The 71124-nt window shown below is 37.8% G+C and overlaps 7 protein-coding genes and 2 pseudogenes across 9 annotated transcripts in view; 3 read left to right on the forward strand and 6 right to left on the reverse strand.

Annotated features, from left to right (window-relative positions):
* Positions 1 to 565, forward strand: part of LOC143598554 (uncharacterized) — a 3185-nt gene extending 2620 nt beyond the window's left edge. Inside the window, exons 3-5 of the mRNA XM_077076746.1 lie at positions 1 to 95; positions 166 to 213; positions 296 to 565. The exon at positions 1 to 95 is cut by the window's left edge and continues 142 nt beyond it. Of these exons, the coding sequence (XP_076932861.1) occupies positions 1 to 95; positions 166 to 213; positions 296 to 550 (398 nt within the window). The 3' untranslated portion in view covers positions 551 to 565. The remainder of the gene's footprint in view (positions 96 to 165; positions 214 to 295) is intronic.
* A 14335-nt stretch (positions 566 to 14900) lies between these two features.
* LOC143598544 (protein FAR1-RELATED SEQUENCE 5-like) lies at positions 14901 to 15457 on the forward strand. Its single transcript, XM_077076738.1, has 2 exons — positions 14901 to 15056; positions 15137 to 15457. The coding sequence occupies exons 1-2, from the start codon at positions 14901 to 14903 to the stop codon at positions 15455 to 15457; spliced, it is 477 nt and encodes a 158-aa protein (XP_076932853.1).
* A 10634-nt stretch (positions 15458 to 26091) lies between these two features.
* Positions 26092 to 26881, reverse strand: LOC143598545 (uncharacterized). The gene is made up of 4 exons (XM_077076740.1): positions 26860 to 26881; positions 26710 to 26733; positions 26278 to 26606; positions 26092 to 26118 (listed from the first exon to the last, which is right to left on the reverse strand). The coding sequence occupies exons 1-4, from the start codon at positions 26879 to 26881 to the stop codon at positions 26092 to 26094; spliced, it is 402 nt and encodes a 133-aa protein (XP_076932855.1).
* Positions 26882 to 27790: 909 nt separating this feature from the next.
* On the forward strand, positions 27791 to 31476 carry LOC143598548 (two-component response regulator ARR12-like). Its single transcript, XM_077076742.1, has 6 exons — positions 27791 to 28187; positions 28551 to 28703; positions 29537 to 29911; positions 29989 to 30065; positions 30204 to 31166; positions 31267 to 31476. The coding sequence occupies exons 1-6, from the start codon at positions 28031 to 28033 to the stop codon at positions 31333 to 31335; spliced, it is 1794 nt and encodes a 597-aa protein (XP_076932857.1). The 5' UTR covers positions 27791 to 28030; the 3' UTR covers positions 31336 to 31476.
* A 1015-nt stretch (positions 31477 to 32491) lies between these two features.
* Positions 32492 to 35720, reverse strand: LOC143598549 (calmodulin-binding protein 60 E-like; annotated as a pseudogene). Its single transcript, XR_013147130.1, has 7 exons — positions 35608 to 35720; positions 34720 to 34813; positions 34429 to 34487; positions 33824 to 34317; positions 33580 to 33740; positions 33285 to 33488; positions 32492 to 33199 (listed from the first exon to the last, which is right to left on the reverse strand). The product of XR_013147130.1 is annotated as a calmodulin-binding protein 60 E-like (transcript).
* Positions 35721 to 47005: 11285 nt separating this feature from the next.
* On the reverse strand, positions 47006 to 48798 carry LOC143598546 (uncharacterized; annotated as a pseudogene). The gene is made up of 3 exons (XR_013147129.1): positions 48600 to 48798; positions 47570 to 47593; positions 47006 to 47466 (listed from the first exon to the last, which is right to left on the reverse strand). The product of XR_013147129.1 is annotated as an uncharacterized LOC143598546 (transcript).
* A 774-nt stretch (positions 48799 to 49572) lies between these two features.
* LOC143598547 (glycerophosphodiester phosphodiesterase GDPDL7-like) lies at positions 49573 to 53607 on the reverse strand. The gene is made up of 8 exons (XM_077076741.1): positions 53457 to 53607; positions 53079 to 53375; positions 52894 to 53006; positions 52275 to 52782; positions 51749 to 52069; positions 51523 to 51662; positions 50010 to 50490; positions 49573 to 49901 (listed from the first exon to the last, which is right to left on the reverse strand). The coding sequence occupies exons 1-8, from the start codon at positions 53605 to 53607 to the stop codon at positions 49573 to 49575; spliced, it is 2340 nt and encodes a 779-aa protein (XP_076932856.1).
* A 5880-nt stretch (positions 53608 to 59487) lies between these two features.
* On the reverse strand, positions 59488 to 60338 carry LOC143598550 (ABC transporter I family member 1). The gene has a single exon (XM_077076743.1). It carries the CDS (start codon positions 60164 to 60166, stop codon positions 59489 to 59491), a length of 678 nt encoding a protein of 225 aa, XP_076932858.1. The 5' UTR covers positions 60167 to 60338; the 3' UTR covers position 59488.
* A 5680-nt stretch (positions 60339 to 66018) lies between these two features.
* LOC143598555 (actin-interacting protein 1-2-like) lies at positions 66019 to 70716 on the reverse strand. The gene is made up of 6 exons (XM_077076747.1): positions 70283 to 70716; positions 68667 to 68828; positions 68396 to 68582; positions 67883 to 68305; positions 66710 to 67123; positions 66019 to 66631 (listed from the first exon to the last, which is right to left on the reverse strand). Exons 1-6 carry the CDS (start codon positions 70672 to 70674, stop codon positions 66374 to 66376), a joined length of 1836 nt encoding a protein of 611 aa, XP_076932862.1. The 5' UTR covers positions 70675 to 70716; the 3' UTR covers positions 66019 to 66373.
* Positions 70717 to 71124: the final 408 nt, after the last annotated feature.

Consider the following 71124-nt stretch of genomic DNA (forward strand, 5'->3'; position numbering starts at 1 on the left):
AAAGACTAAGAGGTGTTGTTCTACATAGCGCTATTCTTTCGGGAATACGCGTCCTCTATCCTGTTAAAATGACCTTCTGGTTCGACATTTTCAAGGTAATTTACAAGTTTACCCTTCAATCATTTGTCCTTCGGTTCACTAAACCTTATGTTGTTTTTGCTACAGAATATTGACAAAGTGCAGAAAGTCAACTGCCCGGTTCTAGTCATACATGTAAGTAACCTTCAATTCTTCAACTCGCCGCGCAAGTTTTTTTTTTGGTCATTTAAAAGTTGTGAACTCATTTGAATGATAGGGTATGAACGATGAAATCGTTGACTTCTCACATGGGAAACGATTATGGGAGCTTGCGAAAGACAAATATGACCCGTTGTGGGTCCAAGGTGGAGGTCATTCCAACCTTGAAAGTTTTCCAGAATACATAAAACATTTGAGTAAGTTTATAAAAGTAATGGAGAAACTTTCCTTACAGAACAAGCAACGCCTTTCTTCGGTCCCAAGTATCGAAGAAGTCAAACACAACCGGTGTTTGAGGTTTGGAGGAAAATGAAGAAGATGATTGTGTTTTGTTATGAAGAAATCTTGATGGCCCGAATTGAAAGTTTGAAACTTGAAACCGCAGATCAAGAAATCTTGTGTTCTTGACAACCTGGATAAAAGTTATGGTTTTTTTATCTGTTTTTAGGGGAAATTTAATGTGTGTTGTTTTTTATGCTTTTGCATTTGATGACGGTTGTAATTAAACTGTTAGATTTTTTTTATGCTAGATTTTTAGATTCTTTGTTATTGTGATGTGAAATCAAGATTTGAGAATCAAAGGGTGGAGAATCTTGAATCTTGAATCTTGAATGAAATGATGAGATGGTATGATCTTTTTATTGTTTTTATTATATATTGAGAATCTTTTACTTGATATTAGTTTTTTTTAAACCAACGAATAAAGTCCAGCTATCTGTAGTAACCCAATGGCAAAAGGCGATCCCATACGCTCATGATCATAGATAACGCTGGGTAGCTCAAGCCTATCATCTCCTGTTCTGGGGAAAAACGGCCGCCCGAAAACCCATTTTGATAAAACCCGGTTGGGACCGTATTTGAACTTATGGCCTCTATTTCAAATCTTCGCTTCTCCTCTAAATCCAGTTGAGTTAAAGCTCATTGGTTCTCCTTTTTTTTTTCTTTTAGAATGACGACTTTCTTTTTGTGGCACTTTCCAAATTGGAGAGCCGCATTGCCTCATTATGGCTAGACTATGTTGCCTTAACCAGGCCCACGCTGGCTTCATAGTTTGGCTTGGACGTTCTCCCGGAAAACCATACTGCCGACTGGCACTTGACAGTCGTGTCGCCACAAGAGCAAAACTCTCCGGCATAACACACAGTGGGACGAAAACCCGGGTGTGCTTGGGATTCAAACTAACAATCACTCAAGACCTAGGTCATTGGCTTTATGGTACAAGTATTGATTGATGCATAAGGTACAATTTCAATAAATGAGTTTCAATTTGTTATGATTTGGTAACTGCTTTCCTGTCGTGTTGTTATAAAGTTATATAAATTTTGTATGTTACTTAAAACGATTTTTATGGAATTCACTCGAACTTAATGTGAAAAATACACAAATTTAACATGAACTTCCAAGTTTGGGTTTAGTCTAAAGAGATTTGCGTCGACCGTGCGAGCCAGGCCCGTCTTCAAGATTTCGAGTGTTCTAAACGAGTTCTATAATATGGACCATTAATGGGCTACTTACATGTGTAATTATGTATTGGACTATTGGGCCATGTATGCTAGTTAGGGGGGGGGGGGGGGGGGGTTTGGCTAAGCTTCTAAAAATGCTTTTTTGCTTATTTGCTTTTTGAAAAGCAAAAGCAACTTTTGAAAAGCTTCAATTTGAAGTTTTTGAGGAAGCTTTGCCAAACACATTTTACTTTTTAACAAGCAAATAAGCAAGTTTTAAAATCACACCCAAACAACCCCTTAATATGTTATTATGGGTTTTAAAAAGAGTAATGGGTTTAACAAATGTTTGTGAGTTTATATATATAAAAGGAAGGAACCTAGGATGATCCTCCGCGAGATCAGGGTCTAAGCGGCTTCTGGTGCTAACCCTACCTCGAACACTTTCAAATAAGTGAGTTGTGTTAAGGTCGAATTGACAGGTTTGTGGGTTGATCTGTTTATTTATATAGTTCCAAAAGAAATGGTTTTATGTCATGACTTAAATTGATTGGATAAGGGATATTTTATGTCTTTAGGAGAAAATAGAGATGAAACAAGTATTTATGTTTAAACCTCATTATTTATATATTTTTGTTGTAAATTTTGTAATTTTCAAGTATTAATATGCATAAAAAAGAGAGATTAAATGGGCTGTATTCGTGTTATGAATTTATGCACTAAGACACAATTTCTAGTTAACAAAATTTGAGGTTAAAACTATTATCGTGCTGTCATTTTTGTGCAACTTAACCTTGCTACAAATAAAACGGAAATTGGTCTAGTGGTAGCCTTATTATTTTGCTTAACGGAGATCGTGAGTGGAGGTCTCGCTGAAGCTATTTGTTCCAGGTTGGCCGAGGCGCTTTTCCAGCTGTGCATTTCCTTGGGATATATAGACCGGCTCATCACGTTCTGTTCTTCGGACAAAATGATTGTTCCGTGTGTCTGGCCTTTGCTGAAAGTTAGCTACAAAATTAGAGGCATATAAGTGGCATTGGAAATTGTAAGTCAAAATAATTTGTCAGCAATTTGACTTTAGTTAAAAGAAGATTCCCTATAGTGTCTTAAGATGCTCAAAAGGCCACCTCGCCCACACTAACACATATTTAAAAAACAAGATTTATAAACTATTCAAATATTTCATACATTATTAAACTTGTCATCCATGTAATATGATTAAGAAAAAGATTAGTGATACATAGTGTAATTTTAAATTATTAGCATGTTTGATTTGATGATACATACAAATCATCCTCCATATATCAGTTTTAATCAAAAGCCTAGTGGATGTTATTAATGTGTGAAACCAATGTTTTTAAACCGGAGACGAATAACTAGTCGGACCCTCACTGATTTAGTTCACATGGCTTTAAGTTTTAACAGATAGTGAGCGAACTAGTCTTTTTCTTTCTTTTTTTTTCTTTTGTTGTTGTATTGGCAAATTATTGTATTGAATTGAATCGGATTTTGCGACTGGATTGAGCCACCTCATATTTGCAAGCTGGGTCAGTCCTAACCCGGCTTAAGAAATTTTATGTCTCCTCAATTTATAGTAAGAAGTGAATAAAACTTCTTATATTCCTGCTTGTAGCAACACAAAAGAGAGATCATTTAAAGTTAAATTAATTTTAAAAATTATAAATGTGAGCACCAAGATTTTGAACTTTTGCTACAAAATAAAATTACAATCATAAACTTATTTATTATTATAGTTTTAACTTATATGTGATTTTTTATATTTATGATTACTCTTATATGTTATAACTTATTTCGTGGGATAATGATATAAAATTATATAATTTTTTATACATTTTCTTTTCTGTTTATTTAAATTCAATTTAATTAAAGGTTTATTTCAAATTATTTATTACTTCTACCAGTTTTAAAAAATCTTTTTAAAACATTAGGTGAAACATTATACCTAGGATAGGAAGATCATCGTATCAACATTCTTAACAAGTGACGTGTGTGCATTAATGCTACTATTAAAATAATAGATTTTTGGTTTTTACTTTTTAGGTTGTTACGCATTATAGACTTTTCCTGCAAAATTAATTTATATCGTTACTATGTTGAGTTAATATAAGCTTGGTAAATAAAGTAATATAACTCGAAAAATCAATTCAATTATATTTTAGAAATTTGATTTAGAAAAAGACATAGGTCGGTCATAGAATCTGGCGTCTTAACTGACATAAAACAATTACTAGATGGAATCGATCACTGTACAGTGTTTGATATAGTGTAAAAAGTTTTTAATACCTCAGATAACAAATTTCTGTGTTATTTAGAAGTATTTTCATTTTCTTGAAAGAAGATGAGACGAGAATAGAGTCATTTATCATTAACATTAACAATAGATACCAATGAAACATATCTTCTCTTCAACATTCTTGACGCAAGTTAGCAAATATGTAATAGTTGATAATAAACGACCATGTTCCCCTCCCAAATGAACTCGTTTTAATCTCTTTACACTTGTATCTTCTTTCTGAGTTCGGACCAACAAAATATTTAAAAAGGTTGACACGTTAAGATTTACTATGAGTTTAAATTATTTCTCATTTCCAAACAAAACTGCTTCTCCTCACAAACACAATTTCCCTTACAACTAGGGAACTTGTTATTGCGACAAAAGCGAGTTTTTGTAGTATAATAAAAAAATTTTGGTTAAATCTAAAGTGATGTTTAACATTTTGATAAACACTACAACCTATTGTTTATCATTTGTTTCACTTAAACCCAACTTTGTTCATCAACTAAACTATTTTTCAGCTTACACCTTTAAAATTTTTATATCAAATATGAAGGATAAGTAAAGTGCGGTTTTTATCCATGTGGTTTGTTCAAATTTGTTATTTCAGTCCGATAATTAAAATTTGCTATTTCCGTCCTAGGCTTTCATTTTCGTTGCAATTCCGTCCCAATAGTATGTTCAAATACATTATGTCAGTCCAAAATATGTTCGCGAAAATTGACTCTATGGACGGAAATAGCGAATTTAAAACATTTGAACGGAAATAGTAAATTTAAACGAACAACAAAGATGAAAACCATAGTTTACTTTAAATGAATTAAAAAATTTGGGTTGGAAAGAAGATAGCTAGGTAGGATGTTGGAATAGTAAACTATATCAACATCCACACTGTGTTACACAAAACCTAATAACCAGACAAAGTATAGTAAAGTATATACTAAATCCTATGAAAATTTGACAAGTTATATGATTACTAATTAAGCTGTAAGGCATAAGCAAATAGTGGAGTTTGATTGAAAATATGACAATGATCTGCAATGAGTAATCCACTTATTACTAAAAGTTGTTTACCACTTACAAGGATTAAAAAAGAAACGGCTTAGTGGTCATGCGTGATTATAAAGTTCATGGGACTTTATAATTATCCTTTCCTAGTTGACATTTGTTCAATAATTATGCTATCATGATGTTTAACAAGCCTTTTTTTTTGGGTGTATAATTAAGATTTTATATGTATTGATCTTGCGGTTTTGAAATGCATGTCACTGTCTTTTTACATATGCTACCTCACAACTTTCATTATGAATGTCGACTTAACGGTCACTTAACTTACCTACACCATACTCTTTATGACGAACGCCACAATCGGGTAATTCAAAGTGAATAAGAATGGATAGAAAAGTTTTGTTATGAAATTGACATACCAAAAATCAAACCAAAGGCTCCCCTTTTATAGTTAGGGAGCCATCACTATGATTAAGTTGGAACGACACTTTTGTGAAAGAGTATGTTAGTTGATTGTTATAATTGTAGGTATACATTTATTAACATCAAAAGTGGATTCGCCCACAAGTTTAACTGTAATTATATGTATCATAGGATTAGGTTTTTTTTAGAACAATCTGAATCATGAGAACTTTGAGAATTACATAGAAAACATATAAAAACAGTTTTACTTTTTTTTTTCATATGTATTATATGTAAGTTGCATTTATTAAAAAAAAAATTTACAGTAGTTGTTTTTGCATGAGTCTACCATTGAAACATGTGTAACGAGGATTTACAGATTGCTGCAGATACGTAACGCAAATGGATGTAAAATATGTAACATGCGATAATGGTAATTTTTGTTGATTCTTTTAAAAAAATCTCTTGGTTTTTTTATTTATTTTTTATTTTTTAAGAAAATCCTCCTAAAAGTGTGTAGAAGTTCTTCCGATTTCTATATATTTTTAAAAATATGATTTTTTAAGTACTTTTTAAAATTCTCACGACTCATCGGAGTTCTCAAAATATCCTAATTAACCCTAATATCATATATATACTACTAGGTTTTTTTATTTTATATATATATAGACACACATATATACATACATACAAAAACATTTATAAAATAGTTAGTTGTTAAGAGTTTCTTAAAGTTCTTAAGAGTTCGAAACTCACCTGTATACACACATCATGCAATTAGATAATAAATCTTATATAAATAATAGATTTTCTAATTAAACTAGATGTATAAACTTAATTCCAACTGTGCTTGACTGCTTGTTTACTAAATCATACCAATTCTTAAAAACATATTTCTGGACTGTATTGTTTCACACAAAGCATTTTGTTTGTAAGGTAAACTAATAAAACACTTTAAACTGAGTATATTTTGTACTAGGTTAGAACCCGTGTATTACACGGACTCATAATAAAGTGAAAATAAAACTAATAATATAAATAATTGCTTGAGTCCATCAATTGTTGTTCACATAATACATTTTCTTCTAACTTATTGATTTAAATTCCTCTAATAAACCAAAACCTACTTAAGTCCAGCAAGAAAGACGTAATCGTCCCCAACTTATAGGAAATATCCAAGGAACAATTCTATGAATACACTGTAGACTCGCCCAATCAAACAAATCCCATAGCCCCTTTCGGTTATCTTTGCAACACCGACATGTTTATCTAAACCCTTGAAATATGAATCACCAAAAAATTGTCATTAATTTCCAACAAAAAAAGCTTCAAAATTTGCTATTAGCAGTATCTGGGAAATGGGAACGTGAGATAGACAAATCTTACCTTTATCTTATGAGAGAGTTTCCAACATAAAAAACTCAATTAAATGATCAAGGAAGCACGAGTTTTAGTTAACTTTTATAAAAATTATGAAATTCATCATGTTTTCAAGCAAGTTATTCCATGCTTTCCTACTAATGATATAATGAATGGTGAATTTCATAAGGTAGGGATGGAAAGCTTTACACAATGCTATAGAGCCAGATGATAGTAACCCATCCCAACCCGCTCCCTTAATTCTTGCAAATTATCATTCTACATGCGCTACCATTAAATTAGTCACCTAAAAGATTACATTTTTTTATATAAAAGAAAAAAAAAGATGCAAGGTATGTATAAAAATATGAAAAATGCCTAACTTTTCGAAGTAAGAAATTAACAGGGAGAGAAATGTGATCATCATAACTCTTTTTTGCGCCATTTTGTTGCAAATAAAATTTTATCATCAAGGTTTTATATATAATCAAAGTTTGAAAGTAAATTCGGATCTATTAAATATATTTTGAAAAAAGTATGAAATCATATATACATTACAACACTGACCGAACATAGTTGGCTGATAGTTTATTGTACAATTATAATTGACAAAATCTACTAAAATTAAGGTTGGAGGGTTCACATAACAAGGATGATTAAGAATTTTTAAACGAAATACCAAAAAACAAAATCATCACAAGGATCTAATGCAATCACATCAATCACTGAAGGAAACAACAAACAAATATATATATTTAGGGTTTACGTTTCTTGAAGAAAGACAAAATCAAATCGATTTAATACCTATCATTGAAGTAAAAACATAAGATGCTAAAATCGATGATTACTTAATCAAAACGAACCCTTCAAAGCCCCAAATATTTCGAGGTTAGGGTTCTTCGTACTAAAATATTTGTAAATCAATCGAATCGCCAAACAAAATCAATGGAAAGTGTGTTACCAAGAGTTTTACTTTTACCTTTAAAATCTGCAGAATTTTTGTCTGAAGAGGCATTATCTAGGGTGTTTAATTGGAGAGGAGTTACAGATATGTTGAATTAAAACTTGGTTATAACAATTTAAAGATCCAAAATATAACTTCTGGGTCAGGTAGTTATCCACCTATAACTTCTGGTTATCCACGCCGGATCCGAAAATGAACCATATAATGAAAATGGGTTTTATTAAAAGGTGAGGAGGGTTGTGAAAGTGACAAGTGACACAAATTGGTATTCTTTTATTAGAGTAGATAGATTTATATGAGGAAAATAAAAAAGAAAGTTATTATGCATGTTTTTGCTTTTTAAGGGCACACTTGAGCCTTGTTATTGGAAGCAAAATAACGTCGTGACATATATGCGCCACTTCAATCTATTCACAAAACCTCTAAGTTTAGGCTTTTTTTTTTCAATAGCATTTGAAACCACCTTAATACTCGGGTGAAATTTTTATGAGACGGGATATCAATTGTCTATAATGATTTTGATGTTCTAGGCCTAGCTCAACCAAAAACACTATTAAGGAAGAAACTCACCACCGTACTAAACATTTTTATTTAATCATTCCTCTCTATTAATATTATTGAAATGATTAGTTGTAAGAATATAGATGAGTTTTGGACAAACAAAAGTCACGGTTATATTCTTTTAATACATAACATAGATCAAAATAAAAGTAATTATATATTTTTAGACTAATAAGCATTATTGTAACATTATAAAGTAATAAAGTAATTTTTTTATTCAATACATAATCCATAAAAGTTAATTTTACATTAAGCTCACAAAGAAAAATACCCTTTGATTTATATAAGACAGAACATATACGCTTAAAGCGAAAGGAATATGTTGGCATATTTTTTTCTTTCTCATAAAAACGATTACAGTTATAAAACAATATTGCTTTTGTAATACCATGATTTGTTTATTTTTATTCATGAACTCAAGTACACCATAACCCGCTCCGCGGGGGAGGGGGTTATGGATTCCAACACCTATTATGGATTCCAACACCTATTATTTTGAATTCATCATAAAAAATAACTTTTTCCATACTTGAATTTTTTTTACTTTGTATATATTGAGTTGGTAATGGATACAATCAGGGCCGGCCCTTGGGGGGTGGCAGGGTGGTCGACGGCCACAAGCCCGACACCCCATTAGGCCCGATTTTTTTTTTAAATTATATGTATTTTTATTTAAAAAACGATATGTATTTAATGTTTAAAAACAATTACATAACCACTATAAATTCATGTAGAAATTGTTAGAATACATTAATCATGTAGAAATTCATTTAAGTCTACATTATTAGAAATATATATTAATTAAATATTATAAAGGTATATTAGTTTTATTAATCCCAACTATTGTCTTTTGTTCATTGCCGGTCCTAACTAATAAATTGACTACTAACAGTCCTAACTTTTAACGTATTTGTTCTTAATGGTCTGCGACTAACAGAATCCTAATGCCGTTAGTTTCAGGTCGTCTGAAAAACGTTTTGGCCGGAAAACACCACCTGAACACCGCAACCACCACCAATTGACTCACCCGCCTACCAACTACCACCACTTGAGCACCATCAACCGATTCCGATGATGGTTCTAGGGTTTCCGACGACCTCAATAATTGGGGATTTTACTAGAAAAAGGTTTCTAAAGGTCCGATACAAAGTTACCAAGATGTTTGGGACGAAAATGTTGAGTTTTCGGGAAAAAATTTGAGTTTTCTGGTGACCTATAACTAACGACGTTGGGATTCTGTTAGTCGCGGACCGTTAGGAACAAATACATTAAAAGTTGGGATTAATCTGCTAAGGACACCTTCACACCCCTTAATACGCCACGTATAGGTCTATACGCGGCGTATAGTGTACGATCTGACATCTAGCCTGAACGACAGCCATAGGCTTGTCGTATCGTACCCTATATGCCGCGTATAGGTCTATGCGCGGCGTATTGGGTTTGTATATTATTGGAGCCTGACTCCCTCCCCTCCCTGTCCATCCTTTTTTTTTTCTACCTCACCCTCACCTTCTCCATTCAACCAACAACAACAACCATTTATTTCCGGAGTCAAACGAGGAGGAGCCGGGGTACGCCGCTAACGGTCATTTGGACTTAAACCAGGTTTCGTTTTATCTTTATTTAGTACATGTTAGGACGTAGTTGTACATGTTAGGACAGATATTTGGTGACAGGTTTAGTTTTGTTATGTGACTTTTGAAAAAGTAAACTATATTTTTAGGCACCGACCGTTATATTACACAATGCCTACTTACTATATAGATATCACGTATATGTTTTACGGTAACACTAGTTCGTCGGGCCGCTTAAACTATGTTTCTCGTACTGTTACCATTATTGTTTAAATTTTTATTATATTATTTCTATTAAATATTAATATTATTATTAAAATGTTATTGGTATTAAAATTTTATTGTTAATAAAATAAAATATTATTATTGTATCTATTAAAATATTATTATTATGATTATTAAAATAGTATTATTCTAGACATATAATAATAATTATTAAAATAATAATTTTTATATTATCATTAGTATTAAAATATTCTTATTATTATGTACCTGATGTACGCCAGAGATTCAGATGCGGGTGTCAAGCGCCGGCGCAAGACGTTCGGAGGTACGTTTTTATAGTGTAATGTATAATATAATATAATATAATATAATATAATATAATAATATGTTATTATTATATTATATTTTAATATGTTATATTATATCATATTATATTATGTTACTAGTTTTACAGCCCGTGCCACACACGGGATAATTCAAATTATAAAATTATAAGTAAAACAAATAATTACATAGCGTATATGAAAAAAAATGTATTACATCTATGCTTGTATCTATACAATGTGTACATAAATTGATTTTATTTATATCACAAAATGATTTTTTTAAATGAACTTAATAAAAAAATGCCCGTGAAAAAACGTACCCGGGAATGTTTATTTCTATTGAAAAATTCATTCTCGGTGCCATATATGTATAATTGAAAGACTTTTAGTTATGAACTAATTTCGGAAATAAAGCTTCTCATACGGTAGTAGTTCTAACCACTCAATCTAAATACAAAAGAAGCGTTACCTTTATTTATATATTTAACAATTTACCACCCATCAAAGAAAGGATAACATTAAACTGTAACAATGGATGTTCTTCAAGAGCTATGTTTTTCTGAGCTACACTATGAAAAAGATTTTGATAAGTTTCAGAGAGCTTCTTGACTTTGTCATAATGACAACATAAAAAATAACATGTTAACCCATTTAATTTTTTGAATATTTTGTTTCATTTGAGCATAGTTTTGCCTGACATGCTTCCCATACAACGTTCCGATCACTAATGAAGAAAAAATTAATGTTGACATAAATATTTCAAATTTGATAAAAGTTAGAAGCATTGATAAGCATGGGGGTGACATGTCGAAAGTGTTCGCAATCTTTTCTTATATTTTAATAGTTGAGGGAAAAATAGTCAGTTTGCCAAATCCCGACCTTTTGATTATTTCAAAAAACGCTCTTAAAAATAAATTTGAAACCAGAATCATGTTTAAAATTCTAACTTTCGTACTTTTGATATTTTAAAGTCAACACTTTAAATCCATAACAAATTTGACAATAAATCTATTTTGCATTCTCAAACTTTTAAAAATACTCAAAATTTTCATTTTTGACCCGTAATAATTTTTGACCTAAATGCAGTTAACTTGTACCAAACAATCTATTTACCAACTTTTAACCCATAAAATCAAATTTAAGTTCCAAAAAAACACGAAACAATTTTCATTTGAGAAACATGGTTTGTTGTTGATTTTTGAAATTCACCAAGTATTTTGAAATATATAGTAAAATATAATATGTTAATATTTATATTTATAAAAATATATAGATATTATATAAATATTGTGTAAAAGGAAAGTGAATCATTATTGATTTATTACATATATTACGGTATATTAGTTTTGGAGGGAAAAAAATTGTAAGAATTAACCAAAACATGACAAATGTCTACATTTATGTTACTTTATTAGAATAGGTAGATGTTATATTATTTAGGTTATATTATATTATTACAAAAGGGTGCGGGTTATGTCGGGTGGGTGCTGGGTTTTCTAGAAAAGTCCACCAGTTTTGTCTTGTTATGATTTTTTTTTCTTTCTTTTCTTTTCTATTGTTATTATTAATGTTATTTATGTTTATTATTATTATTAATATTATTTACTTATCAATAATATATTATTATTCGAAATTCGACAACGGGTGTTCAGTTGCATGGCTTATTTGGGAAAATTGACAGTGCGAAACAAACTTTCAATTTATTGGCTGGTTTCGTTATCGACATCTTGAAATTAGTTGTAGGGGCTTACTTGGGAAAACTGGCATTTCCAAACGAACTTTCAATTTCTTGCCTACTTTCGTTATCGACATCTCAAATCTAGTTCTTCGATTTCTTTGAACTCCAACTGTCTTGACTGTCGGTCACCACTGACAACCGTAGTTGTGTTGACTCAAACACATATCAGTCGTCACTAAGCTTAAGCTTAGGCTTTTTATTGCTTTAATGTTTAGTTGTGGGTATTGTAAGTTGATCATGTCGCGTATGCTAAAAGAATTATCGGCTTATATATACACATACATATATATAGTAGATGTGCGGCATAAGAATTCATTGCTCGGACATAACCAGCACCAGATCGAGATATTAGTTTGATGAGTTTGAATCTCTCGGATCCTCGGTATCCGCTAACGGTAGCGATAACCGGAGCCCATACTTTGGACAGAGAAGTGGAATTCAGTCATTGATCCAACATAACGAGCAACAGATTGAGATATTAGTTAGGACTTACCTGAATAGGTTGGCACGTATGCTGGCGTGGGGTTAGGTTCGGTTTTAACGATGACATTAACATGTTTGCTTAAAGCTTTCGTTATCTTCGGCATAATACACAAATGAAGGCACAAACTCAAATAACAATCCATACAATAGCGTTGTTGTTGTATGGATTGTTGTTTGAGTTTGTGCTTTCATTGTGTATTATGCCGAGGATAACGAAAGCTGTAAGCACATGTGTTAATGTCAGCGTTAACACCGAACCTAAATCAACGTCATCATATGTGTCAAACGGTTCAGGTAAGTCCGGGATAATATCTCAATCCGTTGCTCGTTATGTTGGAGCAATGACCGAATTTCCACTTCTTTGTCCAAAATATGGGCTCCGTTATCGCTGTCGTTAGTCGATACCGCGGATCTGAGAGATTCAAACTCATCAAACCAATATCTCGATCTGGTGCTGGTTATGTCGGAGCAATGAATTCTTATATCGCACGTCTACTATATATATGTCTGTGTATATATAAGCCGATAAATCTTTTAGCATATGAAAGATGATCAACTTACAATACCCACAACTAAACATTAAAGTAATAAGAAGCCTAAACTTAAGCGTAGTGACGACTGATATGCGTTGAGTGAACACAACTACCGTTGTTGGTGGTGGCCGAAGGTCAAGACAGCTGGAGTTTGAAGACATCGAAGAGCCGGATTTGAGATGCCGATACCGAAAGCATCCAATAAAGGGTTCGTTTGACACTGTTAGTTTTTCCCAAGGTAGTCGCTGTAACTTATCAAGTTGTCCATAACGGCATCAGCCAGTAAATTGGAAGGTCACCTCGCAATGTCAATTTTCCCAGACAAGTCCTGCTACTGAGAGCCCTTTGCCGAATTCCGAATGGTAATATGTTATTCATAAATAAAATAATATTAATAAAAATAATCATAAATAACAATAAATAACAAAAAAAAAAGAAAAGAAAAGAAAAAAAACAATAAACATAATAAGACAAAATGATGGGTTTTTCTAGAAAAGCACTAATACATCACGTATAGACCTATACGCGGCGCATTAGCTTGATGACAACCTGCTCTGCAAAAGCAAGGCTAGGTTGTCAACTAGTACGTTATACGCTGCGTATAGATCTATACGCGGCGTATTCCTTTTGCTGAATTATTGGAGCCCGACTCCCCTCCCTTCCCCTCATTTCCTTTCTCAATTATAAATGCAAGCGTGCGTATGCTTTCGACGTTCAACCAAAAAACAACATAACATCTGTACTATATATACCCAGAATGTCTTGGTTTAACCATTTATTCCCGGAGGAGGAGCCGGGTTACGCTGCTAACGATTAGCCTGGCATGTCGTGGTTACCCGACTTGAACCAGGTTATGTTATATATTTATTTAGTATGAATTTGGTAGTTTTGTTTTTACTAACACATGCTACATTACGTTTTGTCAGGAGTATGTCGGGTATGATACCCATCCCCAACAACCTTATTGTCAGTCCGAACAGTTTAATGGTAACACTGGCTCGCCGGGCTTGCCAAACTTGAACCAGGTTTCGTTATAGCTGTTATTATTATTTATTATTATCACTAGCACTGTTATTTGAATTTCTAATTTATGTATTGTAGGAGTACTTTGTGTCGGATTACGGTAGTCAGCCGGTGTACCCGTCACATGTCGCCAGGTCGGATTATGGAGGTCAGGCTTCGTCATCGTACCAGCCACCAGTAGCAAATGATCCTTTTTATGGAACCGAGTCTTCATCGCACCACGGGTGAAACGATCATGCTGGGCCAAACCCAAATAACGAAGATGAGTACGATGACGACTATCTACGCGAAGTGAAGATTTCGTATAAAACAGATGCTGTAAGACACCGTGTGTTTTGCTTAAGTTAATGTTATTTATTTGTATGTTATTTAATAAACGACTTAATAAATAACGTAAAACTATTTCAGATTTTTGAGAGCCGCGAGGAGCTGGAGAAGTAATGGGTAAAAATTAGAGGATGGGAGCATGGATTTGTTGTTGTGGTCCAGCGGTCAAGGAAAAACGATGTGGACCTTGCATGCAATCGTGGGGGCAAACCCAAAATAAAGGCTACGATGAGACGTACCAGCAGCATAAAAAAATGTTGTCCGTTTAAGATCTTGGGCAGGTACGACTCGAGGGGTGCCTGTTGGAGGGTTCAAGTGGTAAACGAGACTCACAACCACGATCCCGTTGAATTCGAGGAGGGGTGTGCGTCTTTTAGAAAAATGAAAAGCGACTAGCTGGATATGGTTGAGAGTTTACACAGGACCGGCGTTAAGCCGCAACAAATCGAAGCAGCCCTCCGCGAAAAGTTTCCTGGTGTGCAACCTGTAAGAAAAGATATATACAACCACACCGCCAAGATTAGGAGGGATGGGCTACTAGGCGACACCCCTATGAAGGTAGTTCAAAACATTTGTAGTTTTAATGTGTACTTGCCGTGCGTGGAATATTTACTAAAGTTTTATTTCATCCAATGCAGGCGCTAGAAAACTTTCTCGCAGGCAACGGTTTCACGTTCTATACCCGGGAGAGTGATACCGACGACAAGACGGAGGAAATTTTCTTCTGTCATAATAAGTCGCATATGATGTGGCGTGCGTTCCCCGAGGTGTTGATGATTGACACGACGTACAACACCAACATGTTCGACTGGCCGTTGGTTCAGTTTATCGGTGTGACATCGACATCAAAGTCGTTTTGTATCGCCACCGCGTTTGTTATGAGGGAACCGCAGAGGAACTTCACCTGGCTTTGGAGAAAATTAAACAAATGCTTGATGACTGCATGGAGCCACGCGTGATCTTGACTGACGCGGACCAGGCCCTCATGAACGCCTGCGACGTGGTCTTCCCTAATGCCACCAAAAATTATGCAGGTGGCACATATTCAAGAATATAAGGAGAAAATTTAAGGGCCTATATAGGACGGATATGGGGACGGACTTTGCGTACTGGTGGAAGGTCCTGTATCAGTCTCCGACGATACAGGAGTACGACAACCGTCGCATTAACATGGAGCGTCATTTGATACAGGACGATAAAGCAGGTGAGTCCTTCGAACCGGATGACAGTTTTTAATAGCCTAAACATACGTCTTAATAACGTTTCCTTTTTTTTCAGAGGTCTAGCAATACATTCACAACAGCTGGTTGGATCTATACAGACACAAGTTTGTAGCATGCTGGATCGACGAACGCCGAAACTACGGCGAAACTACAACGAACCGAGTTGAGAGCCAGCACGCAAATCTAAAAAGGTACCTCAATGGAAGAAACAACTCACTCGACAAAATTGCCAGGCACATCCTTAAAATGGTCGAATCGTATATGAAAGAGATCGGTAAATCTTTTCACGACTCCCGTTCCAAGGTCATGGAAGGACATCGACAGCACGTCTGGTTGAAGAAGTTAATAAAAAGGGTGTCGATTCACGCTCTGGGTCTATTTGTGAACGAGTATGAGTTGAAACACAAGATGTGTGATGGCGGGGCTTCATGCGACCACCATTTGTATTCGTCTTCGGGGCTGCCATGTGCTTGTCGGATTGAGGGATACATAGTTAATGACACGTGTATCCCAATAAAGGATGTTGACCCGTTCTGGAGGAGGCTTAATTTTGATCAAGCCTATTCGCTGAACGAAGAGCCAGACTACGAAGCAGGTATGCGTGAAATCAACGATACGCTGTCGTCCATAGATGACCCTAATCAGAAGAAAAGTTTTTCGCGAAGCTCATATTTGCTATTCCAGGGAGATCTAAAAAGAAGTCAGCCGAAAAAAGAGAGGATCCTTGGGGGCGTCCCAAAAAAGCAGATCCCCCGAGGCACAGCTCATACACCCCTGCTCCAGATCTTCCTAGACACAGCACATACACCCCCGCTCCAGATCTTCCCAGACACAGCTCATACACCCCCGCTCCAGATCTCCCCAGACACAGCTCATACACCCCCGCTCCAGATCTCCCCAGACACAGCTCATACACCCCCGCTCCAGATCTCCCCAGACACAGCTCATACACCCCCGCTCCAGATCTCCCCAGACACAGCTCATACACCCCCGCTCCAGATCTCCCCAGACACAGCTCATACACCCCCGCTCCAGATCTCCCCAGACACAGCTCATACACCCCCGCTCCAGATCTCCCCAGACACAGCTCCTACACCCCATTCTTGTCACAGGGGCCCAGCTACGAAACCCCCACCCCATCCTCGTTGTCTCGTTCGTTGTCCCAGTCAGCTTCACGGTTTAAAATTCGTCGGGGACGCCCTAAGACATCGAAACCTACAGGAGCTCACCTCGGGTTTCCTTTGATGGTTTCGCCAGCGCAAGTACCGGCGATAGAAATGTTTAGGAGCGTCATTCCTAGCTGGGCTCAGCCATTTTTCGCAGACATAAAAAACGTACGCCCAGACGGTAACTGCGGTTTCCGATCAATCGCCGTGGGTTTAGGGATACATGAGAAACTCTGGCCGGATATTAGGCGGGCAATGCAGAACGAGTTGGAAACCAACAACGGGTGGTGGGGGGCGATGTTCAGCAAAGAGGATGAAAGATTGTACGGCTGGGTTCATTCCAGCATTCTGTACTCCAACACGGTCAAACCAGCGCCGCCGAGTCGTTGGTTCAGCATACCCGGTCACGGGCACGTGGCTGCTCAGACATACGCGTGTGTGTTAGTCAACCTAGCTGGCAATCAGACCGAATCTTACTTCCCATTGAGAATCGGTCCTGACTTGGTTCCGGATCCACTGGTTATAGGCATCGCTAACTGGGGAGGTGATCACTGGATATATATCAACCTGGTAGGGGATTTCCCAATACCTACGCCAAACCCTAATTGGGCAAGAAGCGCCATGCCGGCGACGCTCGAATGGAAAACAAGGTTCGGATAGCGTTTGAAGGAGTACGAAGTGATACGCAAGGGTTGGCAAAGGAAACCCTCTAACGTAGATCTAGACAGCTTATAGAAGACAATGTCTCAATGGATGAAAAGTCTATAATAATAATAATAAATAATAAATAATATTAATATTAATAATAAATAATAATAATAAATACTAATAATATTAATAATAAATAACAATAATTAAATAACAAATTAATATTAATATTAATAACTAATAACTAATAATAATAGTAAATAATAAAAATACGAATAATAACTAAATAATATAAAATAAAATTAATAAAAATAATAAGAATAATAATAATAATAAATAATAAATAATAATAATTAAATAACAAATTAATATTAATATTAATAACTAATAATTAATAAATACTAATAAATAATAATAATGAATAAAAAAAATAGGCAGAATATGCCGCGTATAGGTCTATACGCGGCGTATTTGTGCCCCTTATATTGAACGCCGGCTACTCAATTGCCACTTTATTTCAAATTTCAAACTCCCGCCCGAGCAACCGAGCATTCGAGCATCCACACACGAGTTTATATTGGACCGACACCGACCGGAATACGACACGAGCCGAGGAGATTTGACCCGACACTGACACGACATGGAGGTAATTTTTTAATATTATGTTGATGATGATGATTATGTTAAGATGATGATGATGATGTATTGTTGATGATGTGATGATGATGATGATGATTGTGTTGTGTGGATGGATAAAACCGTCGGCCGGAGTCTGGCCGTAATATGGCCGGAGTCCGACCGTCGGTTTGCAGGGACTATTAGCAGCGGTGTATAGCCCTATATGCCGCCTCTGATATATAATTTTTTTTTATTATTAGTATTGTTATTATTTATTTTTTATTATTAACACTATCTATTTTATTATAAATATTATTATTAATATTTATTATTAGTATTTATTAATATTATTATTATTATTGTTGTTGTTGTTATTATTGTAATTGTTATTGTTATAATTATTATTATTGTTGTTATTATTGTAATTGTTATTGTTATAATAATTATTATCATTTGTTATTATATAGTTTGGGGACGACGAGATTGAGGAGGAGCTCGAGCAGGAGTACGAGCAGCAGATGGGGCGGGGCCGGGTCCGTGGCCGGGGCCGCGGACCCCCACAGGGTGACGACGTGTTGGTCACCTACCCTCATGTGCAGTTCACTAAGGGTTCTGACGCCCACACACGATACATTCGCCTACGCCAGATGCACCCGTTTCCCAGCACGATTATATCCTGGTCGTTTTTGGAGTCCTGTGACGCTCACCAGCGGGTGGTTGAGTACATCGGACAGGATACGCCCTGGAGCCGATGCTTCAGTATGCCACTATCAGCCCACCGGGAGCTGACACCGGAGGTTTACTCCACGATACGCGTTACTTAAGTTTACTCCACGTTGTTATGTTTTAAATATATTTATTATATTATATTATATAATAGTATGTTATATAATATTAAATTATATTATATTATATTATTGCAGGCCCCGCGCGTCTGGTTCGCCAGAGATTCAGATGAGGGTGCCAGGCGCCGATACGACATAGTTGGAGGTTTACTTCCGCATGTTCGGGCAGGACGTCCATCTCTCCAAGGAGGAGTTCGTGGTATGGTGGAGGGCCATAAGCGATCACGCCTTCGGGGATAGGCCCTTGGACACCAAGTCCAAGGTCTCGGCTATTAGGGACCCGCTACACAGGTACGTTTTTAAAATGTATTGTATTGTTTAGTATAACGTAATATATATTAATTATATTGTATTATACTATATTATATTATATTATGTTATATTATATTATAATACAATATAACTTTATATTATTATTGTTGTTACTAAATTATATTATCTTATATTACACAGGTACCTACTCAGGCTGATTCCGATGTCCATCGCGGGTCGCAACCAGGGCGCGGAGCACTATAGCTGGCGCGACCTGTTTTTTTTAGGTGTCTGCTGACTCACACGTACTGCAACCTCGCTAGGGGGTTTGCAGACTATTTTGTCGGCTACCAGTTCAGGCAGGGACGAGGGTCCTTGATGGGTGGCGGGTACGTCACCCAGCTTGCGATATCTTTGGGCCATGGAGCCCTGGTGCACGGCCTGCATATCGCTCCGACCCTTCCGAGCGAGTTGGACCGCATCCGTTGCGGCGGCATGCACATTGTGCGTTCGTTCCCCCGGCCCAACGGCCCGCACGACCGACTGGTGGCTGGGGCGGGGGCACGTGTGCCTTACGTCTCGGTGCCTTTAGTCGAGCCTCCCCCGGTCGCGGCACCGGAGGTGGAGCTTGTCCATGAGCCTGTCGACGCGGGTGAGGGGGCCGGCGGGGATTCGGACGACGGTGGTGACGGACGTGAGGATCCGGGCGCATCTCAGGTACGTTTTAATATATTATCGTTTTATCGTTTCTTTTAATTCGTCTTCGTATTAAACGTATTTCTGTTGTTTTGTTGTTAGGGGCCGACGCAGCACGTTCCACACACATATCACGCGGTGCGTCTGGGTCCCGCCACCGACACTAGGTTGCAGGCCATTGAGTTGGGGATGAGGCAGATGTCGCGCCAGATCGACTGGCTTGTTAGCAGTCGGGTAGCGAAGTTGTCTGGACAGCGGTACACCATGCCACCGCCACCCCCTCCCCGTTTTGACCACGAGGTGAGCACGTCTGGCGTGAGACGCGGACGGGGCGATGACGTAGATGCCGCAGACAGTTCGGGGCCGATGCGCAGGGGAGAGGACGACGCCGACGTAGGCGACACGTTCGGGGGCCTCGAGGGCCACGACGACGGCATGTGCATGAACATGGAGGACTTCCTGTAGATTTTTATGTTCTAGTTGTCGTATTTTCTTTTATTTGTACGGATTATCAATATAACAATGATTTTTGGTATAATATAACAATGATTTTTGGTATATATATATGTGTTAACTATTTTTTACCGAAATAATATTAAATATTAAATAAATGATTAATATATAATGATAATAATAATAATAACAAAATAACAAAGAAAAAAAATAAAATAAAAAAAAACATAATAAGACAAAATTGGTGGTGTTTTCTAGAAACACCGATTCATACGCCGCGTATAGGTCTATACGCGACGTATAGGGCGGTGTTTTAGCAATTGGGGCGGTGTCTCTAGAAAATTAATTAATAAAACCAATATACCTATTATAAAATAATAATGTGTATATCAAAATTATTATACTATTTAAGGGAATATTTAGTTTGGAAGAAATGATTGTGAACATTTCAGGCTCACAAGGACAACATGCTACCGACGTGTCAAGAGTGGTCCACGTAGAAGTGGGCCCACCTTATAGGACTTGTCAACCAATCAGAAAACGAAACGCAGCTACGATATAGTACATGCAGGTCCACCACAGTAAGTATGTACCTTTCTGGTACGTCTAATTCCCTGAGATTTTATACCGGCCTAAAATGTTTTCTCGATAATAACATTCAAATCATATTCGATATCATAAATGTTATCGGTTTTTTTAAGAAGATTGTTTTTTAATCTTTAATCAGGGGCTATAACATTTATGAAGATTGTTTTTTGATCTAACAATAAATAAAATCAAAAGATTTTTAATCTTAAAAAAGTTAAAAGATAAAAGAAACTATGGCGTAACTTGTAACTTGTTGTTACTTGTAAGTGCATTAATATTGTTTTGGGCCTGTCCTGAGTTTCGTAGTTACGTGACAAAGATAGAGTGTTTTTTATACTTATAGGTCTTAAGTGCATTAATATTGTTTTGGGCCTGTCCTGAGTTGGTAGTTACGTGACAAAGATAGAGTATTTTTTATACTTATAGGTCTTGAGTTTAAGTCCCATAGGATAAAGAAACTTGTTTTCTAAAAAAAAAAATGTTTCGGTTCAATCTCCTAATTTCTTTAAAAAAAGACAAATTGTATTTTAATAATCTCAACTAACTGTTATTGGCTGATAATAATCCCAACTTAGTTTATTGCCGTTGGTGGTCCCAAATTAAAAAAAAATGGCTCTTAGTGGTCATCCGTTAAAAAAAAATTAACGCGTTTAGTTTTTTTTTTTCCAAATTTCAAACTGAATTTTAGGGCTTTTGATCGGAATGAGGATACGGGTCGATTTGATTCAAAACTTAGCTCGAAATGATGCTCCAAACGGCTTGATTAATACTTCGAATAAGTTGTTTGAACTTCAAATTAACAAAATTAAGTTGTTTGGAGCATCGTTTCGAGCTAAGTTTTACATCAATCGACTCGTGTCCGCTTTCCCATCAAAAACCCTAAAAAACCAGCTTGAATTTCGGAAAAAACTTAACTCCGTTAAGTTTTTTTTAACAGATGACGAATGAGAGCCAATTTTTTAAATTTGGGACCACCTGTAGCAATAAACTAAGTTGAGATTATTATCGGCCAATATTAAAATCCAATTTGCCTTAAAAAAATCCACACGTTATGATCTACACATTTTGTAGGTTGATGGTATAAAATTAGAAACACGTATGAATATACTAGTTTGATAGATTTTTATACACAAAAGTTTTAAAAAGATCTTTATAAAAAATTACAAATTTATTTATTTGTATTCTCACAAAATATGTGTGTGTGTGAATAACTCAATCTATAAACAAAGTAAACGAAATAAACAAAAAACCATCTTTATAAATCATGGCAAGAGTTTATGAACACAAATAAACAAGCCGTTGTGTTCGTGGATTTTCTACGAGCATTGGATCCATTTATATGAATGATTTTCTACAATCTCTGGTCCTCTTCTGAAGAGTTCTTTCATATTGGCAGATTCAAGCGAAGAAGGCGATAAAGCTGACAACTCCTGAAACTTTGATTAATCTCATACTTAATCCATACTTAAATATCAATCATGTTAGTCCCATTTACCCGATCAAAGTATTTCGGGTTTCAGTTTCTTCATTGGACTCAAGATTTTCAAAATACCTTGACACAATATATTAAAACATATTTGGTCCCAAGTACGTCATTCATATAGTTATTTAATAGCACCTAAAAAACATAAATAAACCCAAACATGTAACAACCTTAATAACATAGACAAACATGTCTACTAGGAACACGTCACATTTTGTAGAAACAAATGAAGGGTAAAATTGACTTTTTTATTGTTATTTTTATTTAAAGTAGAGGTAGGCAAATAAACTAGTTAACTGAACCGACACGAAAACAGAACAGAAACCGAACCGGTTTGAAACCGATTATGTAGAACCGGTTTGGAACCGATTGAAAACGTAGGTTCGGAACCCGTTTGTAATTTTCTCCACCCAAACTGGACAAAAACAGGTCAAAACCCGAACCGATCATAAACCAGTTTTGACTTTGTTGACCAAACCAAACCGGTTTTAACCCAAACTGGTTTTGAGTTTTAAACCGGTTTGTACACCTCTAATTTAAAGCATCATAATTATTGAAATGATTAAGCACTATAATTAAGCAAAGGCAAGGAAGACTTTAAATGGCTTATCTTGTTAACCTTCAATTAAAAATTAAACACAATTACTCCAATATTCTGTTCTTCCACCTAAAATTACCAAACTACCCAGGACTTGAACTAATTAAAAAAAGAATCTTTCCATCATAAAAGCTTTTCAAATAACATGTTTATTACTATTTGAGTTACATATGATTAATGGAACAAGTGGGGGTCACTTAGTGTGATAAAGTATGGACGGCTAGGATTGCTTAATCATGAAGTTTCTTTATTCTTTTTGTAATTATATAATATATTGTTCCACGTTAGAAAAACTAATTTTAGAGTAATCTCAGCCGTTAGATTATCCTGAAACAAGATCCTGGCCGTTTAAACTCAAAAATTTGCTTCTAGAAGCTGAGGTTACCAGCAGTTTCAAACAGTTCTAAAACCCATAAAAAATTTGCTTGACCTGTGTCTGTGCTCTGTACAAAAAAAAAATGGCAGTATGAACAGTCCACTTAAGTTTAGCTTTTCTTTTTCTCTTGGCATTCCAGATTTAGTGATGGCGCAAATTGGTGTGTGAAGTACATGGCATCATGTAGCATATTGATCACCTTGAACATCTATTTTCTACTAAAATTGTTTTGTTTATTATGTATGTGTGCAGAATGGATTATTGGTACACCTGCCACCCATCCAAGCGGTTGTTGCTTCTGTTTTGAAGGTTTGATTCTATTTTTCATTTTTACGTTTCAGTTTTGAAATTCAATTTTAGTATTATATCCATTCTAACATTAAAATTTTTGTTTTATGTTTGTTTTACTTTTACCCATATGTAGCCTAATTTTGTATACCATTTCACAGTTAGAATGTTACTAATCCTTATTTTGGTCTTTCTTTCAGCTTACTTTGCATCACAGTGTTGATAGCAGTTTAGTATAGCTCCTTATACTAATCTTTTTGGCTATAATCGATAATTATATATGACTGAATACATTTGTCTGTCTTTGCAACATCTTTATATGTCCATGCCATACTAAATAATATATATTTTCCCTTTTCTGCAGGTGCCTTTGTAGCACAAATAAGTGTTTACTGAAGGATAACTCCTTTGCACGTAGGGGGGAGGCGGTGAGCAAGCATAACCAAGATAACCGAACCGAACATAACCAATAACCGATTAAACCAACAGAAATTAACCGACTGATCCGACAATATTAGTTTTGGTTATTTCGGTTATATATACATTAGATCCGCTAGATCTAGGATTTGGGGTACATCGGTTAGCACAGCATTTTTTTTTTATTTTACCTGGTTTATCGTTTACTAGGTTAAAACTTTATAAACATATTTAAAACTTGTATTTTATCTAACTTGCTATAGTGATGTTCCTTAAAGATTTATTTTTACAATAAAGCTTTCAACATCCAAAAGTTATCACACTTCCATATATATCCATGAGAGTTACTAGAGAGAAAGAAAAGCTGAATTATTTATCAAAGATGGAAATATAAATTTACAAATGGTGTGTATGTATACATTGATATTTCCCAAAAGATTATTTTATTAAATAGTGGCTTTTTATTTCTGCAAAAAGGCACCAAAAAAAAAAGCAAAAAACAAATGCTTTATTCTGTGTATTGCAAGCCATTCAGTCTGTTATGTTATAGCCAAACTTTATTCTGTGTATTGCAAGCTATCGATTATATCCGCCCCATCATTGATAGCTTTCTTGTATTAAAGCCTATTGATTGATACTCTTGTTGAAAAGAGTTTCATTTATTGTCTTCCATAAATACTAACATGCCATGAGTACAATCGACTGATTACTTTCTTATTCCCGTCTTTTGTCCTTATATTTTAAGTGCTCTTTGAGAAGATCTCTAACCTCAAAAGCATAAATCAGAGAAATACCGCACCAACTGCTTATAAATTGCGAAATGATCAAAGCCACGTAGCATGATACTAATACGTGTTCCCCGATTATAGTGAATCTTCACATAATGGACATACGTTGGTTGCTTCTAAAACCCCTCTTTTATGTAGCGATTCTAATGTTGGTATTTTGTCCATTTCCGCTTTCCAACCAAAGAGATTGGCGTTTAAAGGTACCCATATACTTTAATCCATAAGGACACAAACATAACATGATTTTAAATGGCCAAACGGGTATTCACATATTTAATCTGAAATCCATAACTATGAACCCAACACAATTAACACCCTTATATTAATATAAAAAAGTGAATAAAACACAAATTGGTCAAAAAGTTTGATATAATTAAAACATACAGATCAACTTCTCATCCCAAACATATTGCATCTGATTTTGAAAGAAAATCATTTTTTACAACCAAAACAAAGTAATATTCAAAGAAAGATGTCACTCTATCATTTTCATGACTCATAAGAAAAATATTTATTAGTATTAATTTAATTAACAAAGTAATAAAATCAAAGAACATGTCAACATACATGTCATTTTCATATTTCAACATATCTATACCCCTCTCAGGTTTTGAGGAGTTCTATATTGCTTTCAAGTCAAGGAATCACATGCAATTGTCTCATATTACACCTGTTAGTTTCTATAAGTTATACCACTCATGAAATGTATAATGCGTCGATATACCACTTAATACTATCTTTATAATATGTTAGTATAATACTCATACGACCTCATATAAAACCTCATACAACATGTATGCTTTATGCATGTATGATGCGTTATGTATGCATAGTTTGTTAGTGGTGTATTCATGACCGTAAAATTGTACCAACAATATTTTTACTTTTAAATGATAACATTAAGAAACTAAATATTTATTTAGTCCTGGTAAAAATAATCACCTAAAGGGTAAAATAAATTACTTTTTTTTCCCATTTTTTAACCCGAACCGACTAAGTTTTACTTCATTTTTTACGCCTAATGTCAATTCTAAATCATTTTATCTATTAATTCCTCAAATAATCAGAATTTATTAACAATCAATACACTTGATTATCTAACTATTATCTAACAATCAAAATTTATTAGCAATATCAAGATCTTTAAAATTAAATCAAAGTCCATACCACAAAACAAGAAGCTAAAAACAACATTTCAATTACGCAACTTATATGATAACTAGGCAACTTATATGATAACTCAAGGGCGCATTTGCCCCCCCTGCTAACAAAATCATTGTAAGGTAGCTATATAAATCACAAAGTACAATCAAGAAACCCGAAAAATGAAGAATAAATACCGGAAAAAAATTGGTAACAATATTAATCTTTTCGCCTTGCCAACCAAGCTGTCTAGCTCGTTTTTCCCATAACAAAGTTATCTTTTTTTCTTGTCTGGTTAACGCTTCGGCTTGTTCTCTTGCTTGTTCACATGTTTCAGTAGCCGTGTTGCATTTTTCAGCCTCTTGTTGGTATTGAGACGCTACTCGTCTCGCTTCACCAAATGTGATGTTCATATGGCGCATGTGTTCTTCGTTAACTTTTTCTAGCAGTTTTAGTTCTTCTGATAGTAAATCTACAAACAGTTTTTCCAGTTCTTCTTTCAAATCCGGATCATCTTTCCCACAATCTGGATTTTAAAATGATGAAATTAGCATATAAGTTAATAAAAAGGGTAATTGTGCATTTAATCATGATTCGTATCAAATTAACCGTAAAGGATGAACATGCACCTGTAACTGTAAGTTTAGTCAAGCCTGCAATATATGAAAACAAACAAGAATTAATATTAGAATCATGTTTTACAGATTTTTAGAAACCATATACTAAAAGTACAATCATCGATCAATTTTTGCAATTTCTAGCTTAATCATATTATTTACAAATAATCAACTCCAAATTCATTAATACTTTTACTTCGCAAGTAGTGGTGCAAACGAGCCGAGCCGCTCGTGAGCTACTCAAGCTCGGATCAATAAAAAGCTCGAAACGAGCTGAGCCTTTTCGAGCTTGATCCGAGCCCGGGCCTTAAATAAAGCTTGTTTAGTTATTGAGCCTGAGCTCTAGCCTTGTATGGGCAGCTCGTTTAGGCTTGTCGAGCCTTGTGTATTTAAAAGTTTTACCTCTTTTTAGACTTTTGTATGCATTGGTTTCACACTGCAGGCCGAGCTTTAGCCGAGCTTTGGCTCGTTTAAGGTACTACACGAGCTCGAGCCGAGTTTAGAGCCGTTTCATGTTTTTCCCAAAATATATAAATATAATTAAAAATGTATATAAATTAATTAACAAATAATAAACGAGCCAAGGTTGAGCTTGAAGAAAAAACAACTAAAGAACCGAGCTCGAGCTCAAGCTCTCGTAAGCCAAAACGAGCCGGGCTCAATTGGATCTTCATCTAGATAAGAAATCGGTATACTATAATTCGACTAAAGCTCAAAACTTTTTAAAAATCCCAGATCAAGTGCATTCCAGTCAAGCATAAAAACAAAGATAATCACATAAAAATTCAAACTTTAGCACTAAATAGCAGAAAAGAAAGAGGGACATTATACTTTTATCCTCTTACTCATGAACTAATAACAAACAACTGCATATATTTTGATTCCACTAGACCTCAATATTCACAAAAATCCCATACTAATTACAACCTAATCAAACAGTAAAAATAACAAAATCATAATTGTCTAATCCCTAAAATCAAACACACCCTAATCAATCACTCTATTCAGTCTGTTATGTTATAGCCAAACTTTGTCAATATCATTGTCATACATATAAGTATATAACTATTAAGCTCAAGTCCAAGACTCCAAGTCACTATCTTGTTTTCTCTCTCTTCAAGATCCTCTTTCTCTCTCTAATATCTTTGAAATCATTCTTTCTTCTTTCTTTCTGGGGTTGTTTTGTTTGTCCATAAGGTGGTCAAACAAATGCTAAAAATCCAAACTTTGTGAATCTTTTTTGTGTTCTTGAAATCTTGAATCTTGGTTTAATCTGTTTTATAATCTTGGTTGTTGTCTTTTTTAATTTCTTGATTTTGATTAAGATAACAAGATGACAGTAGAGGAAATCAGAGGCTCTGTGGGCTATAATAATAACAATAATAATGAAGTTGATAGATTTCCCATTGGGATGAGAGTTCTTGCTGTTGATGATGATCCAACTTGTTTAAAGTTATTAGATGGGCTTTTAAGGAAATGCCAATATCAAGGTTAGTTTTGCTTTATATTTCTTTAATTAAATTCCAATTTCATTATTTTGTGTTTTCATTTTTTTTTTCTAATCTTGGAACAGTTTATCAGTTTGTTTTGTTGTTTGAAATTTGATTCAAGTTTAAGTTTTTTTTTTTCTTAAAGATTATGTTTTTAATATGTTTGTTTTGAATTGCAACATATCCCTTAAAGGGTTTCATTTTTAAATCTTTTGATGATAAATTATGATTGTGAAAGCATACGTTAGGTTTTAGTTTTAAAGTCTTTGATCTAGTCTAGGGATACATGTTAATGTTACAACTTGCTTATTATTTGATTATACTTGTGTTGATAAAGTAATCATTTTTTTCTTTTTTTTGCAGTTACAACCACAAATCAAGCAAGAGCAGCATTGAATATGTTAAGGGAAAATCGAAACCGGTTTGATCTTGTGATCAGTGATGTTCATATGCCAGATATGGATGGATTCAAGCTTCTTGAACTCGTGGGTCTCGAAATGGACTTACCTGTAATCAGTAAGTCTCAATTACACTTTTTATAATCACATGCTTAGATTAGGTGCAAAATTTATATGCATTTCATTAGTTTTCTTGAAAGTACAAGTATTGGTGTTACAAATTTTAGTTGTTTGGCCTAAAAAAGTCATCTTTAATGAAAAAGATTGCATGTGTTTATGTTTGACATTCTTGTTGAGTCTTGAAGTTGATAAATTGAAGTGGGGTCTATTAGTTTTCCTTAAAGCTTTAAACTTTTAGCTGGTTTGACCCCCAAAAGGTCATAATCATAAATCTTGGAGCAAGGAGTGTTCTTTAATGGTGTATAAGCACACAAAACTATCAATTATGTGATTATCTTATTGAGTTTTGAAGTTGATACACTGAAATGGGGTCTATTGGTTTTCCTCAAAAGTTTTAAACTTTTTAGTCGGTTTGACCCTAAAAAAGTCAAAGTCATAAATCTTAGAGCAACAGGGAGTGTTCTTTAATGGTATCTAAACACATGAAACTGTCAATTATGTGATTATCTTGTTGAGTTTTGAAGTCGATACACTGAAATGGGGTCTATTGGCTTTCCTCAAAAGTTTTAAACTTTTTAGTCAGTTTGACCCTAAAAAAGTCAAAGTCATAAATCTTGAGCAACAGGGAGTACTCTTTACACACAAAACTATCAATTATGTGAATATATTATTGAGTTTGAAAGTTGATAAACCGAAATAGGGTATATTAGTTTTCTTCAAAAGTTTTAAACTTTTAGTAAGTTTGACCCCCAAAAAAGTCAAAGTCATAAATCTTGGAGCATGTGGGAGTGTTCAATAATGGTATCTAATGTTTCTTGAAATTGTAAACAGTGTTATCAGGAAACAGTGACCCAAAGCTTGTAATGAAGGGAATCACTCATGGTGCTTGTGATTATCTTGTGAAACCCGTACGCCTTGAGGAATTACGCAACGTTTGGCAACACGTGATCAGAAGAAAAGTTGAGTCAAAGTCTCAGTCAAAGTCAAACAATAACCATGAAAAGGCGAATAACGAAGGCGGGCAAGAAGCCGGTAGTGGGGACCCAAATGGGAAACTTAATAGGAAAAGAAAAGATGAAGACGAAGACGGTGACGATAATGGGAATGAAAATGATGATCCATCTACACAGAAGAAGCCACGTGTTGTTTGGTCCATTGATCTTCACAGAAAATTTGTAGCTGCTGTTAATCAACTTGGGATTGAAAGTGAGTCGGTTAATCCTCGTGATCATATATAAACTTGTTTTCTTGACATTTTTGACAATTGTTTTTGCATTATGCAGAAGCTGTTCCCAAAAGGATCCTTGATTTGATGAATGTTGAAGGTCTTACGAGAGAAAACGTTGCAAGTCATCTTCAGGTTTCATTAATTTTATTTATAATGTTTATCCTAGTTTGAGAGACTTAACTCTTGTTTTAACATGATATCTCTAATGCTTCATAAAAATGTCATTTTTGGTCATTTTATTGCAATTTCAAGCAAACTTATTATTTACAGAAGTACCGGCTTTACTTGAAAAGAATCAGTCAACAAGCAAACATGGTGGTTGCGTTTGGCGGGAATAAAGATGCATCTTCTTACATGAGAATGAGTCCACTTGACGGGCTTGGTGATTTCCGTTCATTATCCGGTTCAGGAAGATTGTCAAATGCTCAGTTATCATCATATGCACCATCGGGTATGCTCGGTAGACTCAACAGTGCAACCGGGATGACCCTGCATAGCCTAACGGGCCCATCATTGATCCAACCAACTCACACCCAAAACTTGACCGGTACGGTTAGTTCACCAAACAAGTTCCAACCGGTTGTGTTACCAACGCCATCAAATCACCAACCCGCAAATCTTTTTCAAGGCATTCAGACTCCATTTGACCTTGGTCAACTTCAACCGAGTAATAAACCAAATAGCCAACTCCAAGATTTCAACCCCGTTGATGAAGATCGAATCTTTAACGGTTCTAGCACGTTTTCGACTTTAGCGAGTCAATCTTCTTTAAATCTTGCTTCTAGTAGCTCCCCCTTTCTTGATGTCGAGAACTTTCACGACCCGTTAAAATACGGTTACACTGCTAGCAGTAACACACTTACTGGATTCAGTTCCAATATTACTAGCACAGCCTCGGTCCCTCTTGAAGGTCAAGGTCAAGGTCAAGGTCAAAGTCAAAGTCAAAGGCATGGGCAGTATGGTAAACAGAGTTATGGTCAGTCCTCCGGTAATGGTTTTAGCATGTTAGCAGCTGCAGCACCGCCACCCAATGTCAGTGGTTTGGGAGGACCCGTGAGTCAATTGAATGACCAAATTTGTGGGACTTACAATAGGTCAAACGGGACCGGTAAGACTCACAGGTCAACCGCTGAGCTTAAAATGGGATCTGGTGAAAACTATTCACCGAGTGGTCTTGTTGGAAACAACCGCTATGATTCCTTGGATGATCTTATGAACGGAATGATGAAACGGGTATGATTTTTTTTCAAAATTTTTTTTATAATAAATAACACATTTTTGAGTCTGTTGTAGAAATTTAAACATGAAGTGCATTTTTTTTAATGTTTTGCAGGAGCAGGATCCAACGAACATGATGGACGGAGAATTTGGATTTGATCCTTATTCTTTCGGGTCTATATGATAACACAAGGCTGCAATAATAACGAAGTAGGCTTTATGGATCGAGAAGTTTGTAATGATATGTAATTTATTTTTGGGGACTTTTACGTCTAGCTTCTTCAGTATCACCTTTGTAGCCAGTGGGTACAACTGGTTTTAGATTTTGTTGAATCTATTTACGGTTATGATGCAAACATGAACTGGAGGTAATGTACAAGTTTATGAGGTATAAGTTATTATAAGATTAGATAGTAGGATCACGTGCGCTTATGAATGTGTTGATTCGGGTTATTGTTTTAGCTCTAACGGGTCAAAAAGTGGTTAATAAATAATAAGAACAGATAGGAATATAGAATAAGTATAAGGAGACCATCAAGCTATTTAAGTTTTTCTTTATTAAGGTCATATGACTAGTGAAAGTGCTTTATATGCAGATCATGTAGGTATCTGTATTTGTTTATATCAAAGCTACCAAACAAAGGGAAAAAAAAAAGATAGATATGCTAAAGCTTTTGGAAAAAGGATATACTTTTGGTTAGTGTAATACACTAATGCTGTTTGTTCTGCAAAGGAAAATTTTTTCTTGAATGACCATTTCTTTTGAAAATTCTCAGCATAGAACATATCTTCTTTGTCGGGTTGTTTCGGTGACCATGAGAACATGTTACATGTTAAATCACACGACCTGGCTAATACCCTATTAACCATTGAGATCAGGTAAACCATAGCTTGGGTTAGAGTCTTAGAGAAACTCTTATTATCATTCAAAAATAAATCATTTTGACATTTACTTGAATCCCCACAACAACCCATTTATCAAAAGTGTCAAAGAGGCTGGCGAGTAGTAATCAAGTTGTGAACATGTTAATAGTTTGTTGTGTTGCAAAAATTTGGCTAGACAGGTCAGAAACGGGTTGGTGAGTTGACATGTTTAATAATGCAGGCTAAACGGGTCACCCAAATATGACCTATTTACCAAACGTGTTAGGTATAACGAACATAACATGAAGTTAAGGATTTAAAAAGGCTGACACGTTATAACGAGTCCAGCTAGACAAACTTTCGAGGGTGATGACGATACACGGCCACATAACTGATCAAATTATCTCATTATAGGTAACAAAAAAAAAATCTGTATATCAAGGTTTAGTGTACACAAAACAAGTTACTACACACAGGAGTCAAAACATATTCCCCATGTTACAAACAAGTAGTTGACATGATGCACTAAATACATACATCAATGCAAGAGGGGACAAGTAAGTTTAGTGCACAAAACATCCCTATTAAATTATTAGTTAATCAAGCTCAACCAACTGAGCTCTTCTTTCTGCAGCTTTCTTCCTTATAAATATCCCCCATCTTAATGCAGCCTTCAGCTTCAACCACCCGACAACCGCCTTCCCTGACCCACGCCCGTGACCCCCCTGCGCATACACCTGACCCACCTGCGGTTCGTGAGGAATATCATAACCGTACGAATCATTATCGCAAAGACCAAAAGTAGGTACCGTGACTCCAACCCCGAAGCTTCTCAACAGCTTCTGCATATCATCGGTTTCCAACATCTCTGAGCTCCTCAACCGCACTTCCTTAGAAAATGAGTCTCCAAACCCGTGCCCTTGCGGTTCTGACCAGTCTCCCGGAACATCAAAAGACAGTCCAGTGGGTCTGTAAACAGTGTTGTCTGTGGTAACAGATGGCTGCTGGTGGGTGTTTGATAAAACGCCCACCGCCATTGTTGGATCGGAACTTATAAACGGATATTCAATCGTGTTATTAGCCGGTGGTGCAGGGAAGGTTAGCGCGCTCAAGACTTTGCCATCGTATTCAACCACTCGATTCCAGTTCTCATATGCTCTTTTCACAAGCAAATCAACCGAAACCTGTTTAATGAAAGATAAAAAAACCGATTAAACTCTGTGAAACCGTAAAGGCGCTTGCTTGAAGTTCAAGAACGAAGAGTTTGACCTTTTGACTGTGGTCAAGTGACTCCAAAGGGATGAATTGACCATCGGAAATGAGACCAGTTAGTTCGTATATATGGTTAAAGATAGCACCAGTGGTGTGACCCATATCAGCATAGTATACATACAGCTTCCCGCCTAAAACACAAGTCTTTGCATGCTCCACCGTGTTTTCCCACATCCTATTTGACATCCCACTTCCCAAAATCTACATTTTATACAAAACTTTAGAAATAAAATAAAAAGGTCACATTTTTATGCAAGTAACTCTAACAAGAACATAAACAGAAGAAGCTTACGTTTCTTAACCTTTGCGGGTCTCTAACAAGAACACGAAGGAAATCCTCTACGGTTATAACTTGGGATTTTATTAATTTCTTATGTAACGCTCCGTCTTTTGCTATTCTATCCAATCTCCAAACTTCATCATGTAAAGCAGGTGGATAATGTTTCTTGTATACTGCAAAAGTATAATGAATACAATAGTCAAAATCAGGACTTATGGATACAATAAAGATGTTATGTAAGTTTTATGTTTCATACATTCTCCTCTATGATCTTTAACCGCAAAGGGCTAGGTTTTAGCTTCTTGAATTCTAATTCCAACACAATATCCAGAAGCCACCTTCAAACCGAGCCTAAATTTTCTGCTTCTAATCCAGCTTGAATTGTCGGTGAAAGAAAGATCACCGAGAGTTCCAACTCCATCAACCAAGGTTACTTGTAGTTCCCCTGTTAAAAGCGGTCTTTTCCCTTCACGGGCTTTGACTTCTTGACTTTCAAAATGGTCAACGCTCCAGTTTTCAGTAACTTCTTGATTGAAGTCACCTTCTAGAACCACTACAGTCAGTTTTGCTGATGATTCAGGTCCAGTTAGAACTACATTGCCTGTAACTGCATCTAATAAGATCACGTGTATAGCTGCTCCTTGCTCTCCCTCAACTTTGCCACCCGTAAAAAGATGAGGTGGCATCCTTGTTCTAAATTGAAGCTGTAATGTTTTTCCTTCTGGACCTTGTATTCGTGGCGGTGACAATCTGGTGCATTACAAATACGGAAAGTCAGTTTAGTGAAAGTCAAATTACCACCTTATAGTTATACTCATGGTGTCACAATAATAATTAAATTATGTTTTTATAATATCTTACATTCCAGCAATTTGACTGTGCCCATATCTAGTCAAAGCACGCTCCACTTCTTCACTTACCTGTTTTCAAAACATGTATGATATCAGCAATGCCCCTTTTTGTAAGCATAAAAAATTACTTGATTAACTTTCAATTGTGTAAAATACATCAATCAAGTGGCGACTGGCGGCTTTCTTTAATTATTGTTATGAAGAACTTATGAACTTGTCTAATATGTCACAAAATGCTGAAATCTAGTTAAACCAGCCAATATAGATTTTATACACAATTATGCAAAACCATAGGGTGCACAAATATATTGCAACTTTCAATTCTGCGAAAAAGAGGCTCTAAAGACGAGCACAGTCTTTGCATGCTATCAACCTTTATAGCTTCCACAATTACACTGAGCAATAAAAAATGTAGTGCGGGTCAATATAGTTATAAGATCTGTAATGTTCAGCAAATTATACTTAGTTTGGTAATATGTTTAGGCTTTGAAGTCTGGAATCTTTATGATCTGGCCATTACAGAGCAATCAATAGCTTTCATGGTCTTTCAAAGTTTAGCATCAATGTTTAAACTAAAACAAAGATAATTACACAAATTCTCACACATACAATTCTTGATTTTTTTGTTTTTTATTATTTTTTTTTGAAAATGAACAAAAAATTCTTGATTTTTTTTTAAATAGGAGAAAATGGAATGCTTCAATGGTTTCTCGGAGAGAGATGAAACTGTTTTGGTTTCTAGGCAATCTGTCATTTGAAACGGCGTATCCTAGTATTGTTGCAAACTATGTCAAGGATTGTCTGTCGAGTTGGAGAATTCACACATATTCCTCCATTTAAAATGGAGGAACCACTAAGGTAATAATTAGATTGTATAAGTCACATCCCAGTGAGCATCTTTTACCTAACTTTGCACTGTTCACGGTCCACCATTTGAAATGACAGAACACAGAGGAATTGTCCAACTCACCAGACAAACTGACATAATCTTCAACGAAATGACGGATCACCTAGAAACCAAAACATTTTCATCTCTCTCCTATAAACCACTAAAGCATCAAACTTTCTCCCATTAAAAATGAAAAAAACAATAATTGAACTAGTTCTCACAGGCATTTACACAAACAGTTGGTGATCACTAAACAGTAATCCCATATGAAAAACTGATATTTATAACAAGCAAACAAACCTTGCTAAACCTGGAATCTTGGGTTTCTTGGATTGAGACATATTATTATCATCATCATCATCATCTTCTTGATCATTATACCCTCTTTTCTCCCCTCTTGATCCATCCATCATGAAGAAACACTAACCGGACCCCGGGCAGATTACTGGTAACCTGGGGGTTGGATAGCGGTTTCCCACGAGGGGTTAGACCCTTGGAAGATGGTTCTTCTGATAACCTGCAAAACAGACACCGTGAGCTCATCACTGAGAAGGGGGGGGGTTCCTCCTTGTGACCACCCTCCGGCGTGAGAATCAGACTAGATTGCTCTTTAAATATAAAAGTATACTAAGAGATTGCTAGAGCAGATATCAGGTATAATATGATGATAATGTAGTAAGGTATGATAAGATGAGATGGTCATACCATTTGTGGTATTTATAGCCGAAGGTATGTTTCCAAGGAGGTATGGCCGGCTGCTACAGTGTTCCTGTTCATCAACAGTAGCCTACACACGTGCCCTGCTGGTAGTTGGTGGGTAGGTAGCGGCTGATAGTGACCAGGCCTGCTGTATACTATTCCTGTTCCACCAACTGACGGCTACGCACGTGGTATGGCAGTAGTTGGTGAGTAGGCAGCGGCTAATAGTGATACAGTACAGGAGCATGATGCTCGCCATACTGTATCAGTGAGCTGTCGTATCTCTGATCAGATCTTTCGCCCCATACCTCGTCAGGTACAGTAAAAGATCCTTCAGTATACGGACTGGCTTATTTGGGCGGGAGTATTCCCCCTCCCGCCTCTGTGCGGGATTGCTCCCGGCTTGGCTCATTCCTTCAGGTGACACTGAATGATCGAGAGCTAAGTGCCTTGTGCGTGTAGCCATGCTGCGCGGGTGGCCTTCCCTAATGGCTTGTATCCGAGGCTGCGGGTACAGGCGGAGTCCTTCACCATTGGGAGGCATTTCCTGCGGGACCAGCTTGCGTACTGCGCGTAAGGACGTCACGTCTCTAAGCATGGTTGGTCCTGCGGATCCAGTTGGTCTCTGCGCAGACGTCCCTGTTTAAGGTGAGTCTTGCGGGTCCAACTGGGCTCTGCTGGGACCTACCTCTTCAAGTCCCCCCAGTCCAATGTTCTTCTCATGAGTGTTTAATAAAGTGAGGTGAACTTTTGGACTTGAGCAAAGGGTTTTGAAAAGGGGTTTTGTAAGGTTTTCCATGGGGATTCTTTCCGCGGAAGTCCTTGTCACTTGCAGAAATGCCCGAGTTTCCTGCTTGGTCTTTGGGTATGACGCGGGTAGGTCTGTAACCTCCTCGCAAGTCAGGAACATTGAGTCCCAGTTGTATGTATTTTCCATGAGGTTTTGGTAGTTTTGAACATAGTGATCAATTATGTTAAGACCACCAATTCCATCTTGGAGCTTCAAACAACGTAGTTCTCGACGTTCCCGCTATGCGGGGATGTTATTTCCGTTTCCGCAAGCATTGCCCAGAAGATCCTTCTTGGTTTCAATTCCCAGCGGAGCGCTAGGTATGTGAAGGGTTTTGCCTTAACACTGTACCTGCGCTCGTCTTACGGTTACTTTACTTCCAAGGTATTCCTGGCGTCAATTCCCTGCGGGTGCTAGGTATGTGAAGGGTTTTGCCTTTACACTGTACCCGCACCCGTCTTATAGTTACTTGGTTGCCGAGGTACTTGGCTTCAATTCCCTGCGGGTGCTAGGTATGTGAAGGGTTTTGCCTTAACACTGTACCCGCATCCGTCTTACGGTTACTCGTTCACCAAGGTTTTCTTGGCTTCAATTCCCTGCGGGTGCTAGGTATGTGAAGGGTTTTGCCTTAACACTGTACCCGCATCCGTCTTACGGTTACTTGCTTGCCAAGGGGTAAGGGGTATTTTCCCGCTTACTTTTTAATATTTTCAAATTTTGAATTTTGAAATTCGAAGAGTTGGTGAAAAGATAACAGTCCAAACCTCTGAAACGTCGTGCGACGGTTTCTTCTGACTGTGTCAGGACGTGCAAGAAGTTATGGTGACGTGACAGAACATGGTCATTCCAGTCGCTTTTTCAGGCGCGTGGGCGCGATTTTTCGGGCGCGTGGCCGCGAAATTATTGGCATACGTCCTTTCAACAGCTGTTGCCAGCTTGCTTTTTGCCACGTGTCATAGTTTCATTGCACATTCGATTTCTCTCTCCTCCGCATTAATTTCACCGCATTAATTGCGATTACTATATAAAGGGGGAGAGGGTTACTTACAATTCACACTTTTCACTCTTCTCTTCATCTTTAAGGCGATTTCCGGCGAATACTCCTTTATTCAATCGAGCATTCTCTCGAAATCGTTCTCTTCTTTCTCTGCAAGATGTCTTCTCGTGATGCTGAAGCTATAGCTGACGACAGGGGTACTGCTGGCGAGTGCCAGTGTGCTCTGCCCGGCGATCAGTACCGGTATGTTGTCAGGAAGTTCATGCTCGATCATCTCGAGCCTGAGTTTCCTGAATCCCACCAGACCGTGTATGATGCCCCCAGAGGCAAGATCGGGGTTTATGCTGCATTTTTTGTCTATGGGAATCTTAGATTCCCGTTGACAAAATTTGTTTACCGTGTCCTTGAGAGGCACGGTGTTCATTTGACCGAGCTGCACCCCATGGCGATCGCCAAGATTCGCCATTTTGAGTGGGTGTGCCGGATTTTGGGCATCGAGCCCCATGTGGACCGCCTGATGACCTTCTATACCTGGAGGTGCATCCAGGGGTGGTACACCTTGACGACCCGTATTAAGGGTCTGAAGATTTGCGACACCGAGCGCAGTCTTCGCGCGTGGAAGCAGGAATTCTTCTACATTTCTGCCCGCGCCATCCCCCTTGCCATGAAGTTTAAAAATGGCCAAGCGATACCGAGCCTTCACGCCCCCAACTACCAGGAGGCGGAATGGTTTTCGAAGATATCCCGGATCCAATCTCCGGTTTACCGGTTTGCGGAGTCCGGGATGGTCATGTTAGGGATGAGCCGGGTGTGGAAGGATGCGTCTCAGGTTCCCATCCTTCTCGAATACGGTTTGAACTCTATTCCCTATGGTATGTCTTGTCTTTCTTTTTGATACGCGTTTGTCTTCTAACTGTTTATTCTTTCAGAGGGAAATGATTTGGAGTCGCTTCTGTACCCGCGGGAAACCGACGGTCCTGCGCGGATGGGTACTCGTGCTCTGGACGAGGGTGAGTTGCCCATCCTGGAGCAAACGGCGGATCGGTTTGTGGAGGTCTATCCGCTGGGCCACGAGATCCTGAGCCACCGGCGGCCAGGTAAGGCGATATTCTTTCCTCAATCCCTCAATGCTGTACCCGCTGCTGGAATTCCTGACCCGTCTTCTTCTGAGGAATCCTCAGATGCTCCTCCGTTGGTGCGGAAGAAGAAAGCTGCTGCCGGCGTGAAGGGGAAGGAGAAGGCCTCCACAGCTGATCCAGTGGTTCTATCTGACTCGGAGTCAGATAGTGAAGAAGTGGCGGGGAAGCCCGGTGGTGAGAAGACCACTGCTCCGGAGGCTACGACCGTTACCTCCGGAGAACCTACGAAGACGACGGTGACCGGTACCAAGAGGCCGGCTCCATCGGGTTCCTCCCCGCCCGTCCGTACGTTCAGGGTCAAGAAAACCCGTAAGTACAATTATAATGTCTGTAGATTTATCACTTCATTAATTTAACACTTTCTTCTTTGTGCAGGCGTGGATGTTGACGCATTCCGGGGTGAAGCGCAGAGGAGTACCCTTCCGCCAATGACGGTAGGCTTGGTCAGCCTACCTGAGGCGTCGACCCAGGTGACCGCGCCTGCTTCCGCTGGTTCAGTTGCTCCTGAGCAGACTGTTCCAGCTGAGATGACGTCCCCGCCGGCCGTGAGTGCGATTTTTACAGCATCCTTCACAGAGCCGGCGGTTACTGCTGCTGCTGACTACGAGGCGGCGACCACGGCGGCGACCACAACGGCGACCACGGCGGCTGCCACCATGCCCGCGCCACCGGCACCGACGGCCGGACCATCAGGTACGCGCAGGGCGTCTCGCCGATCTTTGTCACCTTCCCGTCTGCCTGACCTGTTGGATGGGTTTCCTTTAGGTTCAGGTGATGGGTTTGGCGGCTATCGGCCTGTCATTGACCCTACAGGTGCGTAGGGTTCCTTTCTTTTTCCCTTGTTTTTTATCATCTTTTCCTTACTGCCTTTGTTTTTTTTTTTTTTTTTTTTTTTTTTTTTTTTTTTGCAGTGTCGGATTCCAATGAAGTGTATGTTCCACGATGGAACATACGCCGAGGAACAACCCTTCGCACACCTGTGGAGTGCGTGGACTGGGCTCGCCACGCTGCTCCTCCGGGTGCGTTGGGGGAAGCCATGGTTAGCTACCAGGAGGGTAGGCTAACTAATGAGCTTCGGGTTCTCCAGGCCCGGATGCAGCCGCGCGTCGAGCTGCTTTGTCGTGAAAACGACAAGTTGAAAGCAGCTCGCGCCAAGGACATATCTGAGGCGCGTGCTCTTCGGGAGGAGAACCAACGGCTTGCGGCAGCTGCCGCCGACAAGGAGAAGGCCTTCAAGGCCCTCGAGGTTGAAGTTCAGGCGCGACTCGAGGCCCGCTCCAAGGCTGCCCAAGCTGTGAATGAACAGCTTCGGCTGGCCAGGGAGACTGCGCGAAACGCAACCGAGAGGGCTGCCAAGGCTGAAGCCGTTGCTGAGCCTTTGCGTGTGGAGAATGAGGAGCTCAAGGCCAAATTAGAGGCTCTCCAACGCGCTCATGATGCCTTGGCAATGGAAGATGCCAAGAAACTCCAGGAAATCCTAGACCAGAGGGGGGTGCTTGACCACACCGAGCGGAGGCTTAAGGGCGTCGAAGAGGCTGCCGCAAAGGAAGTTTTACTTGCCAACCTTAACAAGAGCGAAGCCGAACGCGCCCATAAAGAAGCTCAAGCTGCCCTCCAATGGCTTCTTCGAGAAGCGTTGCCTCAGGTATGTTTAGTTTTATCTTCACGCTTTTCTTTTGTAAGAAAAGGTTCTAATACTTGTTTTTTCTTTGTAGGTTGTGCGTCGGGTCTTTTCAGAGACCTCTTACGATGATGCTATGACCGCAGCCCTCAACGCTTCTCATGAGGATGGGGAAAAGGCCGGCTTCCTGCTTGGTCTAGGGTTTGTTGAGAAAGGCGTCCCGCCTTCCAACTTCCCTTTGTTCGATGTGGATACCGAAGCCATTTATGACCAAGCATTGAATCAATACGCCGCCTTCCCGCATCCAGTGGTGGAGAAGGTGGACGAAGTAGCTGCTGCTGATGATGGGTTAGCTGTCCTCAAAGCGTTCCTCGAACCACCCCGTTCTTCTGACGGAGCGGGTCCAAGTGGAAGCGGTCCTGAAGCTTGATCCTGAAGATCCCTTCCCATTGCTAAGATAGACTTGTATAGCTTTTTTTTTTTTTTTTTTAGGCGGGTAGTTACCCGTCCATTCTTGTAATATATTTTTGAAATATTAATCTTTTTGCGTATAAGATTGTTATTTCCTTCTTTGGGTTCCTTGCTTTATAAACTTATGACTTGCATACTTAGTTTAAATTAGCAATTTTCCAAGTGTTTAGAATAAGAACCTTTGAACGTGGTTGATAATGTGTTAAAGTTTCGCTTCCTCCTTCGTGATTGTGCGGGTAGAACCGTCACTTGCACTTGGTAGGATGGCTAAACTTTAACTTTTATCTGACCTGCGTGTAGGTTTTCCTTTTCGAAATTTCTAAGGCATTAAGATAAGTTAACCTTTGAACGTGGTTGATAATAGGAAGTTTTGCTTCCTCTTTCGTGATTGTGCGGGTAGAACCGTCACTTGCACTTAGTAGGATGGCAAAACTTTACCCTTATCTGACCTGCGTGTAGGTTTTTCTCTCCTTTTGAGGATAAGTTAACCTTTGAACGTGGTTGATAATAGGTGTGAAGTTTTGCTTCCTCTTTCGTGATTGTGCGGGTAGAACCGTCACTTGCACTTAGTAGGATGGCAAAACTTTACCCTTATCTGACCTGCGTGTAGGTTTTTCTCTCCTTTTGAGGATAAGTTAACCTTTGAACGTGGTTGATAATAGGTGTGAAGTTTTGCTTCCTCTTTCGTGATTGTGCGGGTAGAACCGTCACTTGCACTTAGTAGGATGGCAAAACTTTACCCTTATCTGACCTGCGTGTAGGTTTTCCTTATCCTTTTTAAGAATTTTGTTTTGAACCGTTCGACGCGCGGTTGCGTGAAGGTTTGTCACGTTTTTTGGGTTCGTGCGGGTAGGACCGCCTTCCCATGCAATGACTTCACGTAATTATGCGGTGAAAACCGGCATATTAGTGTTCAGAAAAGTATTAAATGTAAAATCATCAGCTTCGATGTTCTTAAAAGAGAATCATTTCCATTAGAAGTGGCTCTTGGCCTTTTCTTTACAAATTGGAATTGATTTACATGCAAACTGTGTAAATGAGCTCCCTTCCATGTTGGGATGGGAGCGCCATCGAGCCGATACGCACCTGGTTCGGGATCTCGTTCTTTACGCAGCATGTAGTCTCAATGTTGAAGCTGGAATTTTTATTCGTTTTCCCCAGCTGGGGTTCTACACGCATCCGCCTGCTCAGCCTTTATTGCGCCACGAGGTGCGCGAGCGTCCCATCTCTGACAAATGCTTCGACCATGTCTTTTACATCTATGCATTCTTCAGTGTTGTGGCCCTTTGTCTTTGTGAAAGTCACAGTATTTGCTCCGATCAGCATCGTGACGATGTCGGATTATCGGAGGTTTTGGCCACGGGAGCTCTTCAGTGGCGAATATCTCAGTGACGCTTTTGGTGAGTGGCGTCCATCTGGAGTTTCGGTGCGGCTGTACATTATCCCTTCCGCCCACTCGATGTTGCAAGCCGGATGAGGTGTCAAAGTTTACCCTTGACTGCCAAATGCCTAGCTTTCGCTTTTTATTTAGTCTGGCGGTGAGGACGTTGTCCTCTCTCGTCTTCTGAGTGTAGAGGTTTGTGCTCTGTGGGAGATCTCTACCCAGTTGCTTCTCCGTTTCCGCATAGCGTTTTGCTGCTGTCATGATGCCATCCCATGTGGATGGCATGCCATCTTTACCCGTTAGGGTGCGGATGAGCTCTGGGTCATGTGCGCCCTGGATGAAGGCAGCGCGAACAAGATCTTCGCTGATATTGCCCAAACTTAGCTTCTTTGAGTTGAAGCGAGTGATGAAGTTTGGCAGAGATTCATCTTCCTCTCGTATGCATTTGAGGATTGTCCATTGCTCCTCGGTATACTTCCGTTGCTGGCTGAAGTGTTGGCTAAACTTCTGTTGGAAGTCTGCCCAGTCGTAGATGTGGTTGACCGGTAGACGATCAAACCAAGCTCTAGCAGCCCCAACAAGCGTCATTTGGAACATGTAGCACCACGTGGGTTCCGTCCAATTGCTGACGGTTGCCCCCGCTATGAACCTGTTCAAATGATCGTCTGGATCAGATATACCGTCATATGTGCCTATGTTGGGCATTTGTTTGGCACTCTTTGGGGCGATTGCTTCAGCAATGTCCCTTGCAAATTTGGACGTTCCTGCATTTGCAACGTTTGGTCTGAACGTTTTAGAGAAGTCTCGTGGACTTCCACCTGTGCTTTTTGGTTTGAAGGCTTGTCCAAAATGCCTTTTCGGTTGGGATTCCGTTTCCTTACGCTTCCCTTTTGCCCTATGGCGAGGGTTCGCGTCGGAGTCGGATTCCTCCGAGTCATCCTCCCAGTACTCGAATTCGTCGGCCTGTTGCACGGAACGCAAGCGTTCGTCCAACTCAGCCTGGAATTCCTTTTGTCGTGCCTCCGCCCATGCCTTAACTTCATCGAGAGTCTGGCGGGGGAGTCTTCGTTTCTCAAACTGGGTATCGGTGGATCCCAGTAGGCGGTCATTTACTGCACTTGCCCCAGCTTTGGTAAGTGGGGTAGTGTTCGTAAAATTTACTTCACTTGCCCCGGCTTCGGTAGCCGGGGTAGTGTTCGTAAAAACTGTGTTGCCGGTATTCCCCCTAGTAGCTGGGGCTGTGGTTACCGGAATTTCTCTAACCATCTTTGCAGAAGTTTGAAAAAACTGGAGAAAATTGTAGTTCTAGCTTTATGCACGGATGGCGCCAATGAAGAAACACTAACCGGACCCCGGGCAGATTACTGGTAACCTGGGGGTTGGATAGCGGTTTCCCACGAGGGGTTAGACCCTTGGAAGATGGTTCTTCTGATAACCTGCAAAACAGACACCGTGAGCTCATCACTGAGAAGGGGGGGGTTCCTCCTTGTGACCACCCTCCGGCGTGAGAATCAGACTAGATTGCTCTTTAAATATAAAAGTATACTAAGAGATTGCTAGAGCAGATATCAGGTATAATATGATGATAATGTAGTAAGGTATGATAAGATGAGATGGTCATACCATTTGTGGTATTTATAGCCGAAGGTAGGTTTCCAAGGAGGTATGGCCGGCTGCTACAGTGTTCCTGTTCATCAACAGTAGCCTACACACGTGCCCTGCTGGTAGTTGGTGGGTAGGTAGCGGCTGATAGTGACCAGGCCTGCTGTATACTATTCCTGTTCCACCAACTGACGGCTACGCACGTGGTATGGCAGTAGTTGGTGAGTAGGCAGCGGCTAATAGTGATACAGTACAGGAGCATGATGCTCGCCATACTGTATCAGTGAGCTGTCGTATCTCTGATCAGATCTTTCGCCCCATACCTCGTCAGGTACAGTAAAAGATCCTTCAGTATACGGACTGGCTTATTTGGGCGGGAGTATTCCCCCTCCCGCCTCTGTGCGGGATTGCTCCCGGCTTGGGTCATTCCTTCAGGTGACACTGAATGATCGAGAGCTAAGTGCCTTGTGCGTGTAGCCATGCTGCGCGGGTGGCCTTCCCTAATGGCTTGTATCCGAGGCTGTGGGGACAGGCGGAGTCCTTCACCATTGGGAGGCATTTCCTGCGGGACCAGCTTGCGTACTGCGCGTAAGGACGTCACGTCTCTAAGCATGGTTGGTCCTGCGGATCCAGTTGGTCTCTGCGCAGACGTCCCTGTTTAAGGTGAGTCTTGCGGGTCCAACTGGGCTCTACTGGGACCTACCTCTTCACATCATTATAATTGTAACAATAACAAACTACTGTTGTGAAGTTTGAAGCTTTTTAACAATATGATGATCTGAAAGTCTTGATATTGATAATAAAGAAAAGGGTAAACAAAAAGACAAATCTTTTTTTTTGTGTGTAATTAGATCTGAGGGTGATTATTATAATGATGGGTTATTAATTGGTGCGTGTATGATGGACTGGACAGAACAGCTAGCTGGGTTTAGTCGGTGAATATTATTATTGTTATTGTATTCATGAAACTTGAAACCGCGGTGTTTATTGTTTCTTGTTTGCAAACCGATGATGATGGTGAATATCAAGTCAAACTGCCCTTGAAACAAGGTTGGCTTTTACTATGAGAGCTTTTGAATGATTACTAACATCAAAATAATACGTAAATCCGTGAACGGGTAAGACTAGCGAGACCAGATCCGGACCGGACCATATTATTTATAATAGGATCAGTCCCGGGGTTTTAAGAATACTATTAAACGAGCCCGGGTTAGGTTTTGCAGGTCTGAACAATTTCACTTTACATAAATCGGGTAAGACCCGTGAGACCCCGAACCGATCAATAGGGTTGGGTCCTGGGTCTTGAGGGTACCACTAAACAGGTCCGGGTCGGGTCGGCTCTCAGGGGTCTAACCCGTTTGCACACCCCTTCATACTTTTGTACATTGATTTAAGGAGATCTTTATTTTTTTTAAACGACCAGCTTTTATTAGAAATTAAAAGGAGACTAGCCAGGTAGTACTCAAGTGCATACATCAAATCATCAATCACACTTAATAATATGCTCCTAGATACAAATTTATATAAAACGAGAATATACACCATTCCTTACATTATAGGAACATCATTTTCCCCTCTATTCTTCACTCATAAAAACGAGAATCGTTTGATATCTTCCTTTAGCCTATTGATTGATACTCTTGTTGAAAAGAGTTTCATTTATTGTCTTCCATAAATACTAACATGCCATGAGTACAATCGACTGATTACTTTCTTATTCCCGTCTTTTGTCCTTATATTTTAAGTGCTCTTTGAGAAGATCTCTAACCTCAAAAGCATAAATCGGAGAAATACCGCACCAACTGCTTATAAATTGCGAATGATCAAAGCCACGTAGCATGATACTAATACGTGTTCCCCGATTATAGTGAATCTTCACATAATGGACATACGTTGGTTGCTTCTAAAACCCCTCTTTTATGTAGCGATTCTAATGTTGGTATTTTGTCCATTTCCGCTTTCCAACCAAAGAGATTGGCGTTTAAAGGTACCCATATACTTTAATCCATAAGGACACAAACATAACATGATTTTAAATGGCCAAACGGGTATTCACATATTTAATCTGAAATCCATAACTATGAACCCAACACAATTAACACCCTTATATTAATATAAAAAAGTGAATAAAACACAAATTGGTCAAAAAGTTTGATATAATTAAAACATACAGATCAACTTCTCATCCCAAACATATTGCATCTGATTTTGAAAGAAAATCATTTTTTACAACCAAAACAAAGTAATATTCAAAGAAAGATGTCACTCTATCATTTTCATGACTCATAAGAAAAATATTTATTAGTATTAATTTAATTAACAAAGTAATAAAATCAAAGAACATGTCAACATACATGTCATTTTCATATTTCAACATATCTATACCCCTCTCAGGTTTTGAGGAGTTCTATATTGCTTTCAAGTCAAGGAATCACATGCAATTGTCTCATATTACACCTGTTAGTTTCTATAAGTTATACCACTCATGAAATGTATAATGCGTCGATATACCACTTAATACTATCTTTATAATATGTTAGTATAATACTCATACGACCTCATATAAAACCTCATACAACATGTATGCTTTATGCATGTATGATGCGTTATGTATGCATAGTTTGTTAGTGGTGTATTCATGACCGTAAAATTGTACCAACAATATTTTTACTTTTAAATGATAACATTAAGAAACTAAATATTTATTTAGTCCTGGTAAAAATAATCACCTAAAGGGTAAAATAAATTACTTTTTTTTCCCATTTTTTAACCCGAACCGACTAAGTTTTACTTCATTTTTTACGCCTAATGTCAATTCTAAATCATTTTATCTATTAATTCCTCAAATAATCAGAATTTATTAACAATCAATACACTTGATTATCTAACTATTATCTAACAATCAAAATTTATTAGCAATATCAAGATCTTTAAAATTAAATCAAAGTCCATACCACAAAACAAGAAGCTAAAAACAACATTTCAATTACGCAACTTATATGATAACTAGGCAACTTATATGATAACTCAAGGGCGCATTTGCCCCCCCTGCTAACAAAATCATTGTAAGGTAGCTATATAAATCACAAAGTACAATCAAGAAACCCGAAAAATGAAGAATAAATACCGGAAAAAAATTGGTAACAATATTAATCTTTTCGCCTTGCCAACCAAGCTGTCTAGCTCGTTTTTCCCATAACAAAGTTATCTTTTTTTCTTGTCTGGTTAACGCTTCGGCTTGTTCTCTTGCTTGTTCACATGTTTCAGTAGCCGTGTTGCATTTTTCAGCCTCTTGTTGGTATTGAGACGCTACTCGTCTCGCTTCACCAAATGTGATGTTCATATGGCGCATGTGTTCTTCGTTAACTTTTTCTAGCAGTTTTAGTTCTTCTGATAGTAAATCTACAAACAGTTTTTCCAGTTCTTCTTTCAAATCCGGATCATCTTTCCCACAATCTGGATTTTAAAATGATGAAATTAGCATATAAGTTAATAAAAAGGGTAATTGTGCATTTAATCATGATTCGTATCAAATTAACCGTAAAGGATGAACATGTACCTGTAACTGTAAGATTAGTCAAGCCTGCAATATATGAAAACAAACAAGAATTAATATTAGAATCATGTTTTACAGATTTTTAGAAACCATATACTAAAAGTACAATCATCGATCAATTTTTGCAATTTCTAGCTTAATCATATTATTTACAAATAATCAACTCCAAATTCATTAATACTTTTACTTCGCAAGTAGTGGTGCAAACGAGCCGAGCCGCTCGTGAGCTACTCAAGCTCGGATCAATAAAAAGCTCGAAACGAGCTGAGCCTTTTCGAGCTTGATCCGAGCCCGGGCCTTAAATAAAGTTTGTTTAGTTATTGAGCCTGAGCTCTAGCCTTGTATGGGCAGCTCGTTTAGGCTTGTCGAGCCTTGTGTATTTTAAAGTTTTACCTCTTTTTAGACTTTTGTATGCATTGGTTTCACACTGCAGGCCGAGCTTGAGCCGAGCTTTGGCTCGTTTAAGGTACTACACGAGCTCGAGCCGAGTTTAGAGCCGTTTCATGTTTTTCCCAAAATATATAAATATAATTAAAAATGTATATAAATTAATTAACAAATAATAAACGAGCCAAGGTTGAGCTTGAAGAAAAAACAACTAAAGAACCGAGCTCGAGCTCGAGCTCAAGCTCTCGTAAGCCAAAACGAGCCGGGCTCAATTGGATCTTCATCTAGATAAGAAATCGGTATACTATAATTCGACTAAAGCTCAAAACTTTTTAAAAATCCCAGATCAAGTGCATTCCAGTCAAGCATAAAAACAAAGATAATCACATAAAAATTCAAACTTTAGCACTAAATAGCAGAAAAGAAAGAGGGACATTATACTTTTATCCTCTTACTCATGAACTAATAACAAACAACTGCATATATTTTGATTCCACTAGACCTCAATATTCACAAAAATCCCATACTAATTACAACCTAATCAAACAGTAAAAATAACAAAATCATAATTGTCTAATCCCTAAAATCAAACACACCCTAATCAATCACTCTATTAAAGAATAATAATAATGATAATAATAATTACCAGGAGCAAGTTTGAGAAGGGAAAGAGGAGGTGGGCAGTCACAGACACACGGAGTACAAGAAGAAGTTGAAGATTTGAAACTAAAAGCAGGCTTTTGGTGGTGCAGCCTCCAGTAAAGAGCTGGTCCAGAGAGCTGAGATGACAGCAAAGATCACCAGGCAACACCTTATACATGATCCACCAGATCGACGACTCATTGGTAGGTTAGATAGATCTCTCACTCTCTGTCAATACAATTATGTGTAATTCTAATGGAGCAGTAACATAATAACATGATGGTGTGAATCAAATTATTATTATTGATGAGGATATGGTGATCACCGACAAGTGACTCTGTCCCACTTCAATATTGTAGCCAAACAATTGAATGGTACGCGGTTTTGTTGGGGGCTTTCAATTTTATAATTTTAGATGGCTTCTGCTCAAGTTCGGTTTACTTTGAGCTTTTACGGCTTGTAAGTAATTTTTTAAACTTGAGTTCAATTTGTTTATTATTTACTTGTATTATTTATATACTTTGCCTCAATATTGACACCCTATGTGATTCACGTATGTGCGACGGGTACATTTTGCCTCAATATTGACATCCTATAGTTCTATTCCATTCACCGATTCACGTATGTTAAACCACATTATATTATATTGTATTGTGCACTGTCTTACATGATCCATAACTAGATTCTTTGAGCCTACGATGCGCTCAGACATATAGCCATTGTGCTCTATTATGCTACGTAGGCATTTGAGGTGTTTCAAATTTTACACCTAGGAATGTATAAATTTTGTTTTTTTTTTTTATAAAAGATGGAAAGATATTAAAGTCTATGTTATTTTAATTTTTGAAGGAATGTTGATGGAAGAGAAAAACATAAGAGGATAATAAACTAAGAACCAAAATAAAAAATTGTAACACATTTTAATCCTGAAACACTAACAAACCAATATCATCCTAAGCCAAATATTACAGCAAAAATCAACATCCAAAGCCAAATATTACACAAGCCAATCCAATCAACAATAAGCTCATTGTCACCAAATCAATATCTAATCTCCCTTGTCCCGATTTCTTCGAACCACCATCGTCGTCGTCGTCTCCACTCTTGCCCGAATCGCTCTCCTCTTTACGTGCAGCGTCATTAACTGCAGGTAACGGAGGATCCACAACATCCGATACCTGCAGTGGCGGTATAGGCGCTGCTGCGGGTGGCAAAACCTTCGGCTCAACTTGAGATAGGTAATCACCAGGCTTTATCGGGTTGAAAACGAATGGCGCCGTGCTTTTTGGATCGACACATGGACTCCCTGTCACATCATAACCGAGCAGACATTAGTGTTATTTATACGTAAAAATCTTGATGGCCCGCATGAAAAAATTTTCTGGGTCTATATATTACTTTTACTTTTACTTACTCATAAATGCACTTGCAGTTTTCGGATTATCGGTGATCACACCATCGATACCCTCGGCCAAGAACGAAACAAGCTCGGTATACGGATCACTATAAAAATCGAGCATCATACTCAACGTCTCTGTCGAAAACCCCGAAACATACACCGAGATGTTTGCAGCATGCATTTCTTCGACAATTTTCGTCGAACCTGTCGAGAAAAATATCTTACTCTCCTGAACTATTGATTTTTTCACCACATTAACCGCATCAGCGTACTTCCTGATATCAGTGATCACGGGCTTCGGGGCGTCGCTAATGGGCTTGCTAAACAACAAAACTCTCCGGTAGTTTGGCCACAATGTCTTGAACTTTGCTAGCACTGACGTTTCGTCGGATTGGATCAAAACTTGCTGTTTCAGATCCAGTTTCGCGTTCTTGAGTGCAAGGTTCACCGAGCTGATGATGTCAAGCCCCTTCTTTGATGCTAGGTAAGCAGCATGCTGCAAATAAAGGTTGTTTAGTTATCGAGCCTTGTCGAGCCTGAGCCTCAAATAAAGCTTGTTTAGTTATCGAGCCTGAGCCCGAGCCCGAGCCTTGTACAGGAAGCTTGTTTAGACTTGTCGAACGTTGTATATTTTTAAGTTTTTACCTCTTTTGGACTTCTAGCCGAGCTCAAGCTGAGCCGAGGTTAGGCTTGTTTAAGATTTTTCTTAAAATATATAAAAATAATTAAAAACGTGTATAATTTATTAATAAATAATAAACAGTTGAGTCTAAGCTTGAAAAAACGCTTCACGAGTTGAGTTTGATATTAGAAAGGTATATTGGTTTTTAATGATCCCAACTATTGCCTTTTGGTCACTGCTGTTCCCAACTAATGAATTGGCTACTAATGGTCCCAACTTTTAAAGTATTTGTTCCTAACGGCCCGCGACTAACAGAATCCTAACGTCGTTAGTTTCAGGTCGCCGGAAAAACGGTTTTGGCCGGAAAACACAAATTTTTTTCCCGAAAACTCAACATTTTCGTCCCAAACATCTTGGTAACTTCATATCAGACCTTTAGGAACCTTTTTCTAGTAAAAGCCCCAATTATTGAGGTCGCCGGAAACCCTAGAACCATCGTCGGAATCGGTTGATGGTGCTCAAGTGGGGATAGTTGGTTAGTGGTGAGTCAATTGGCGGTGGTTGCGGTGTTCAGGTGGTGTTTTCCGGCAACAAATATGAATTTTCCAGCCAAAAACGTTTTCCCGACGACCTGAAACTAACGGCATTAGGATTCTGTTAGTCGCGGACCATTAGGAACAAATACTTTAAAAGTTGGGACCATCAGTAGCCAATTCATTAGTTGGGACCAGCAGTGACCAAATGGGATCATTAAAAAACCAATATACCTATTAGAAAAGGAGCTTAAGCTCGAGCTATTGCAAGTCAAAACAAGTCAAGCTCGAGCCTAGTCAAGCTCGTGCTCAGCTCGGCTCGTTTGCACCCCTAGAACTCATATGGTCCGGTCCGGTAGCATTAGAAACTTACTTGAATTCCAATGAGAATTCCCATGGATGAATTCTTCTTAGCAAGCTCCAAAAACTCTGGTAGTGTTAGAAACTTTCCAGCATTCTTAGATTTCGGGTTTCGTAAAAATCCGGCTGACTGAAACGGGTTTTGAATCAAGGCTACAATGAAGTGAAAATAAGTAAAATACAAAAAAAAAAAAAAAAAAAAAAATCGATTCGATATAACCAAATAGGTAACTACTCACGTTTAACAGATTTGATCTCGGTCCACGTGACATCGAAGGTGAACACACCACTTTTAGGTTGAATGCCTGGTATGGTGGTTGATCGGTCCATAAACGCCATTGCAGCGTTAGTTTTACCGAGTAGATCAGCTGACTCCAAGCAAAATGCAACACCGTCTTGTGTCATTTGAACGTTGCAGTCGATTATATCCGCCCCATCATTGATAGCTTTCTTGTATGCAAGATCAGTGCACCCCGGGTAATCTATACTCGCACCATTGTGAGATATGATCAAAGTGTTCGCAACCTTCGGGCCCAAGTTTGGACATTGAGCTAAGCATGCTGTCATTGTTTATAAACCATTGAAACAGATCAAACCATATGTCCAGTTTTGTCACTATACAGTTCGGTTTTGACAGTTTAACATTTCAAACTGCAGGTTTGAAACGGGCCATTTTTATTATATTCAAAAAAAAAAAAAATCAGTTCCAACCGTCAAACTGTCAAAACCTGGCTGACACGCGCAGCTAAGAACTTGACTTCTTACCGACAGCGTTTGAAGCCGAACCCGGGAACTCAGTAACAACCCCGTCGACTGCAAATTTTGAATTATCGACGAACTGCAAGTATTCTAAAGCCGGATCATAACTATAATTATAACTCGAAAATACATCAGATGCAAAGCCCAAAGCATACACTGCAAGCCCTTCTTTATGAGCATCTGCAACAAGGGTTGTTGCAGGCTGAAGGTACCCGTCTTTCCCAACGGGCCATATGTAGTCTTTCGGGACAAGAATACCCGAGGCAAATGCCTTGATCATCCCGAGTTTCTTTACCAGGGCCCCATATGTTTCCTTGTTAGTCGGCTCAACCTCGTCGGGTTTCAAGAACCGGAACACGAGCTTGGTTTTCGTTAAGTCCATGTTTTTGCCTGTTGCTACGGCTTTCAAGAACCTGATCTCGGGTGATGAGATGTAATCAGCTATAAAAAACTCCTTGGAATCGTCGATATATCGTACCACGCTTAACTGATGTGCGCTCCAGAACGCCTCGTTCTACAAAACAACGAGTAGACTAAAAGTTTAAAACAAAACAAACAACTCGTATTTTGTTTAACATTTTAACTAGTATAGTATGCTAGTAATGTTACGCGATGTGGGACCCACCTGAACGTTTAGCCATAGTTTGCCTTTCGGCTCGAGGCCAAAAACACTGTCGGGTTGAAGCGGAGGGTACACAAAATCAAAAACACTTGCTCTTGAGTAGATATTCTGCAACACTGTTTTATGTAAACATGTTATCGAGTGCGTTTAACGCAAAACATAACGAGGATGGAAATATGAAAGCTTACAACTTATGTCTTTCATTATTTCGTCGATGGTTAAATCAAGAGCGAACCAGCCATCGACGTCTTTTCCATTAATGTTGTACCGTCGTTTCTGCTTAGGGAACTTGGTAGCAGCATCCGTGCAGTTATCGAGCTTTATGTCGGGTAGACATACTCCTAGATTATCTTTTGTAAGTTGCAAGTTACAATACTTAAGAGTACCGGGCACGCCCATTGCTATAGCTGCAGTGTATCCTGCACCGGATGAGTCCGGGAATAGCCCAGGGAAACCACCCTGGGCTATCACCAATGGCTCACCACCTAAACATACACAAAAACATGCATTTATAATCTTAGTGTAAATAGATTATGTTTTACTTAATGACATTGTGATGGTGTTACCGTTCAATGTTAGCCATTTCTTTCCTGGCCCGGGACCAGGATTGGCTTGCAAGCGTGCACGTCTTGGAGGTTTGTTATCGCGTCCGAAATGACCATGTTTGGCAAGAGATGAACAAATTAACAGGAAACCAAAGAGTAACTCCTTGATCATATCTTGTTTAATCTAGCATCCAAAAATGTCATAAACGCATATCAAGAAAGTATCTTTTTACGGGTCTCGTCTCTTTCTGTTGACAAAAAAAAAACGAAACGTTAGATTCTATAAATTGTACCTAAATCTTTTCAGACGTATTAAAAAGATTTAGGCACAATTTGTTCATGGTTTGAACGAACAGACCATGAACGAAATCAAAACAACGATAATTAATTAGAAAAAAACCAGAAAAGAGAAAAAAAAAGACGTACGCGTTTATACGAAAATATGATTTAACAGATGATTTCCCCTGCGGAGTTTCGAAACTCTGTAAGGGAATTTGAAAGAAAATGGGCATAGAGATAATGGGGGAGGGGGTCAATACTAGTAAATTGTACCCACAAAGAAATTAAATGTATTTATAGGTTGCTAATTAATATCATGGGATAACATGTTAATAATATTAGGAGTTAAATTCTGTTTATATGGAGCCAAATCCGTTTTTTGTAAAACATGTTTCATATTTAAATAGGAAAATTTGGTTTTCCGAAACTAGTGGAGAGATTATGTGGTGATGGTGTCCTCAATCTTGTTAGTTTATTTTCAAGAAATTTAAGATTAGATTCATTGGTAGATTTTTAAGCATTTGAATTTTTTGACATAATATAGTTACAAGCTTTTTAGAATTGGTAAAATAACTTAGAGACATTGGGCTTGTTGCTAGACAGGCCATGTTAAAGGCATAATCAGATAAAAATTACTAAGCACAAAAAGGCGTGTGTTGGGAATCAACACGCCTTCATTCCTTTTACTTTCGATACATTTAGGTCTCTTGCCCCCGATGCAGCTACGTTTCTGAAAAGAGTTCAACGGATTGTGCACAGTAACTCAAAAACGCCGAAGAACGATAACTTTGTTTTCAGTAGAATCGGTTTTACCATTCGAAAGAGGGTGACGACACAGCTTGTTGCCTGCTTACCTGCCTCTTTATTGTAATTGGATCCTTTTATTATTGTAAAAAAAATCGTCCACTTAAAAAAAAACCTTATTCTTTCTTCTTCACTTGCAATTACCTATTTGATTGCTCCTTTTAAGCCGATTGCTTTCTTTCGAAGAATCTATGGCAACGTGAGAAGCTAAGTTTCTAATTTGATCACAAAAAATAGATAGCTCAAAGCGCCAACCCTTCCTCTTACTCTCTTAGACACTACTACTTAGCAAGGTAAAGGGTACAAAAACGTCCAACATAACACGTTTAACATGTCTAGGGAACCCCAAATACTAAATGGACATGTTTAGAGAGCTCACCCAAACCTGTATACACCAAATCCAAACCCGTGAACAAGTGTAATGTCACAATTCGTAAACTAGAGCATATGGAGGACTCGTGTAAAATAATAAGATTCCGTAAAATAATAATAATAATAATAATAATAATAATAATAATAATAATAATAATAATAATAATAATAATAATAATAATAAAGTTTAGAAATAAAAAAACTGAGGCTCAGATCAGATGTATGATGAAACAAAGAGGATAGCACCGCCATGGCTGCAAACTTTGCCCCGCCAAGATATGGTGAATCTCTAACTTTGCTCCATCGATTTACTCAGACAACAACAAACAGCACATTAATAATAAATCATCACTGCCTCATAATAATAATAATAATAATGTTAGGGTTTAGTTGATAATGGTTAAGAAGCTAGTGATTCTCAAGACAGCTTTGAAGAAGCATTTCATCAAACAGTCAATCATTCATTTCGATAGCCATAATAATAATAATAATAACACAAGGGTTGTTGTCTTGTTGATTATGGGGCAAACAGAAGAGAAGATCATCGACAGCAGGAGGCGGCAACCACCCTTAGAAACCTTTATTCATTATTCCTCCTGCTGCCTCCTTCATTTTTTGTTGTCTGAGTAATTGATTTCTTCTGTAAACCCTAACTATGGTTTTAATTGTTGAGCACCTTAAATAGAAGCAAAAAATGTGTGTTTATTTATTTATTTATATATCTGAAAAAAAATCATTTTAGACAATGAAATGTTTTGTCCTCGATTTTTTTTAGAACGGCTAAAAAATCAATCAAATAGACTACTAGCTAAATTAATTACATCGGGATATACTCGTTTTCTGATTCGGGAAAACTCATCAATTAAGACCAACGCTCGTGAACGCTCGCCTGATGGCATGAGAGTGCCGTGAATTAAACGCGTCTAGTTAAAGGATCCAATATTGAAAGTCACATATTCGCCTAGTCTCTCATCATTATCCTGGGGCCTATGAAAGGCTGCAACTAAATGTTGGGGGCAGGAATTAAACCTGGGTTACATGAAACACCAAGTTTCTCCCTTACCACTCCACTATCACCTCATTGGCCTCGTATTATATTTTAGTAATTAAATAAAGACTATTATAAGTTTTTAAAATAAGGTGATTGTAGCATGATTAATCCAGTAATTTGCTTAATCTTTTTTGTAACCTTTTTAATAGCTAATGTAGAGATACCATTTAATCATATTTTTAAATTTGTATTATTGCTTGTCATGAGACTCGAATCTTCAGGGTTATTAGAAGACACGCTATTTCACACCTATAACTTGATTCACTCATCGTCTTTTCTCTCGAAATCATATCCAATTGTTTTATTCCTAATTCAGCATATCAACACTCTTTCTATCTTATATAAGTCATTTCTTAACGATATTGATCAAATCGAGATTCTAATTTAAGAGAAGATGAAAATATACTACTGCAAATCGTGAAATTGAATGTTCTAGATGGTTGTCAGCATCACCCGGAAGGTGGAGAAGATGTGCAAAGCGGTATCAAGACAAATTTGTTTGCGATTTGTAAGTTTGTGGGCATCTCGATCTGATTTTCTTATTATGAATTGGTCGTTACCTTAAACTTCTTGATGGAAGGGTGGTAGGCAATGACAGCAATATCCTCTTTTGACTTGATATTTGCGCGGCTTCTTATAAAGACTCGTGGAGATGGCTGGACGATAGATGTGGGTTGCAATTGGAAATTGAATAACTCAAATTTTGCTATGGAGTGAAATAGATGGGTGCCGATTAACATTTTTAGATGGATAGCGGAAATGGGCAAGAAGCCGTTGTCAGTCACCCTATTAAGAAGAAAAAATTATTAGTGCCCCAGATGGTACCCATTTTGTAATTGTCTGTTAGAATTTGTGAATCACATCTTGATTTCTTGTTATGTGAAATGTTATGCAACTTATCAGTTGTTAGTGCATTATTATACCACCATATTTGACTTCGAGATTCATGATGTTTTGTAGCTTCATGTCCACTTACAAGCCGGGGATGTAAAAAAGAAGGCAGTCGAAGCTATGATTCTTACGACAAGTTGGCGTTTATGTAAGGCCAGGAACAAAGCAACTTTCAACAGTAAATCATGTGTCTTCATTTGTCGGATCAAGACGTTAGGAACCTTAGTTTCTTATGAGTTAAAATCAAGACAAACTAAACTAGTTTGGACTGAGATGATTTGTGTAAACTTAGTTTTTTTTTATATGTATCCGGGATGTTCAACGTAGTTTAGTCTAGTTCTTCTTAAATTAAACTTGGGTGTTAAAACAAATAAATAGATAACAAATTTTAAGAAAGAATCCCAAAATAGTAAAATTTTATGTTTGTTCGTTGTTATGCATTTGTCATACACAAACGAATGAACAGTTCATGAACACAGAGACAAACAAATGCTGTTCATTAATTTTGTACACAGAGACAAACGAATGTTACTGAATACCACATGCAGATTATCAACATTGAGATTAAGTTTTTGTAGATATGTGATTCTAGGACAATCAAAATCCAACAGAACATTATAACAAAGTTTTAAAATCAAGAATTGAGGCTCAGATCTATAATAAACTGCTCAAGCAAAGAGGATACCACCGCCATGGCTGCAAACATCACCAACAAGTTTCAATTCCTACATCAAAACCTGGGTATTTGCCCCGCCAAGATACGGTGAATCTCAAGCTTCGCTCGGTTTACTCAGACATAATAATAATAATCATCACAGCCTCATATGAAGGAAGGAAGGAAGCATGGTTGAGTTGGGAATGTAGCTTAAGATGAGAATAAGCAAGCAAATGATGTACAACTACAAGCACTCACTCTTTTGGACAATAATAATAATAATAATCCAGTAAATCAAAGGGTTGTTGATTATGGGCAAACAGAAGAGAAAATCATTGGCAGCAGGAGGCGGCAACCACCCTTAGAAACCTTTATTTATTATTCCCCCTGCTGCCTCATTTCTTTCTTGTCTGAGTTTCTTCTTCTGTAAACCCTAACCTTGCTTCTTGAGCAGCTTAAATAATTGCTTATTTGAGTGAAAAAACACTTTTTGTTAAAATAACTTATTAACTTATGAATTTTTTAAAAGAAGTTTATAAAAGAACGTTTGAATTAGCTTATGTGTTAGGGAAAACCAAAATGATTAAAAATGACATTCTTTTTAAACGAGTGTAATGGGGTTTGAGGGTTACAGGGGTGTAATAAGTAAATCAAACCCATTAAGTTAATAAGCTACGTATTCCTAACTTTTCAAAACCCCTTTATTTTGCCTTCTCCGTAAGGGCTTATGATTTGCCAAACATCTTATACACGTTATTAACTTTTCAAAAAGTTTATAAGTTATAAGTTGATGAAAATAAGAAATCCCAAACACCTCCCAAATACTAGGAAAGTGGGATGGATCATGGATGGGTGCTTGTTTCAAAATCTAACAAAAAAAATTTACCATTAGACCGGTGTTGTGGTTGAGTGAGGGGCGTCACTCCTGCCATCTCACTCAACTTTAATATGTTAAATCGTTATTCTTCTTGATGTAATCAGGCTTTCTTTTTCAAAAATGGTAGGACCACAATCAAATTCAACCAATAACATAATCTCACTCAAATTTTAATTGAAAAACAAAAAAGAATAAAATAATAATTGTGTTTTTAACTAAATCATTACGTGTTTTTAATGAAAAGTTAATGAATGCCCTCTGACCATGTGATAGTTACATGACCTTTTGTTATATGAAAAGACCTCCATTACACTTCGTGATTATTTATTTTTCTCTTATGTTTAGCTATTTTACTGTTCTTTCTAGCATTACTAATTTTATCACTACTTCTTACCGATAGCTTATTACATCTATTTTTTTCTTCTATGATTATATATGCAATTTTCTCTTTTGCCACTTTTGTTTGTTTGTATTTTTCGATGAATGCAATCTTTCTATCTTCTAAAAAATGTTTGTCCTTATCTCACCCTTTACAAGTGAAACGTTATTAGGTAGGTGACTTGGCAATTGATTGCTCTTTAAACTTATTTTTGTTTGACCTATTATTTGTGAAGGAATGTTTTTTATTAAGAATTATGCTACCTCTACTTGTATAGAGATCTTATCGGCTAATCCCTAATAAAATTCTTGACATAGTTAATTTTGAACTCTTTAAGTAAAGTTTTCGTTATGAATTGACTAGAAGGATTGGACACAGAAGAGCAACTAATCGCCTCCAAAAAAAGGAAGTTGCTCTTCTGTGTCTAATCCTTCCTGCCCATTCGTAACAGTTTCGAGCATGATTTTACCATAAACATTCCATTCAAGCTTGTGCTACAACACAATCAAAGTTTTTAAATAAAAGATTGTGTAACCCAATACAAGTCACGCCTCATGTTATAGATAATAAAGTCCACTTTTAAGTAAAAGATTGCATAAATCCAATACAAAATAGAAAATAAGAATTATTTTTTAGTTATTTAAATTAATGTTCTCATGTAGGGTGGACAAGGCAAGAAAGCCTAGCAATTCATAAAGCAAACAAAAAAAATACATATTCAAAAGGGTAATTTCGTCAATTCACCTCAATGGGGAAGCATGTCTACTAAAGTTATCCTTCTTGGAAACCTTGGAGGCAACCTTAAAATCATAGCATCTTCAATCTGAATAGGTAAATGTGTTGCCACAATGGCTATTCCACCTTGGCTCCTGTGATCTGCAATCATTTGCTCCAAAAGCCTCACACCTTCATCATCCAAAGCAACCGAAGGCTCATCAAGCAGCCAAATGGGCCGATCCATGGCCATAACTCTTGCAAGCTGCAACCTTTTTCTTTGGCCCATTGAAAGCATACGAGCCTTCTCGTTGGCCAGTCGCCCCAGGCCCATGAACTCCAACGCCGGCAAAGACTTACCCATTTTATGTTCAAGAACCTCAAACCATTGAACATTATCAAGAACTGTGAAGTTGTTTTTGATAGCTTCTTTTAATGACAGCCAGTTGAGTTGAAGCTTGTATTGGTGAAAAACGCCTGATTCGGTTATGTCGTGACCATTCCATAGGATCTCACCGGCTGATGGTTTGGAGAACCCGGCTAGCATGCGTAAGAAGGTTGACTTGCCCGACCCGTTTGCACCTGTGAGCACGAGGGCCCCTCCGTCATGAATGGATATGTTGGTGTGACGTAAGATTTGTTGGGCGTTTCTCATGCAAGAAACATTGCTGAGAAGGAGTCGAGGAAGTTGGGGCCCGCGTATAGACATGTTTTTTTAGTGGCTCACGCAAGCTAACTAATGATCTGCAATGAAGAAATCACAGAAGGATAACTTTTGTTCAGGTCAGAATGGTCCGTTCTAGAAATATTCAATTTAGTTAAGCTCATAACAGGGTTTAAGAAACACAACCAAAACCGAAGATTCTTCATGAACATAACACGATTGCTGCATCAAGAAAACAACGAATTTGGTAATACAAGTTTTGCTCTTATTTTTAATTTCAACCTGTTTACATTATCTTGAATGATACCCACTAAATCAACCATACTACATATTTTTCTCAATCTAATGAACTAACAAATTGGCAAGTACCAATATGAACTAAACAATAGAAACGCCACAAGGAGAGAAAGATAAATCAAACCATCTATACAACTCCAACATTAACTATACTCATTGTAATGAAAAACTGAACACAAAAGTGCATTTAGTCATTAACAGATAGCACTCTGCTAAAACAAAATATGACAAGCTAAACTGATCCAAGGACATCATTGCATCATAGCAGCCCAATTTTGCAAATTGGTACTCTATCTAAATGTGTGGATGGAAGCCAGGTCCATTCAAACAACAAATTAAAACTTCACAAAAAAACCTTTAAAAAATACATTTTTTTTTTGAAATATATATAATCATCAATTTAACACAAAAGGATCAAATTACAATAGAGAGGTGGGTAAGCGGGCAACAAGCTGCGCCGCCACCCCCTTTTGAATGGCAAACCCGATCCTATTAAAAACAAAATTATGGTTCTTTGGCGTCGATAAGTTACTGTGCATGACACGTTGAACTCTTTTCAGAAACGTAAATTAAGTCATGTTTCCTTCACAGATTATTCAAATTATGTGTAAATTAAGTATACTATAGCAACACCTTAACATCTATATTTCATGGACTACTGTCCTAAAAAGAGAGCTAACCTTAAAGCCGGGCAGACGGGCCAATTTGAACTTTGAAACAACATCTACATCTACCTTATTCTTTTAACTATATAGTTTGATTATTGTGCAACACATCAGTAGCAAAATCCAGATTAGTTTTTCATTTAAAAAGCGCCACCCCGAAAACTACAAGATTAGAGTTCAACAATTTCACAGGCATTTTATCAAACAGTTGGTGTGCATGACTTACACATACAATAAACACACTCCTAGCCTCCTTAACAAAGCTAGCATAATGAAATACACATTCCACATATCTTTTAATTCACATTACTACTACAATTTCAGCTAGCATATTATTCAAATACATTTATCAAACGGAAAATGACGTCATAATCATGAAATAGAAAACGGTAAGCAAAACCTTTCTGCACGGAATTGAATCTGTAACAGAGAAGTTTGTGGCGATAAGGTGGCGGTACGGCGGAATACGGTGGTGGCGGCGGCGAGCCGGCGGTCGGAAGTTAATCGGAACAGATAGATTAGCAAAAGTTTATTTAATTTATTTTCAATTTATGAGTTTAGTCCAAATGTTTAAATAGTTGCAAGTGGAGTCCAAATAGTTTCAGTTCTACGGATTTATTATACGTTCTATTTTAACAACTTATTCGTACACATTTTGTTTTATAAAAAGTTATGGTTACACCACCCGCTATGGGACTCGGAGGGGGTGGGCGCCATCTCGATGGCCGGCGCGGAATAGGGTGGGGGTGGGTCCCTCTTTCTTCATCTCTCACACACATATGTGTGTGTATATATTGGGGCGCCCAAGAGGTCTCGCTAACGAGCATAAATCTTCAGACTGTAGCCTACGCACCAGATCAATGCTTCCATCACCATTGAGCAACCAACTTTTATAACTTGAAGAGATCGGCATTAGCTCAACATAAATCGGAAAGATCAAACTTTCTATGATCGCTATGTTTTGTAAACATATATATTCTACTTTAACAACTATTTATACACCTTCGTTTTCTTTGGGACAAAGTTTGGGTCTTCGGTCACCTCATGTGAGTTGTGACACCACCAGCATAATGTTTTGCCTACGAGCATAACTCTTCAGACTAGACGTGCACAAATCGGGTTCAACTGGAAAACCCGAACCGGTTCGAAACCGGTTATTTCACACCGGGTTGTAAAATGGAACCGGTTCGGTTCCCGACCCGAACCGATGCCCAGATATGCTAACTTTTAAGAACCGGGTAGGGTATGAACCGGAACCGGTTTTTACGTAAAAACCGGTTCCACCGGTTTTTTTTGAAATTTAAATATCATAGCTGTTAGGAACCGGTTCCAACGGCTATATAGCCGTTTTTGACCGTTGGAACCGGTTTTTTAACTATAAATAGGTTATTTTTTTACTCTAAATAGCAAGGTTTGTTTGTGTACTTGTTAAACCAATTCCAAAACTATAAAACACACTCCAAACCACAATTAACCTTAAACCGACAACAAATGGCAACTAATGATGACGTTGTTATGGTGATCGAAACAACAAGATGCCCCGATGTTTGGGTTCATTACGATTTGTGTCTCATGACCGACTCACATGAGTTGGCACGTTGCAAATATTGCTCGAAGTTTCTAAAAGCAGGGTCCAACTCGACATTACGAAAACATACGAATAAGTATTGTCGAGAGAAAAGAAGGTTGGAAGCTAAAAAAACGGAAGTGGGAGAGTCGTCCGGCTCTACAACCCAAAAATAAGTATTCCCGGATTAAAACGACGGACTTTGTTTTTTATGTTTTAGTTGTTATGTTTAGTATCTTTTATGTTTTAATAATGTTTGTAATAGTTATTTTTTAAATAAATAAAATGTTCGTCGTTATTAAAAAAGTAACAAAAATTAATCATGAGTAACAAAAGTAATTATAATAAAACAAATCAAAACTAAATATTAGTTGAACAAGTTACAAATAATTTTACCAAAACAAATAATTACAACTCTTCTTCGTCTTCATTCTCATCTTCACCCTCGTCTTCGTTATCGGAAGAAACCCCGTCCTCCGCCTCCTCATCATGAATATGACGCTCTATTGGTATTTCGTCTTCAAAGTTCGCCTTGTGTTGTACACGATCCACCGCATCCAAATGGTCCTTTAGGCAAATGCAAACCTCTAGAGACTCGGGAGTTAGTTTTGTTCTTCGCATAGATAACACCCTCCCACTAAGAGAAAAAACCGATTCGGAAGCAACCGTTGAGGCTTGTACGGCAAGCAAATCACGAGCCATGGCGGATAGAATGGGAAATTCGTTTTGTTTACCTTTCCACCAAGCCAACAAATCAATATTGCAAATTTCGTCGACCGTTGCGCCCTCAACATAGTTTGCTCCACTATATCGACCAAGTTCGCTACTTGGTGTGTTTCCTCTTTGCCTCTTAGATGCCGATTCACGAATCCCATTCATCAAGTTTATAAGTGGGTCATTGCACGGCCTACTAGTTGTTGTTTTTTTCACAAAAGACGATCTCGTGCTTGGACCATACATTTGAAAATAATGGTCATAAAGGTCTTGAAGGTTTTTGTTGAACTTGTCCTTCGCTTCCGTCGACAACTTCGGGTCAATCTCGTGCATACCTAAGTTGTCGAATATTTCCTCAATCGTTGTTTCAACCCCATTAACATTCCAATAGGGGTTTAATGCGGCGGCATAAGTAAAGACCGGCGGTATGTTATCAAAATATTTTATGAACTTTTCTTTCATCACCGCAACAATATTTTCGAAGAGTTTGTTCTTCTCCGCAAAGCTTTTAAAAACATAAGACATATAGTACAATTCTTGCAAAACCTAACAACTAGTAGGGTAATAGACTCCCGATAATTTTGTTGTTGACTTTTTGAACACGTCAAGATACTCCAACAAATAACCGACTTGGACCCAAACACTTTCCGGAAACATATCGGCCTCGCGTTCTTCAACAAGATTGTTATGAAAAGCTTGTAAAGTTTGGCGTTGGGCAAAAGCACACTTTAACATATGACAAGTTGAGTTCCAACGGGTTGGAACGTCCCAATTCGGCCCCAAATACTTTCTTTCAACCGACTTGCAATAGTTCTTATATTCAAGATGTCTTCTTTTACCACTTTTGAAGACATCTTGTAACATAAGTCTAAAGTATTTTAAATCATCACAAATGTTTTCATTGTCAAGACCTATTTGAACAACCAAGTTGATGATATGTGCAACACATCGGACATGAAAAAAATCCCCGAAACAAGGTGGTGAATATTTAATGATAAATTTTTCAGCCGCCTTAGTATTGTTTGAAGCGTTGTCAAACGAAATCGAAAATATTTTATTTCTCAAGTTGTAAGTCGTTATAACTTCATCAAGTAATTCAAACAATTTTTCGGCGGTATGTGGAAACGGGAAGTTTTCAAAAGCGATGGTGCGTTTCATCAATTGCCATGTCACCGGATCAACCCAATGAGCGGTGACACATATGTATGATTCGGGCAACCCGTGTGGTGCCGACCAAACATCGGTAGTTAAACTAACCATGGCTTCTAAAGAATGAAAAGACTCGATTAACTCTTTTTTAGCACACTCCCACAACCTGATACAATGACGTCTTAAGGTAGTACGACTTACATGTGTGTATCTCGGTTGTAGAGTTTCGCGAATCAACGACGTCAACTCCGGGTCATCAAAGTGGTTAAACGGCAAACCTCGTTGAATAACGAACTTTGCCATTCTATCTTGAACTTGAGTCGTGTTGTAACGAAATAGTGTACCATCTTTACCCAAGTCAATTTGATCGGTCGTGCCAATCCCTTTCAACGCCTTGCAATATGGCTTCTCAATGTGCTTTCTCAAAGTAGAGTTGGAATCGTGCTTTAATATTGAACCACATAGTTTGCAACGAGCCTTTTGATAACCTTCGTCATCCACAATCAAATCCCAATTCTTCCATATGTCTTGGTTGCGGTTATGGTTGACTACCGTAACAACCCTTGGGTCCTCCGTAACAGGAACGGGGGCAACAAAAGCACTCTTCTTAGCCTTCTTGTTAGTTTTTTTGATGGGTGCCATAATAATATTTAGTTGGATGGTCGGGTAAAGGAACGAGTTTGCTAAAGGAGTAGTATTTTAGTTTGTTTTTGAGTTTGGTGGTAAAACAAGTGGCGGAAACAAGTTATATATAGGTTTGGGCATCAAAAACCGGTTCCAACGGCTATATTACCGTTGGAACCGGTTCCAACGGATCTATTGTCTCAAAAACCGGTTCCAACGGCTATATTACCGTTGGAACCGGTTCCAACGGCTAATTGGTGTCTAAAAACCGGTTCCAACGGCTATATTACCGTTGGAACCGGTTCCAACGGCTAGTTTGACTTTTGTTTGACCCTTCAAAAAAAACCCGTCGGAACCGGTTTTTCCAGGTACGAACCGAACCGGTTCCAATTAAGAACCGGGTTGGAACTGATACTGACATACAAATAGGAGAACCGGGTACGATTTTCAGGTACAAAAATACCCAAACCGGGTACTGTACCAACCGGGTTGGAACTGGAACCGGTTCGGTTCCACCAGTTAGGTTCCGGAACCGGTTTTTTTGTGCACGTCTACTTCAGACACATGTCTCCTCATCAAATCAATGCTCCTACCAGGTTATAATTTTAGGATACATAAGGACCAGCATTCGGCTTTGCGTATGGCTAAGCTTGTGGGCTACGTTTTGCATTGAACTCATCAGGGAAGCGGCCCCAACTCCCGACCAGTGTGACATGAAGAAGTATACACTTCTTGCACGTAGCACACCCTTAAACGTTAATGACAGTTCAAAAGACAAAATAAATGACTGCAAACAATATAAATATTTCATCACCGCATACAATATAAACATCTGCAAATCCAAAAGTTATAACACCATTAAAACACATCAAAAACACGTTTATTACATAATTTTTTTTTAAAAAAAAAGGAAAACAAAATCAAAGCCAACAAGATCACCATCTCTCGAAAACGCTTTAATTGTATAGTGATCCCACTTTCCAGCAAGCATATCTTAAACATCCAACGTTCTTCTGGGCCAAAATGCTCGGTTTCCCTCTTAACAAAATACGGTCTTGTTGACCACGGGTCAACCCAGCCCAAGAAAGCATCACTATCAACTACTGCAAGTCTGCAAATGCATTATCCACACCCCACAACCAGCTCTACTAAAAGGAAAAAGATTTAGCAGCAAGAAAGAAAATGGCACATTTTCAAGAAACCTTTTTGTGCCACTTAAACTTTTTATTTATTTATTTATTGTGGGGCAACATGCCATAAACGGATGCAGGCGTCTTCACCAGAGCTCACAACCGTGTTGTTATCAACAAAGGAGACAGCATAGACCCCACCCAAGTTTGCGCCCTTGATGGTTATACGGCTCGCTGCTGGCTTGCTTATTTCATAAATAATCACGCACGTGTCCAGCGACCCGGTTGCAACCATGGTGTTATCAGGTGACCATGCTAAGCTGTTTATACGAGCCGTGTGGTATAGCATGTTCTTAAGCTTTATCTGTTAATAAAATAATAATAATTAACATAATTTCAACTCATTTTCTATGTCTGCAAGAATAATATTTGATAGCATTACCTCTCGGGTGACCCGATCCCAAACAACAGCTTCTCTATTGGCATCAGCAGAGGCAAACATAGAAACATCGGGAGAATAATGTATGACTGTAATAGCACCTCGATGTTTTTCAAGGACAGCTTCTTCTTTAAGAGTAAGAGACTCGCTGTTGACTGAATATATGTGCAATTTACCATCTTGCCCTCCAACAATGGCTTCAGATCCATCAGGTGCAAGTGAGCATGCACTCACAGTAAACCCTAGGTCAACGGTTGACAAGACTTGCGTACCGTTAAGGAGGACTACACCTGTCTCGATTGAAATCAATGCAAGTTCATGCTTACGAATAGCCACACTCAAGTCCTTTGGTTGGCTTCCAATATCAATAATATTTGCTTCTCCACATTCGTCTCCAGTTAATGGAATCCTCCATATCTGAGTGTTACATAAGATAAGAATGGTTGTAATGGAATCCTCCATATTTTTAACCATTTTAGGGTACCCGACTACCCGTCAAATAGGTCAAACGGGTCAAAAGTCAACCAAAACGTATTTGCAATGCCTAATACCTTATAAGACATTCTTGTCTTCATATTTGATAGTGATTGTATATGAAACTTTAAAAAAAGTGTATTGGATCTAAGCAATTGTGCATGTTTGTTGAAATATTCATCCGAATTTATTTATTCCAAATATTACTTTAACATCATTTTGATTTTCATATTTTAATTAAAACACTTGGTGTAGATATATAGTTGTTTTATTTTGAAATGTGTGATGTAATGATGATGGTATTTTAGACCTTAACTTTGGATTTTCACATTTACTTTCAACTCGTGCTGGTTTACGTTAGTTTACGTACATGTATGTCCATTTGTGTTCGTGAACCATTCGTTTAGACTTTAGAATATTAACAAATGAACACAAGCATGTTCATTATCTTAATGAACGAGCAAGAAAATTCGTTTCTTTAAGTGTTCAAGTTCGCTCATTTGTTCGGTTAATAAACAAACAAGCACGAACAAGTCATGTTCGGTTCGTTTACTGGCCTACTCGGTTCGACCGGGCCCACCCAGACCATGAGATACTACTTTTGACCTGACCCCTTTGACCAAGAACTTTCTTACAATGATGGCATCATCACAGTTCAGACTCACATCAAACACGAAGATCATGAAACGAATTTCATTTTACCTTATTGTCGAATCCTGAAGAAATGATCTCCTGATCAACAGCAACAAGACATTTGATTTGGTTTTTATCCTTTCTTTCTAACTTACCACTATAACCAACACCTCGAAGCCACTTGAATATTAATCCATCATAACTGCTAGAAAGAATAGTCTCAGGGCTGGTTTTAAGCACCACTAGTGAAGTAATATTCTTCATGTGTCCACACAGAATCAATGGTTCTTTATCAAGATCATTTGCAGAATATAAATATATGGTCCCACCAAGAGAAACAGTAACTATATACTCATTTTGCCACAGACATCCAACTAACATATCCTCAACACCACCAGAACCAGGACAAGTTAATGTTTTTGCAATTGTCCCATTATAATCCTCTGATATATTCCATATTTTAGCAGTCTTGTCAGCTGATACAGTCAGCACCTACAAGGGTACACAAAAAGAGAAAAAAAAATCCTAACTTTGAGCTGAAAGAAAACATAAAGATTAAAAACCAGCTTATATTTTAACTACCTGCTTACTATCAGGACTCCAGCTAACAGCATATATACTACCTTTGTGGCCATCCTCCGATGACAGCTCGCCCTTCTTCTCTGCAGTTTTTCCATCATATAACAGCCCCTGTTTGTCAGAGCTGACAGTGATGAATTTGTTGCCATCTGGGGAGAACCTTACACAGTTGACAAAATTCGTGTGATCCCTGAGTGCAAGAACATTAATGAATAATAATCCAGTCTTACAAAATGCAACAAGATGCTACGTGGAGGCCATTTATGAATCAAACCTATGTGACTGTTTGAACTTAAATGGTGGTCCTTCATAGAAGTTGACCAAGAAGTCCTCTCCACACGAGACTATGCGAAACGGTCTTGTTGGCTTGAATGCACAACTTAGAACTCTCCTTGAATGCCCATCAAATTCTCCAACATTGCTTCCAGAATCCCACCTGTTATAATTTGCAAAAATGAGTTTACTCCAATGCAGTACAAAAAAATGTCAGATTGTTACGCTTATCGCTTGAAATTTGATGCATCTGCTAAAGATCATGGAACATATATGTAGTAAAATCTAATTGGTGGATTTAGAAATAAACATGACTTATACATCAAAACAAGAGCATACACTCTCTAGGTTTCCATAATTTGGGGCATGGACCAAATTTCAAAAATAAATAGCTGTTTACAGATTTTTACACTTACTACATTACATGATTACAAAACTTAAAAATAACAAAATCTGCAAAACATTAGATTGGAAAAATATCTAATTTAATTAAATTTGAACAGAATATCGTCAAAATATAAAAATAACGCATGTAATAAAACAAAAGGTCCTAAAACGTCATTTGGGCATTTCATCAAACAAGTTGTGATAAAGATCATGGATAATATATGTTGTGAAATGTAATTAGTGGATCTATCTCTAGCACTAATTATCAAGATTTGAAATAAAAAGACATATACATTAAAATAAGAAGAACCGTACATATAGAACAGACATACACTCTCTATGTTTCAATAATTTGGGGCATGGACCCAATTTCAAAACTGATTGGCTGTTTGCGGATTATTACACCTACTACATTACATGATTACAATACTTCAAATAAACAAAATCTGCAATTTTTTATATTGGGAAAATAAGTGGGTTAATTAAATATTGGCAAATTATAAAATCAATGCGTGCAAGTAATCAAAAAGTCATAAATTTTCATTGAGGCATTTCATCAAACACGTTGTGATCAAGAAAACAAACCCAAATGAAAACACTTTAGCTTAACAAAATCTACAATTATTTAAATTAGGAAAACACCTGGCTTAATTAAGTATTACCAGATTATAAAACCAACGTGTGTAATTAACCAAAAAACCATAAATTTTCATAGAGCCATAGAGGTATTTCATCAAACACGTTGTGATCAAGAAAACAAACCCACATGTAAACACTTTAGCTTAGCAACATCTACAAAATTTTAATTTAAAAAAAAATAACTAGCTTAATTAATATTGCCAAATTATAAAACCAACGCGTGTAATCAACCAAAAAATAAAACCTTCATAGAGGCATTTCATCAAACACATTGTGATCAAGAAACCAAACCCACAGAAAAACACTTCAGGTTAAATTTAAAAAACACCTAGCTTAATTAAATGTTACCAAATTATAAAAATTTACGTGAAATTAACCGAAAAACCATAAATTCTCATATAGGCATTTCATCAAACACATTGTGATCAAGAAACCAAACCCGCATAAAAACACTTCAGGTTAAATTTGGAAAACACCTAGCTTAATTAAATGTTATCAAACTATAAAAATTTACGTGTAATTAACCAAAAAACCATAAATTCTCATAGAGGCATTTCATCAAACACATTGTGATCAAGAAACCAAACCCACATAAAAGCTCTGACAAACGATTTCCCCTTGCCATCACCAGACGCCACGATCCTCATCCCATCAGCAGACCACTGCAAATCATCAATCCGACCCGAAAGAACCCGAAACTCATTCTTCAACACAAACCCATTGTGGGTCCCCCAGATCCTCATCATCCCGGACACGTCAGCCGAGGCGATCCACTCACCGTTGGGCGAAAACCTGGCGACGGTGGTCTGGTAAGCGTGTTCGGCGTACACCTGGACCTCCAGTGGCCGGTCCAGGTAACGGATGATGACGGATCGGCCGTTGCAGTAGAGGAAGGCGTTGGTTTTGGGGTCGCCGGAGATTAATATGCCGCGGCCGCGTTCGGTTGAGGGAGTGCAGGCGTATGATTCCACCAGATTCGCCATGGATGGGTGTGTGTGTTAAAGGATGTGAAATGAAGAATGAATGTTAATGTTAATGTTAATGTTAATGTTAAAGGATTGATTGATTATTATTATTGTTTTGCGAAAACAACGTGAGGTGTTGAAATGTGAGAGAGGTGGTTAATTATTTATTTCTTCTGTTTGGGGTACTTTTACTTTACAGATAATAATAATAATAATAATAATAATAATAATAATAATAATAATGAAAGATTAAAATGTAAATGATCCAAGGATAATAATTTTATTTTATTTTAATAGTTAACTTAGATTAGAGTTAGAACAAAATACCCGGGTCTGGACCCGAACCAATGTACCTGGCTCATAATTGGTTTTTACCCATACCCGACTCGTGGGTACGACTAGATCTTAGGTTTCTACCTGGGCATGTACCCGGAACCAGTTCCACCAATACCCGGTTGAAACGCGGCC

Source organism: Bidens hawaiensis, unplaced genomic scaffold (genome assembly GCF_021521415.1).
Source record: "Bidens hawaiensis isolate Kalapana, Puna unplaced genomic scaffold, B.hawaiensis_p1.1 tig00050490_1, whole genome shotgun sequence".
Classification (NCBI taxonomy): Eukaryota; Viridiplantae; Streptophyta; class Magnoliopsida; order Asterales; family Asteraceae; genus Bidens; species Bidens hawaiensis.

Excerpts from the sequence above, each read along its gene's own strand:
- LOC143598548 (XM_077076742.1), top strand. The coding sequence starts at position 28,031 with ATGACAGTAGAGGAAATCAGAGGCTCTGTGGGCTATAATAATAACAAT. Across the intron at positions 28,188-28,550 it reads AAGGAAATGCCAATATCAAG|TTACAACCACAAATCAAGCA; the intron begins GTTAGTTTTGCT and ends TTTTTTTTGCAG. Across the intron at positions 30,066-30,203 it reads ACGTTGCAAGTCATCTTCAG|AAGTACCGGCTTTACTTGAA; the intron begins GTTTCATTAATT and ends TATTATTTACAG.
- LOC143598547 (XM_077076741.1), bottom strand. The coding sequence starts at position 53,607 with ATGATCAAGGAGTTACTCTTTGGTTTCCTGTTAATTTGTTCATCTCTT. Across the intron at positions 53,007-53,078 it reads AATAATGAAAGACATAAGTT|TGTTGCAGAATATCTACTCA; the intron begins GTAAGCTTTCAT and ends TACATAAAACAG. Across the intron at positions 50,491-51,522 it reads GAATTCTCATTGGAATTCAA|CATGCTGCTTACCTAGCATC; the intron begins GTAAGTTTCTAA and ends CTTTATTTGCAG.
- LOC143598550 (XM_077076743.1), bottom strand. The coding sequence starts at position 60,166 with ATGTCTATACGCGGGCCCCAACTTCCTCGACTCCTTCTCAGCAATGTT.
- LOC143598544 (XM_077076738.1), top strand. The coding sequence starts at position 14,901 with ATGGTTGAGAGTTTACACAGGACCGGCGTTAAGCCGCAACAAATCGAA. Across the intron at positions 15,057-15,136 it reads TAGGCGACACCCCTATGAAG|GCGCTAGAAAACTTTCTCGC; the intron begins GTAGTTCAAAAC and ends CATCCAATGCAG.
- LOC143598545 (XM_077076740.1), bottom strand. The coding sequence starts at position 26,881 with ATGAATTTGGAGTTGATTATTT. Across the intron at positions 26,607-26,709 it reads GACTAAACTTACAGTTACAG|ATTGTGGGAAAGATGATCCG; the intron begins GTGCATGTTCAT and ends TTTAAAATCCAG. Across the intron at positions 26,119-26,277 it reads TTGTTACCAATTTTTTTCCG|CTTCTTGTTTTGTGGTATGG; the intron begins GTATTTATTCTT and ends TGTTGTTTTTAG.
- LOC143598555 (XM_077076747.1), bottom strand. The coding sequence starts at position 70,674 with ATGGCGAATCTGGTGGAATCATACGCCTGCACTCCCTCAACCGAACGC. Across the intron at positions 68,583-68,666 it reads AAGTTCAAACAGTCACATAG|GGATCACACGAATTTTGTCA; the intron begins GTTTGATTCATA and ends TCTTGCACTCAG. Across the intron at positions 68,306-68,395 it reads GGAGTCCTGATAGTAAGCAG|GTGCTGACTGTATCAGCTGA; the intron begins GTAGTTAAAATA and ends GTACCCTTGTAG.